This window comes from Zea mays, chromosome 2, assembly GCF_902167145.1.
Source record: "Zea mays cultivar B73 chromosome 2, Zm-B73-REFERENCE-NAM-5.0, whole genome shotgun sequence".
NCBI classification, from domain to species: Eukaryota; Viridiplantae; Streptophyta; class Magnoliopsida; order Poales; family Poaceae; genus Zea; species Zea mays.
This window is the reverse complement of record NC_050097.1, coordinates 12,472,858-12,543,107: the sequence shown is the minus strand read 5'-3', so window position 1 is coordinate 12,543,107 and position 70,250 is coordinate 12,472,858. Positions and strand designations below refer to the sequence as shown.

At 45.3% G+C, this 70,250-nt stretch overlaps 5 protein-coding genes across 11 annotated transcripts; 2 read left to right on the top strand and 3 right to left on the bottom strand.

Annotated features, from left to right (window-relative positions):
• The first annotated feature begins 3,469 nt into the window (after positions 1-3,469).
• LOC100280212 (uncharacterized) lies at positions 3,470-7,204 on the top strand. 2 transcript variants are annotated; one of them, XM_008669631.3, is made up of 12 exons: positions 3,470-4,168; positions 4,271-4,353; positions 4,450-4,576; positions 4,779-4,858; positions 4,955-5,044; positions 5,364-5,488; positions 5,662-5,722; positions 5,876-5,935; positions 6,008-6,085; positions 6,191-6,296; positions 6,410-6,546; positions 6,716-7,204. In XM_008669631.3, the coding sequence occupies exons 1-12, from the start codon at positions 4,030-4,032 to the stop codon at positions 6,821-6,823; spliced, it is 1,194 nt and encodes a 397-aa protein (XP_008667853.1). In that variant the 5' UTR covers positions 3,470-4,029; the 3' UTR covers positions 6,824-7,204.
• Positions 7,205-14,952: 7,748 nt separating this feature from the next.
• Positions 14,953-17,563, bottom strand: LOC100282025 (nucleic acid binding protein). Its single transcript, NM_001154938.1, is given in 6 exon segments — positions 14,953-15,361; positions 15,568-15,633; positions 15,744-16,028; positions 16,159-16,284; positions 16,852-16,938; positions 17,040-17,563. Coding segments are annotated over 6 exon segments (1,050 nt in total). The 5' UTR covers positions 17,460-17,563; the 3' UTR covers positions 14,953-15,295.
• A 1,304-nt stretch (positions 17,564-18,867) lies between these two features.
• Positions 18,868-21,018, top strand: LOC100276440 (APO protein 4 mitochondrial). Its single transcript, NM_001150231.2, has 3 exons — positions 18,868-19,056; positions 19,317-19,597; positions 19,987-21,018. Exons 2-3 carry the CDS (start codon positions 19,338-19,340, stop codon positions 20,711-20,713), a joined length of 987 nt encoding a protein of 328 aa, NP_001143703.1. The 5' UTR covers positions 18,868-19,056; positions 19,317-19,337; the 3' UTR covers positions 20,714-21,018.
• An 8,602-nt stretch (positions 21,019-29,620) lies between these two features.
• On the bottom strand, positions 29,621-40,677 carry LOC100304314 (uncharacterized). Of its 4 annotated transcripts, none has more exons than XM_020547820.2 (18): positions 39,917-40,677; positions 38,872-39,071; positions 38,633-38,786; positions 38,436-38,545; positions 38,288-38,357; positions 38,131-38,213; positions 37,952-38,033; positions 37,810-37,850; positions 37,373-37,495; positions 37,072-37,216; positions 36,882-36,981; positions 33,240-33,328; positions 32,925-32,999; positions 32,440-32,514; positions 31,592-32,334; positions 31,420-31,515; positions 30,078-30,319; positions 29,621-29,900 (listed from the first exon to the last, which is right to left on the bottom strand). In XM_020547820.2, exons 1-18 carry the CDS (start codon positions 40,097-40,099, stop codon positions 29,821-29,823), a joined length of 2,691 nt encoding a protein of 896 aa, XP_020403409.1. In that variant the 5' UTR covers positions 40,100-40,677; the 3' UTR covers positions 29,621-29,820. The 4 variants fall into 4 exon arrangements, with proteins under 4 accessions (XP_020403409.1, XP_008668222.1, XP_008668220.1 ...); XM_008670000.4 differs by having other exon boundaries at positions 36,882-36,984; positions 39,917-40,675; XM_008669998.4 differs by having other exon boundaries at positions 31,360-31,515; positions 36,882-36,984; positions 39,917-40,500.
• A 3,343-nt stretch (positions 40,678-44,020) lies between these two features.
• On the bottom strand, positions 44,021-47,262 carry LOC100194314 (putative RING zinc finger domain superfamily protein). 3 transcript variants are annotated; one of them, XM_035964570.1, is made up of 6 exons: positions 47,076-47,254; positions 46,209-46,908; positions 45,123-45,908; positions 44,928-44,999; positions 44,602-44,748; positions 44,141-44,517 (listed from the first exon to the last, which is right to left on the bottom strand). In XM_035964570.1, the coding sequence occupies exons 3-6, from the start codon at positions 45,885-45,887 to the stop codon at positions 44,383-44,385; spliced, it is 1,119 nt and encodes a 372-aa protein (XP_035820463.1). In that variant the 5' UTR covers positions 45,888-45,908; positions 46,209-46,908; positions 47,076-47,254; the 3' UTR covers positions 44,141-44,382. The 3 variants fall into 3 exon arrangements, with proteins under 3 accessions (NP_001132824.1, XP_035820463.1, XP_035820464.1); XM_035964571.1 differs by having other exon boundaries at positions 46,836-46,908; NM_001139352.2 differs by lacking the exon at positions 46,209-46,908 and having other exon boundaries at positions 44,021-44,517; positions 47,076-47,262.
• Between the last annotated feature and the right edge of the window lie 22,988 nt (positions 47,263-70,250).

Here is a 70,250-nt window from a genome sequence, read left to right as displayed (position 1 = left end):
TCACCCTTCTTCCCTCTATGCGATCCAGCTGTCGGTAGGGTAGGGGGCACATTAGGTGGGGAACGAGTGTTGCTCCAGCGGCATTACCGTCGTGCGGGGACCGCGGCTCGCCGTAACTCTCGCCTGGGGAAGAAGAAGCTGCGTGCGCCGTTGGATTTGATGAACGATCCCGATTAGAGATTAGATGGAGCGCTGGCTGGCCGTTGGATTGGTGACGGATGGCTGTGATCGGGCCGCAGATACCCCTTCGCATTGTTGTGTCCTGGCCATCCGTTCTGTGATGATCGACTGTGATTAGCTAGCAGATCTGGCCGTCGTTTGTGTAGCGGACGTCTCAGATCAGATCTAGGATAGCGTTGATTCTTGGTCATTGGATCAGGATCCGGTAGACAGGAAGGCGTGTTCGGGTTTGAACCGTAGGATAGAGATCTGACGACCGTAGTCGCGTATCGGTTCATTAATGCCAAGATCTAATCTGGACCTTTGGTTTTCGATCGGGTGGCTAGGTGCGAAGGATACCCCTTCGCGGCTGCAGATTTTCTAAAGAGTCACTGTTCTTTTTATGAATCAACCCGCAGTCCTGGCGCCAGTAGTTCTAAGTCTTGAGACGTTTTACACCAGGGCCCCTACACTTTCCAGATTTCTTGCGCATAGACCAGAGGTAGTGAAATTCATTTCAGAATTGATTTTTAATGTGAAAATAATTATCAAAACATGTTTAATCCCTAGAAAATTCATACTAAGCCCAAATTAGTCCATTTCAGTTCCTATAATTTTATAATATTAGTGTTTAACTAATAGTGCCTCTGATTTGACATGAAAGCCACTTTTCTAACCTAATCTTGTACAAAACACATAAAATCATTAGAAGTTCATAACTCCTTCGTTTTAACCCCGATTTGATCCGTTCAAGTTGCGTTAGTCTCGTAGAAACGCGTAGATCATTATTATTCAGTTTGTACTTATGTTGGTGTGATGTTAATTTTGTATATACCATGTTTGTTTGTATTGCTACGATTAGCAGTGAGGTCACGAGTCATCTGAAGATCATCCTGGTACCTGGAATCTCAAGTCTCAGGCAAGTTGTGCCCTTGATCACTTCTTTTTACCTACTCATGTTCTGATTAATCATAATGATCTGCATAGGTTAATTTTGATGGGACCCAATAGGTTACCCTAGTTTGATTATCTTTATACCTTGTTACCACTGAACTTTTTGGGTAGTACTTGCTAGTGCTTTATGTGGTTTTGGGTATGAAGATACATTACTCATGATTATACTTTTGTTATCCGTTGTTATTTATCGTTCATGATAAGATCATTATGTTAATTGGAACATGGAGCGACCACCCGGGAAAACAGTGCTACCACAAGGGTATAATGGGACGCCCTTGGCTGATTAATTAGGAAAGCTAGTGGAGGACTACCTTACCCGAAAGGGGCAAGGGCAGTAGGGGAGTGGTCAGTGTAGGGAGACCCTCGGGAGGATTTTGCTGCGATGGCGGTCCTGCAAGGGAATTCCTGCATTGGAGCTTCCTATAAACTGTAGCGGGTTTTCTGAAGCTAGTGGAACTTTGTAAAGGCCTCGTAGTGTTACCCTGCCTCGCCTCCTCGGTAGAGGTGTATGGGAAGTCGCGATCCCTTGGCAGATGGGTAACATGACTTGTGGGTAAAGATGCGCCACCTCTGCAGAGTGTAAAACTGGTATACTAGCCGTGCTCACGGTCATGAGCAGCTCGGACCCTCACATGATTAATTTATGGAACTTAAATTCAATTTGTCATATGCATTGCATCGCAGGTGATGTTGTTACTTTTGTTCTACCATTTAATTGGGCTGGTATTTACTTATACTTAGTAATTGCTAATAAAATTTTGACCAACTTTAAAAGCAATGCTCAGCTCCAACCATCCTCTTTGGTAAGCCTTACACTTCACGTAAGCTCCCACCTTTGGCGAGTTCATGCACATTATTCCCCACAACTTGCTGAGCGATGAACGTATGTGAGCTCACTCTTGCTGTCTCACACCCCCCCCCCCCCCCACAGGTCAAGAACAGGTACCGCAGGATGAGGCACATGGAGGATGCTGTGATGAGTTCGTGAGAGGTCTAGGCCGTCGTCTCCCAGTCAACTTTGGGTTGCTGGACCGTTGTCTCCTTATAATGTAATTATTTACTTATTTTGTATAGAACTCCTGTTATGTAGTAAAGATGTGACATTCGATCCTGTGCCATGATTCATCATATGTGTGAGACTTGGTCCCAGCACACCTGGTGATTATGTTTACGCCCGGGCTTTGGACCCCTAAAACCCGGGTGTTACACTAGCATCCGCCACTCGTCGCCCTACGTCCTTGGCTTCCGATCCAGCGCCCGGTCCCCAGCATCTCGTACTCCCCTTAGCACCTCGGTGTCTGCTCTCAGCTCTCCCCTCCAGCATTCCCCAACCACCATAAGCCTCTCTTTGATTTTTTTTATTGATTTGGTGATTGATCCCATGATATGAGTTTGGTGGCTATGTGTGGAGGAGAAGGATCGAGATTTTCCCCAATTACATCTCTACACATTAGCCCCAAGGTTTGCATTACAATATGTAAATCCTACCTTGAGTGCAATGGTTTAATGTTTAATTGATGATATAATATAGTCTATGCTATGTAGATATGTATTGCATTGTTGATTGTTGAATCACTATATAATTTTTTGTCATGTTTTGTGATTGTGAACTTGCACTAGACCACTAGGATTTAATTTGATATGTCTTGTTGGTTGCTGCTATTTTATTCCCACCGATGTATTGTTCGTGTTTGTTGTCATTAAATCTATCATATGTTTATGTAGTCTGTTGCTTGGAAGAGAAGAAGAGAGGTTGGGTATTCAAAAAGGTAACCATATTTACATAGCAAAACAAATCTATCCTTTCATTACACATTGATGACAAACTATATCTTCTTGTTTACAAATTGCAAGAGAGATGGATGCTACAAGAAATAACAACAAAAATAGGAACAGAGGAGTGAAAAGTAATGAGTATATATCAAGGATGGACATAAAAAAGGTTTCCATTCAATAACCCTACCAGTTTTCGTGTCATAGGATTTTTGTATATCCTTGCCCTAGTGATGCTCATATACTGCCGTCTTACGTCACACCTAATTTGTCTAGACGTCCAAAAGGTAGTAGGTCGTTGTGTCTTGTCTTATCGCCTTAATAACTTTGATATATAAAAAAATAATTGTGACACATCCATATAAAAAACCTAGTTTCGCCACTGATCATGTGTATTGTAGACGGGCACAAACCTCAGCCCTCGGGTAAGCAGAGCTAAGCATGTTGGTCGGTGAAGAGGACAAAGGGTTTGGATGCTACCTCGCCACGCGACACAAGCGAGCAGCTGGCTCTTCACGTGTGTGCACACCTCCCTTTCCCTCTACAGTCTACACTGTCTTCACTCGTCCCCTCCACACTCTCCAGATGCCAACCAAGCATTACTATGGTAGAATCTCATCTGACGGGTACGAGGAGATGCTAGGCTCACGGCTAGCCACAGTTGTGCATTGCTCGAGTGCATGACCACTGAATTGCTCGAGTGCATATATGATCGGATCCTCCAGTGATCTGATTGATGCTCAAAGAATCCATGCACTATGCAGGTAGGTGGATCGATAGCTGGGAGGCATTAAAGCGGACGATGACGCCTTGGCCTCGCTGCAATCTTGCAGATTGCTGCTGCAGCGCTTCTTTAAGAGCCAACCATCCACATATACCTTGCTTGACGCCAAGCCACCGGCATTGTCGGCACCGTGCCCTCCGCTCCGCTCCCCTTCCTCTTGGTTTTCGGTTCCTTCCTCCCTCAACCAGTCATCTGCTGCTATTTATGCCACAGCCACTCCCAGCAGCGGTGGGAACAAAGAGTGCCAGCGTCTCACCCCTGAGGCCGCGCAGAGCCACTGCTTGCGTCTCTGTCTCTCTGTCTGCTCGTTTTTCTCCTTCTGCGACTCGTAGGAGGGTGAGGTCTTGCCTCGCGGAATGGCGGCGTCCGGGGCATGGCTGGCCCGTGCGACGGCGACGGCGGTGCTGGGTTTCGTCCTGGCGGTGGCGTCAGCTGAGGCGGCATCGGGGGACGTGGAGATGGTGTTCCTCAAGGCCGCGGTGGCCAAAGGCGCAGGTGCGTGCTCTGCGCTGCAGCTTCGTCTCCATCTCGCTAATGGCTTATGGCTGGCATGGGCGAATCAATGGCACTCATGACTCTACCTGATTCGCGTTGCAGTGTGCTTGGACGGCAGCCCACCGGTGTACCATTTCTCTCCCGGCTCCGGTTCTGGCGCCAATAACTGGGTCGTCCACATGGAGGTTTGTATATTTGAATTCGATTAAGCTGACGGTAGTCAAAAAAAAAATCATACTGCTGGCAGTCCAACGTTTCAAATCCGTTTCTGTCTTTGGAAGGGAGGAGGGTGGTGCAGGAATCCTGATGAGTGTGCTGTCCGCAAGGGCAACTTCAGGGGCTCCTCCAAATTTATGAAGCCACTCTCGTTTTCAGGGATATTAGGCGGCAACCAAAAATCCAATCCTGGTATGCCATTTTGTTTTTCTCTCCCTTTCACCGTTCCTCAGATCAGAGAGAGAGAGAGAGAGAGAGAGAGAGAGAGAGAGAGAGAGAGAGAGAGAGAGAGAGAAGTGCGCTGCACCTTTGATCACTCCTGAAAGCTGATGCTATGATGTGTTGCAGACTTGCAGTACATTTATAATGTAGCAATATCTTCTGTTGACTGCAGATTTCTACAACTGGAATAGAGTAAAGATCAGATACTGTGATGGTTCATCATTTACTGGTGACGTTGAGGCTGTGGACACTGTATGTTCTGAACTGAACTTATGGATTCATTGTACGATCAGCTCTGCAGAAACAAAAAAAAAAAGAGGAGAGATTAATACCATGTTTTCAATTTAGGCGAAAGATCTCCGTTACAGAGGGTTCAGAGTCTGGCGTGCCGTCATCGATGATCTACTTACTGTGAGGGGAATGAGCAAGGCGCAAAATGTATGTTCCTGGCTTCCTGCTGGCAACTACCATTCTGTTGCGGCAGTTCAAAAGAAAAAGAACAAAAAAAATACGGTCATGGATGGGTGATATGTAACTCAATTTCCACAACAGTGTGGTTAGACTTTATATCCATGAAAGTAGAGAGAATTGGCATCGAACAAACTGGAAAGTCTGTTCCATTCCAACTACTAGGAACATAAACTGAACCTACACAAACTCCTGTCACATTTGACTTTCATCCTGTTAGGTATCTTTCACCTCCTGAATAATGCTTATGAACCTAGAAAAATGACCCATCGCATCGCACGTATTACAGGCTCTTCTTTCTGGATGCTCAGCCGGAGGTCTAGCAGCAATACTACACTGTGACAGATTCCATGATCTGTTTCCAGCGAAAACAAAGGTCAAGTGTTTTTCTGATGCTGGATATTTTTTCGATGGGTAAGTTCTGCACTTTCAAGTTGTTGTCAAACTTCCAGTACGCATCATACTAGGTACCATGTTTTGTTTTCTCTTGGCCATTCTTAAATATTTGTCACCCGAGTTCATTTTTGAACTAAAATGTGATAGACAAAAAAATCAGTAGAACTGAGAACCGTTTTTTGTCATTGCAGGAAGGATATCTCCGGGAACTTTTACGCTAGGTCAATCTATAAGAGCGTTGTGAATCTACATGTACGTTTCTTTCTGATGATGCAGTGGTTTTGATTAAAGAAATCGAATGTTTAAATTTGCATCTACCATTGTTCTTAATTCAGAAAAAAAAAACTTTCATCGTTGTTTCTTTAATACAAGATTCAAGCCTAATAGTTTTCCAATATCTTTCAGGGATCAGCCAAAAATTTACCAGCTTCATGTACCTCAAAGCCAAAGCAATCACCTGAGCTGGTCAGTTTCGTTCATTTACCTCCCATCTGGTATGAAGCATAGCATTCAGACTAACTTTCAAAACAAACGCAGTGTATGTTCCCACAGTATGTTGTCCCGACAATGCGCACACCATTGTTCATACTTAATGCAGCCTACGATTCGTGGCAGGTAATTTTCATATATTCCACGTTCCAAACTGTTTAAGATAAATTGTGTCAACTAACCTTAGCATGATAAAAAAAATTAACAAGTTTTCCCCTGCATTTCCTACAGGTCAAGAACGTCCTAGCACCTAGTCCAGCTGATCCGAAGAAGACTTGGGCCCAATGCAAGCTTGACATCAAGAGCTGCTCCGCCAGCCAACTCACAACCTTGCAAAGTCAGTACTTTGGCTCTTTGCATTCTCTATTTTATAGCAGAGCAGGGCATAGCTCTCCTAAACAAGCCCTCGGTAACATTGCCTATCTTACCCGTTTGGTTATTTTGGCACAGATTTCAGGACAGATTTTCTGGCAGCACTCCCTAAAACGCAGTCTGTAGGCATGTTCATCGACTCATGCAATGCTCACTGCCAATCAGGATCTCAAGACACGTGGCTAGCCGATGGTTCTCCCACGGTTAACAAGACGGTAAGTCTAATGCTGCATCAGTTATGACTTATGAGAGAATCGAGATACTGAACGGTTTATTCTGTTCTTCAGATTTCTAGTAGTCATCTACAGATTCAGACATCAGAAACAAAAAAAAAATATGAAACTTGTTCTGCTGTTCAGGCGTGATGTGTTTCTCTTTCTGCAGCAAATTGGCAAGGCGGTGGGGGACTGGTACTACGATAGGGAGGTCCCTCGGCAGATTGATTGCCCGTATCCCTGCAACCCAACTTGCAAGAACCGTGATGATGATTGAGCAATTGTATAAGTAGTTCATGTTATCGAAATGAAAACAATAAAGGATCACAACGCGCGCCCGTAGTTGTAGATGATGAATTATAAACACATATGACTGAGCTCAAAGTTGTTTAATCATCATCTGTTGCGAAATGAGGAAGACAATTGGTGTCTTGAAGCTGTGTTTTCGACTGTGTCTAAAGCGTAAATGTAACGTATATTGTGTCTTCGCCTATGCTTAAGACATTGGACTAGTTGATTGGTCAATTTAATTTATTAAATGTTTTGATTGGTGTAATGAATATAATAAGTCGTGCATGCCGCATGACTAGGCTTCCAGTCTTCCACTTACACCGGCTAAGCACTGTCTATATATATGTAGTCACTTTGGATCAATGAATCAGCTGTTTTTATCAGTTTAGGTTTTCTTTTTCACTTCTTGTTTTGCCATGGCTGAGACTGGCCGCAGCGCTTCCCGCCAGTAGTCCTCTCCTCTATCACTGTTCCTGTTTAGCGTCACTCTACTGCTGCGTCAGTCGTCTCTACACTTGCCTCTACGCGCTACAGCTCTAGAGGAATACATAGGACCACGCTAGATGTGGCGGGCTGCAAGCTGTCCCCTGCCCTCGAAACCAGTGCACGACGTGGGCCCTCTTCTAATTGTTAGTATAAGAAAAATTGATAATAGATAAAAAATAGTATATGAAATGATATTTTATGGTTGTAGTGAGGTATTGGGGGAGAAAATATAGAAAACTGCTGCGGAAGATGAAAAGGTAGGAGATGAAATATTGATGATGTGACGCAAAAAAGTGATATAAAAAGAGAAATTTAGAGGTAACCATTGCCATCCTGCCACTATGGCTGCCGCCGATGCTGCGCGCCTGGCCGAGGCAGCGCGCCATGCCGGTTAGCGTCATCTCTACTTTAATCAGGGTTGTTTCTGAGTTTGAAGGGGGCTAGAACAAAATTATAAATGGAGACTCTAATCTATAAGAACTATTTTTTAATAATGTATATATCAACTAATTAAAATAATTTAATGTATCGTGGAAAAACTTGAACGGTGAAAAAGAAGTAAGATCATTACTAAAAGTATAGAGAACACCTAAAATATGTTTCTGGAATCTCGCATATCACTCTCGAGAAATTTATCCATGGTTCTTATCCAACCGTCGGTGATCCTAGTAGCCTCGCGCCTGTTGCCTGTGCTGGCCTCGTGCCTTGCGTCGTGCCACTGGCCACCGCCCTATCCGTGAGGTGTGAGCGGTGAGCCTGGCGTGATGGCGCCTTGATGCCTGAGTAGCTGAGCCTGGTGAACGATCGAGTGATCGACGATCGAGTCACGCGTGTGTAGCAGGGTGCGACGACTAAGCCCTAGCGTTTTTCAATGTTGCGTCCTTCATGCAGCCTGGCTCATGGCCTCCAGTATGGTATGGACTTATAGTTGCCAAACGGGCCGTCCGGTCCGACCCGACACGGGCCTGTTACGTCCGATAGCTAATCGGGGCGTGCCCGACTGGCCCGCATGTCGCAGTCGTGGTCCAGGCACGGCATGCCGACCTGCTAGCTGTGTTGGACCGGCCCGTAATCTGTCCAGGCTATCTGATTAAATCAGGAAAATAGCAAAAATCCAGCGTGAGAGGGGGTTCTAACTCGTGCCCTCATGGACCAAGGCTGGGAGACGCTACATGCATGAACGAAGCTAACCCGTAGAACTCCAGTGGGACTGCCTCGCCTGCAGTCCCGACCCAGCCCGATACAATAAAATGGGACGTGCTTCGGGTCGGCCCGTCAGACACGACCCATTTGGACATCTATAAATGGATTACACTAGGCTAGCGGGTGGGACCCCTAGGAAGTGGGGGTCTAGGTCGGGCGCCCCCTTAGGCACGGGTCTGACTTTAATACATTACTATCTCCCTGCAAACAGTTTTTCCTATGAAGGATCTCGTTCCTCTTCTGCACTTCATGTGTGTCGTCGTAACCCACTCTCATGTTTGGATGGATTTGTCTCAACGACAGTCGACAATACACTTGGATATTCTAGGTCGTGCCGGGATGACAGAGTGCAAGACGTGCAACACCCATGTCAATACACATACCAAGGTACTGTGCGACCCTATGGCTAACGCCACTATCTATTGTAGATTGGTTGGGGTCTTGCAGCACCTCACTTTCACTCGCCCAGATATTACCTATGCGGTCCAACATGTTTACCTACACATGCATGCTCCTCGGGAGTCTCATGTGATGGTTGTGAAGCACATTCTGCGCTAATCGTGTGTCATAGCTAATCTTAGGCCCTTCCTTAGGTGCTCCTTGCCTTGGTCCTTACGATGTACATTGATGCTGACTAGACCTGTTATCTTGACATGCGTAAGTCTATCTCGGACTACGTTGTGTTCCTTGATGTTAGTCTCGGCCCTTGGTCCAGCAAAAGCCAACAAGCAGTCTCCTGCTCCAACATCAAGGTTGAGTTCTACGCCATGGAAGCATCCTGGTTGCGAAAACTACCCCAAGAGCTCCATTAGCCCCTACGACGTTCCACTCGTTTACTGCAACATGAGTGTCGTCAATCTTTTGGCGAACCCGGTGCAGCACTAGTGCACTAAACACGTAGAAATTTACCTTCACTTCATCTAGGAACGAGTTCCGATGGCGTTGTTCACATTATTCATGTATCCACGACCTCACGGGTTCACCGACATCTTCACGAAATGCCTATCACATGTGGTCTTCAAAGAATTTCATTTCAGCATAAATGTTTGGTCTACTGACACTCCTATTGTGAGGGTCTTATGTTGACTCCAGTAGATTGTGTAATCGACCTCGAATGTGTATTTGTGTGTGCAGCCGCGAGCTGCTGGATGGATCCACTTTTCTCGTTGCGCAAAAATTGTCGCCACACGTAGCATACACATTCGCATGCAGAAGACGATGGGCACAAACTTATAGACTCCTTGTATTCAGTACTCTTCATTCTCCAATTAGTGTTTCCTTGTATCCAGTACTCTTCATTTCTCCAATAAGTTGCACATGGCGTATAGCTATGCTCCTGATCTTCCACTCACGCTGACTGAGCACTGCTTATACATTTATAATTGCTTTGGGCCAATTAATCATTTGTTTTATCATTTCCTCTATGCTTTTAGAGGAGACAATACCACGAACGTCGAGGTTTCCACTAATCCATGGACACGAAGGTGGTGCGCCTGTTTGGGTGCACGAGGCTTGAGTCGAACAAGGGGCAGATTCAACGAGGGGGCAAGGGAGGCTCTAGCCCCCCTACCCCCTTAGATCCAATGGAGACCTCTTTGGGATCCCTATGATTTTTGTGATATTTGATGAAGTTCTGAAGAGTTGAAGCTTGTTGGACGCCAAAGGTTAAAGAAAGAGTTTAAATCACACATTTAGACTGACAAATGGTCATTTGTCCCTACCAGCACTCCCATGGTGTATTGAGTTTTTTAGGCCAAGAATTTAGTCTCCTCTATATTTTTTAATCCACTCTGAGTCGAACGTCGGCGATGGCTCGACGCTGGTATAGGTCTCTAGGACCACAAGCCCTCGGTGTGGGCAGTGGCTTAGCCCTGAGCACGTTTGATGAAGTCATCGACAAACGTTAGGAGATTTTCACCAACTGAGGCATACACAGGTCTCTGGATGATGGTCGTGTGGCTCGACGGGCTAGGGTACACCATCACCCCGAGAGTCTTGGGACACTAGGGCTAGATTCGGAAGGATGCATTGGCGAAGGCACCGTTTGGCCAGCCCGATCACATGCCCAGGCTATATTAGTATTTGCTCCGAGACTTGTCCAGCGGGCCACAACTAACAACAACTATAGTAGAATCAGAGTAGCTTGCTAGGAGCTCTCTATAATATCAGATATACTTGGAATCTTATATAACATTAATAAATTACACAGGTGAAAAAAACTTATAGCTTTATAAACAAAATACATCGAGAGAGTAGACCGACAGTTCCGCATGTTGGGCCTTTAACAATCATGCTCATGCTATGATTTTGGGCTAGCTTTGCCACGAGAGGGATGCATCACCATGATCTTGGTAGAGAATAGAGATGTTGTACCCTCTCCCCCAGTCATCCAACACGAGTAGAGCTGTTGTCAGTGAGTCTGCCGCCGCCTTGACATGCCAAATTCAATCAAGCGGCTAGAACAGTGACGCGACAACGGGCCCATGTTGATGTGTTCGCCACCTAGGCTCTCGTGTTGTCTCCAACAGATCATTCATAGATTATGTTTGTAGAGTAGAGTTTAAAATAGTGGATAAAATATAGGATAATATAGAAGAGTCGCTGGAGATAGCATCATTCGTCTCCAAACTCTTTGGTATGTTTAATTGCTCATCTCTTCTTCCTGCGCACATAGAACAATATATAAACAATGTATATAGCTGAATCTGAACTCCAGCTAATCTGTTTTGGAATAAAAAATTCGAAATATTTCCAACTCATAAAAGAAAAGAAAACGACTTGAAGTCTAGGTCCCATCTAGAGATGTATAGAAAGCTAAAGACTCGAAAGACCGATTTTTTGGCCCGTTATGAGCCCGACCCATTTTATAGGGGCCCAGACTAGCCCGACATGAATAGGTGAGCCGACCTCGGACAGAGAAGTGAGCCTATCGGACTAGCCCGGTCTGACTCGTTTAACGTCTGGCTCGCTAGGCCTAGTTTTTGTGTTTATTCGTGCTTACCGACCTACTAAGCTTGCTAATTGACCTGTTTTTTCGTGCTTATCGAGCGGGCTGACCCGTTTAGGCCCATAGTGGACCAGGTGCGTGTAGAGAATTGAGCACACAAGTGTCGAAAACCCAACCCCAGTTTCCTAACCATGCCTGGACCGGGCTTAATCAGGCCTGTGTCAGCCCAGGCCGGGCCGGCGGCCCGTTTGTACATAGTCTCATCCTGTTCGTCAGTGGCTGACAGCCTGGGCCCAGCACGAAGCGATGAGGCAATGGGCGGAAGCTGCAAGTTGCTATGCCACTGCGAGAGGAAGAGGAGTCACCGCCACGCGCCAGCGCCACCGTCTCATGTTTCCTGCTCCCCGCTGCGCCGTTTCGCTCTCTCAGGCCCATACCAATGCCTCCGGTACCAGCACCTGCGGCGGGGTCGGGGGCGGGGGCGGGATGAAGGCGCTGCGGCACCCGACGGCGTCGCAGGTGAGGCGGCTGTGCAAACAGGGTCGCCTGGACGGCGCGCGGCTGCTGCTCCTCGACGCGCTCCCGAGCCCGCCGCCGCCGCCGCTCTACAACGCGCTCCTCATCGCTTACGTGGCCCGCGCCCTCCCGGAACACGCGCTGCGGCTCTACGCTCTCCTCAACCACGCCGCGCGCCCCACGCCGCGCTCCGACCACTACACGTACTCCTGCGCGCTCACCGCATGTGCCCGCACCCGCCGCCTCCGCCTCGGAAAATCCGTCCACGCGCACCTCCTCCGCCGCGCGCGCTCGCTGCCCGACACCGCGGTGCTCCGCAACTCGCTCCTCAACGTCTACGCCTCCTGCGTGCGGTACCGTGGCGACGGCAGCGTCGACGTCGTCCGGAGGCTGTTCGACGCGATGCCCAAGCGGAACGCGGTTTCCTGGAACACACTGTTCGGTTGGTACGTCAAAACCGGACGTCCCCAGGAAGCTCTGGAGATGTTTGTGCGTATGCTGGAGGATGGCATCAAGCCTACGCCAGTCAGCTTCGTCAATGTCTTCCCCGCAGTGGCCAAGGAAGACCCCAGCTGGTCCTTCGTGCTCTACGGCCTCCTTGTGAAGCATGGGATGGAATATGTCAATGATCTCTTCGTTGTCAGCTCGGCCATCGTGATGTTCTCTGAACTCGGGGATGTGCAGTCAGCTTGGAGGGTGTTTGAGTATGCTGCCAAGAAGAACACCGAGGTTTGGAACACGATGATCACTGGGTATGTGCAGAACGGGAAATTTGCTGAAGCTATGGGTCTCGTTATCCGGTTAATGGTGTCTAAAGAGGTTCCATTGGATGTCGTGACCTTCTTGTCAGCACTCACGGCAGCATCACAGTCCCAGGATGGCAGGTTGGGTCAGCAACTGCATGGCTACTTGATCAAAGGAATGCACACCACTTTGCCAGTGATACTTGGTAATGCACTTGTTGTAATGTACTCGAGATGTGGCAATGTCCAAACTGCCTTTGAGCTCTTTGATCGGTTACATGAGAAGGACATTGTTTCTTGGAACACCATGATCACTGCTTTTGTGCAGAACGATTTTGATCTGGAAGGCCTGTTGCTCGTTTATCAGATGCAAAAATCAGGTTTTGCAGCTGATTTAGTGACATTGACTGCAGTTCTCTCTGCTGCGTCAAATACAGGAGACCTTCATATTGGTAAACAAGCCCACAGTTATCTTATAAGGCATGGCATTGAGGGTGAGGGATTGGAGAGCTATCTGATCGACATGTATGCCAAGTCCGGTCGCATAGAAATAGCTCAGAGAGTATTTGATGACTATGGTAACGCCAAAAGAGATGAAGTCACCTGGAATGCCATGATAGCAGGGTACACACAGACTGGGCATCCTGAACAAGCAATCTTGGCATTCCGGGCAATGATTGAGGCATGTCTTGAACCTACTTCAGTGACACTTGCCTCGGTGCTCCCTGCATGTGATCCTCTAGGAGGAGGTTTGTGTGCGGGGAAGCAGATCCATTGTTTTGCTTTGCGCCGCTGTTTGGACACCAATGTCTTCGTAGGTACTGCTCTTGTTGACATGTACTCCAAGTGCGGTGAGATTTCTACTGCAGAACATGTCTTTGCTGATATGACTGAGAAGAGCACTGTCTCCTATACAACCATGATTTCTGGTCTTGGTCAGCATGGTTTTGGCAAAAGTGCATTGTCCCTTTTCTACTCAATGCAAGAGAAGGGGCTAAAACCTGATGGTGTGACCTTCTTGGCAGCAATTTCAGCATGTAATTACTCTGGGCTGGTTGATGAAGGGCTTGCTCTGTACAGATCAATGGAAACTTTTGGGGTCGTAGTTACTCCTCAGCACCGTTGCTGCATTGTGGACATGTTAGCTAAAGCCGGCAGAGTGGAGGAAGCTTATGAATTTGTGCAGGAACTGGGGGAGGAGGGTGACTTCGTTTCTATTTGGGGAACACTGCTCGCGTCCTGCAAAGCACAGGACAAGCAGGAATTGGTGAATTTGGTGACAGAGAGATTGATCTGCATTGAGAAGAAGTATGGCCATGCTGGTTACAGCGTTTTGTTGTCACATATTTTTGCTGCTGAGGGCAACTGGAGTAGTGCTGATAGCCTGAGGAAGGAGATGAGGTTGAGAGGATTGAGCAAGATGGCAGGTTCTAGTTGGATTAAAGTCCAGCATGCAGCATTGCAAAGCTACCCTAAAAATGGCCATGAACACTCATTACTGCATGTAGTTGATTACGGTAGAGATGAAATCATCTGACATGAATCAGTACTGCAGCAGTGGAAAGCTTGCTGATCTGGTGTTTGTTCATGTCCCATGACGTGATCAGCTCAGGCTATGACAGATTGGCCTTTTGGTTATCTGCAGCATTGACACCTTGTCACCTTGACGAAATTGGGGCATTTCGGAACATTTACATATATATGAACAACAAACTGAACTCCCGCACTACTCGTGAGCGGTGAAATAACCCTGCAGGTTGAGACCCTGATGGCCTGGACCTGGATGCAGTCATGCAGGAAGGATATCGCATTAGTTGAATACTTGAATGCGGCGTCTTGCAAGCCGCGGTGAGCAGTGAGTGTTTACAAGACCAGCAAAGGTATTTGCTCGGTGCATGTAGCCTCATACAGCTTTTAGTCGCAGTCCAAGACCAAGACACCTGACATGCATGGTGAAGTGTACAGCAATTTGTTCATATTGAAGATGGCGTACTCAAATGAAGATGAAAAATCATCGAGTTACTTTTTTTTTTGCTTTGTGCTGGACGTTATCTCCTTATGCTTATGTGCATCTATGAAACCTGAAGGAGACATTTTATTGTAAAGCTCAACACCAATAAATTTTTGAGATCATTAAACTGAGTAACCAAATGATGAAACCAGGTTATCTAGAAAAATGTCCTGGTACGAAGGCCAATTCCACCAAGTTCGACAGTAGCAAAAACAATGGTGTCATTTTTTTCATCATATTATAAATAGAACTTTGTTGTTTCGAGATATCAGGAAAAAATAATGACAAACTACAGGCTCGTTCAAGCAATTCTCAATCTCAACGAGATGAATACAAGGTTCAAAAGTTACATCTGGCTATTCCCTACATTTCTCTATCTATTCATTTGCACACACGTCAGATGACACATCTGTAAATTGATATGAGTTTGATCGGTGGGCTCCTTGACCATTTTGATTGTGCGAGACAAAATACCGACAGATTGTTATTATGTTATGAGACTTGCCAATGGTTGTAGCAGCAGGTAGTTTTGAAAATATCAGCCTTCTCAGCTTAACATCTCTTGCTATGAGCATCACAAAATTGCTTGTATTCGCAATCACAAGGCCCCATCCTCACCTGTAGTTAATGTCCCAAATGAACGAAATGTCAGATGAGTAAAAGTGTAAAACACAAGAAGGATTGTGGCTCTTACAAGTAAAGCTACAGGATAGCGGCAAACCCAAAACCAACAATGAAAAAAATGGAAAGGATGCAGACTATTGGTGAACTGTTCAGCTAGAACAATAGATTCAATTCCTTTTGATGAATAAAATAAAACTGACCTTTCGGAAAGTGAAAGAAACTCGCCTTGAATTCCTTTTGATGACTTGACCACCCACGGCATCGATCTAAAATAAAACAGGGCACAAACATTAGCATGTTATTTACAGGTTGAATTTGTGCATTGTTAATAACATAGAACGAAGCAAAGCAATGCATAGGGTTGAAGAATACATACTTTATGATGTGGTATATAGTGATGCCAGGCATAACGACCTTCTCCTGACATCAATAGCATTGACCGAGGAGGTAGGAAAATGGCTTTCCTTATGCATTCTGGCTCTTGACTGCTATCTTCATCAACTCCATCGACCACACTTGGAGCACGCCAAGTGCCTTTAGTATATTTTCTGAACTCCATGATGCAAGTTCCAGCCAAAGAAAGGCTAAAAATCATTTCCTCAAATGCTGAGTGTGTGTCTATATGTGGAGACAAACCTACACCACAAGGATATTCATTTACCTGTAAAACACATGGGCAATTTAATGCATTATTCTGCTAAGGGACCAAGGCAAGAATAAGAATTATTGGTACCACCTTCAGCAAAGGAAACAACAGACAGAATAGTAGGTATATGCATATACACACTTACGGTCAATTGATCAACTAATCTGGTGGCGCAGTCCTTCACACCAGGAAAAGAAGCAATCTTCTCAAGGACAGTTGAAACAAAAGTAGGCAGTTCACCCAAGAACTGCTTCGAATCAACATTCCTTGTCTGCATATAGCAAAGAATCTTTTTCAACATAAAGCTAAGGTAGTCTCTAGCTAAAGATATGACGATTAAAGAAAATTGTGCACTACTCCCTCAATTCCAAACTATAAGATGTTTTGTTTTTTATAGATAAACAGATTTTGTTATGCATCTAGATATACACTTATGTCTAGATATATAATAAAATCAATACATCTACAAAAGCCAAAACATTGTATAAGTTGTAATGAAGGGAGTAGAAGTTACAAGCTTTAAGTTTGTTCATGCTACGGAAACCTTTACTATCTATGTGCAGTAGAAGTGAAATCAAACTGCATTTTATCACACGGTGAAACTTCAGGACTTGATTAGGTCCAAGAATGGTGAAAATGGGGCAGACAGTATGAAGGGTCAAAGAATGAAGCCATTGTTTCTTGGCAGCGCATATGAAGAAAGCTCGTGCTCTCTTAATGAAATAAAAACATCAGGCACTTAAGGTAAGTAGTCCCATTAAACTATTGACGTACGTAAGGAGAACGCAAGATACTGGAGCATTGCATCATCCTGAGATACTTACAAGGTCGAACTTACTTCGTACAGAAACTCATAACCGTAATGCTGAACTCGTCTTTTCGCCAGTCTTTTCCACGTCTTGCTATCCACAGCTGAAAGTAACTCCTGGCAAAAGATGTAGTACCACTCAGCACATCGAAGCAGGGCTATTTAGCAAAAAACCTCAAATTTGGGCAACAAACAGAGATGTCTCAAAATTGGCTAACCTGTTCCTCAGCGGCAGTCACGAACTCCTGAACCATGTAAATCCCGGGGATTCCGAGCTCCGATGCCGCGTGAGCCACCGGTACAGAGCCCCCAGGACGAGCCTTTGGCTTCACGGGCACCGAGTACCTTATGTGCAGCACGCGACCCGCAAGGAGGTCGCAGGGGCGCCCGTGGAGCGCAGCCATGGCGGCCTCCGCGGCGGCGGGCTCGTGGAACCGGACGATGATGCGGGCGCCGCTGTCGTCGGCAGCCTGGACTCCTGCGACCTCCCCGAAGGCGCCGAATGTCGAGCGGACGTCGGCGTCGGTCACTCCCACCGCGGGCCCGCAGTTGGCCACATAGAGGACGGCGCTGGGAGGTGGAGGAGCGGTCTCCCCGGTGAGCGGGAGCCGGCGTGTGTATCCAGACTTCGCCGCCATCTCTAGGAGCTTGCGGCGCAGAGGCGAACCGCTGAAGCGGAGAAACGCGGTGCGTAGCGTAGCGTAGCGTAGCGCGGCTAGCGCCGTCGGGGCTTCTGCGGCGTGGGCCCGACGGCCGCCGAGACCGAAAGGGGTGAAGCGAGCTGGCCCCTGCGTTCGAGAATCCTGCGGCACCGGCACGTGCTGTTTGTTTCGTGGGCTCGTCGTGGTCGAGGCGTACCTACTGTTTCCTTTCATCGAAGCCCAACCCAATAACTGAGCCTTGGTGTCAGGCGGTCGGTGGTGAAGACTGAAGAGCGACCTGCCCTTGGCGACGTGCGGATGCGCTCCCTCTCGCTGGAGTTTATTGGATCCGCAGTATCCCCAACAACGGGCTTCAGAAAAATGTTATCCCCAACATTGTAATTGGACTTTCGGTATTATAACAGTCTTTCCTTTGGTATTTCAGTATCCTGTAGAGACTTAACCGTTGTCCACGTTCATCAACGACTGTTATCCCCAACATTGTAATTGTGCTGCGTCTGCACGTTCATAACCGTTGTCCTCCGCGACCTCCGGCACACCTTGCCGCACCGCGCCCCGGCGCCGGCGGCAGCGGCGGCCTCCGGGAACACGAGCGGGCCGTCGTGGTCGCCGGCCAGCGCGGCGCTGGCGCGGATGGCGAGCGCGGCCATCTCCTCCGCCTGCAGCGGGCGGCGCCGCATCGCGGCGGGGAGCACGAAGTACAGCTGCCCGGGCTGCAGCGCCTCCTCGGGCCGCACGGGCACCACGGCGCCGCCGAGCTCCAGCCCGTCCGCGCTGCACAGGAACCACGAGGCCGCCCCGGCGGCGGCCGCCTTCACGGCCTGCGACGCCCGCGTGCCGCCCGGGAACCGCCGCAGCGCGCCGTCCGCGAGCACCACCCTCGCCTCCGCCGTCGCCGGCCCCGGCGCCGCCGCCACCGCCGTGGCCTCGCACGAGTTGCAGGCTCCCATTATTGTACTGCAGAACGAATCTGATAATGTGTCTAGACAGTCTAGTGTGCTGCGTCTGCACGTTCACGGACCCAATGAATCTTGCTAGTTGCTACAGCCGGGTAGCTCGAGCGGCGACCAGTGCAGTGCAGAGCAGGAGCGAGGCAGCCGACGAGCTGTTGGCTGGTGGACTTGACTACTGGACGACTGGTGGAGAAGTTGAGATGAGTAAGCGAGGCGGCGTGTCCGGGGCTCGCGTGTATATATAGCCGAGGTGATTAGTCGTTGATGAACGTGGACAACGGTTAAGTCTGTGCAGGATACTGAAATACCAAATGAAAGACTGTTATAATACCGAAAGTCCAATTACAATGTTGGGGATAACATTTTTCTGAAGCCCGTTGTTTGGGATACTACGGATCCAATAAACTCCTCTCGCTGCGCCCAACAACCCCAATTGGGCCGGCCGGGCTGCATCTCGTTCCACCGCCCAGCAACCCCTTCCGCTGCATTATTCCACGTGCGTTCTGCCGGTCTCTCTCGCCGCTGTCTCGCTCTCCGGCGACTGGTGGGCCGCCGCCGCCGCCGCCCCGCCAGGTGCGGAGGTTTTCGTTGGTCCTTCGCCAGCGACGAGCACCCACCAGGTACGCCCACCCCTTTTCAGGAATAATACAATCTCTTCTTGCACCAGCCCCTACCTTCATTCCCTTCATGCCGTGCGAAGCTGAGCACCGAAACCCTAACCTAAAGCTATTTAGCTATTTGATTTGACAAGCCTCTTAACTTTGAAGTTTTTGCAAAAAAAAATGATGTACATGTGTACACCCATGCCCCTTTACTGGATCCGCCCCCGATCTCACGCCAATGCTCTTTTATGCCTTTTATTCAAATTGTGAACTTGTAGGCTTGTTGTATATGTGCTGCAATGGCGTCTCTGGGGCGAAGAGCCGGGAGCTACATCTGCTCGGAGCTGTGTGGCACAACTCTGAACCAGAGACGCTACTCCACTTCGAGGGTGGATTGGAAGCAGCTGCGGCCAATGATCCTTAAGAGGATTAAGAACCGGACAAAGGAATACCCAATCAAGAGCATGATCCCAGTCGCGGAGGAGGTGGTCAGGGCTAGGGAGATTGTCAATGAGGGCGTCTCCAGACTGCTCAAGGTTGTTCCTGTTCAGTCATGCAAGTAAGGAAAATAAAGAAATTATTCGTTCCAAAAAATAAAGAAATTAGTCTTATCTTGTCTTAACTGAAAAACGATAATAAACCCAGTGTCTTAGTCTTACATACTCGATCGAAGTGTTTTTAGGAGAAAAAAAACTATAGCATCCTGAATTAGACAAGTATCAAAAGGATTGAAGAAATGGAGAAGTAGGAATATTATGTACGCATAGGTTAGTGTTTTTCTTGCCATTTTAGTTTTTTATTAATATCATAATATGACCCAATTCTTGTGATGCCAAGTTAACTGTTCTATGTGATATTTTTGCCTGATTACATTTTGTTGATTCCTGCCTGAGTATTTCTGCATTTTATGAGGTTGTTTAACACCTTCTGTATTGGTTTGGACTGAAGGTTTTGTCATGAAGTTCACATTGGAACCACGGGTCATCAGATGAAAACATGCTATGGTTTCAAGCGTATGATCAAGGACAGACCACATGAATGGGAACCGGGCAACTTGAATGACATCCTTGTTCCTGTTCAGGCTTTCCACCAGAAAAATATGTTTGAGCATGAGATAAAACATGACCAGCGGTTCGACTTCACTCGCGTCCCAGCTGTACTTGAGCTGTGCCATCACGCAGGTGCAGACATACCTGATGAGATTCTATACAGAAGTGGACAAATGTCTACTACACTCAAAACCAACAATCAGCAATCTGCTCCAATCTTGCCAGATGAACTCAGATATATCGGTCAGAAAACACTGGATGCATGGGAAAACCTGAGATTAGGTGCCACAAAACTTCTCTTGGTGTACCCATCCAAAGTTTGTAAGCATTGCTCTGAAGTGCATATCGGGCAATCAGGGCACAAGGCCAGAATGTGTGGAGTATTCAAGTTTGAGGGCTGGAAAGGGATGCACAAGTGGAACAAGGCTGGAGTGGATGACCTAGTTCCTCAGAACATTGTGTGGCATCGGCGGCCTCATGATCCACCCGTCCTTGTGGACGGTGGGAGGGATTATTATGGCCATGCGCCTGCTGTCGTTGAGCTCTGCATGCAAGTGGGTGCAATAGTACCCCCGAAATACCATTGCATGATGAAGACACACGGCTTAGCACCACCTGTTGGATGAGACCACATACCATAAGTCGACTGCCTGTATAGATCAGAGACCAAAATAATTTGCTTAAGGATCCAAAAGACTCTTCTGGAAGAAGCCATCTATTAACTGTAATGGCTAGCTAAGGAGATACGCTGTTTTGAAGATTATTAGTGTTATTAGAATCCAGAAGGTGAGATTGAAAAGAAAAGATTTTCTGAAGACTAGTAGCGGTTGAAGGCCCTCAGACAGTAGGGGAAATTTTGCATTGTAAAAGATTATAACAGCTTTACTTCATTGGCATTCATTTATTCAACGTTGTCCTTACATTTTCCCCCGCACTTGGATTTTAACCGTACGGGCAGTTTTGTTGAGCTGCCAAAAGTCGAGCATTCTTTCTTAAAGCTGTAATTTGTACACAGAAATAGGAAACTCCCAGCAAGGAAGCCGCCCCAGGGATCCTGTGGAGAGAGTTAGCATGGTGGCGGCCTCGTCGGCCCCTAGCTCAGGTCTTCCTGCTTCTCGCTCCTTCCTCCCCCGGTCTTTTCGTTTTTCAGTCATGGACTTCTCTCTTCTGGACTTTCGGCCAGGCCTGGCCTTCGCGGACTCCCTCTGGGATGTCCTGGCAGCTCCAGTTTGTCCTGCCCGCCCATATCTGCGGTCGTCCTTCTGGTTGGTGGTCTCCTTTAGTAGATGCATCTTCAAGTTGAATTCGGTCTCGGGTGGTCATCTTCTTCAGGCTGCTCTTGATGGGTTCGCCGCGGGCTTTGAGGTGCTTCAGCTGGCTGACCGGGTTTTTCGGTTTTCGGTTTCTTCGATGGCGGTGGGTTTTCATATTTACAACTCTGGTTCCATTGAGCGTAAGGAGTTCAGGGCCTTCTTCAACCTTTGGAATCGTGGTGGACCTAATTGGAAGCATGAATTCAGGCTTTTTCGGATGAGGAAGCTGCTTCCTGGTTGAAGGTCCAGGGCAGGAAGAATCCTTCATATGCGGATATTGTTAAGCTCCCTCTCACCGGTGCCAATGTTGTTCCGATTCGCAACTCTATCAGGTCTCCTGGTGGTGCTCAGCGTGTGGCTCGGGCTGGATCTTCGGTTTTCAATCGTTTGGGCCCTCCTTTCCTTAATCAGGCTCAGGCTCGTAGTAACTGGTGGCCTCGTGCTGGGCCTCGGCCTCGCCCCAGAGTTTCCGTGTTCAACCGTTTAAACTTTCCGGCTTCGGGATCGTGTCCTTCTTCCTCTATGGGGAGGATTGGATCTCCTCGGTTCTTGGACCCTAATTCTTCTGGTGTTGCTCTTGGAGGCGGAATTCCTAACCGTTCTAAATTTCAAATTTCGAACTCCAGCTGGTCTCGCCCCCGCAACCTCCAATGGCGCCCCGTGCGTGCTCGCGGGCCTGTTGGGCTGCCAGGCCCGCCGACCTTAAGCTGTCATTTCTGTAAGGGCCGGGGACACTTGGATTTTTTTTGTCCCAGCAAGTATACTTCCTTCGGTTCTTCTCTGACTTCGTTCCCTGCCTTTGGGAGTCGGGCCTTCTTGGTGGGAAACCAAAATTCTCCTGATCACAGTACCTGGTTTCGCACACCGGTTGCGTCTCTGATCAGTGGACCGCCCATATTCAGTTGCTTCGAGGAGTTCGCCCGGGAGGTATTAAAAAATTTTGAATCGACACCCCTTCAGTCCCTGACGCTTTCTTTGGGCGTCACCTCACCAAAACCCCAACCTGCTCCGTCTTCGTCTGCTAGCTGGCGATCCTCGGTTCCTGCTCCGATGGCGTTTAGGCGCGTTGATCCTGAACCCTGTCTCCCGCCGGGCTTCAGCGCTTCGGTGGTCCTTCACCGGGAGATTATGGCCAGGTCAGTTACTCGGTGCCTCCCGCCATTGCTTGAGGACTGGGCTATTATCAGCATTCAACCTTTACCTGACCATGAGATTACTTTCTCGGCGGTGAGGGATGTGGTTAGAGAATACCTTGTGGAGCACAGACGGCTTGGGGTGCGAGATATCCAGCGGTCGCACCTGGGTCAGGTTTTGGTTCAGTTTAGCAGCGTTCTTGAAAGAGACAATCTTGTTCTGCTCGGCCCGCAACAGTACCTCGATGCTTCCTTCACTGCTCAGCGACATAATGATGCTTGGAATCATAGAGCCCTTTACTTTAATCGGGAATGCTGGCTTATGTTGTTGGGATTCCCTCTGGATTATCGTTCATCAGAATACTTGCAGGCGGCTATTGGCTCTTTTGGCAGATTGATCTTGTGGGAAGAGGACAGACGCAATGTTTACAGGACTCTGCTCAGGGTGCGGGTCACGTCTCTGGAGGAGGTCCCGCAGTTCATTGTTTTTTCAGAAGCTGATGGCTTTATTGGTGACTCGTGGACGGTGCAGTGTGAGATCATCCAACAAACTTTGCTGGGGGTCAGCCTCAAGATAAGGACCCGGTGCCAGTGGTCCCGGAGGATGGTCAGCAGCTCCCTTTTGAGTTTTTTTGGTTTGGGTCAACTTGTGCCGGCGGTGGGCTGGGATCTTATTTTCCCGCCAGAAGACAATTTCCAAGCTCAGCCAGCAGACAACATTCAAGGAGATTGGGACCAATGGATTGTTAATGTTCCACCTGTTCAGCAGCCTCATCTGGACCTGCCACCTGACGAGCAACAAATCAGCAACCCCTATTCGGACCTGTCCTCAGATAGTTCTTCTGGTCACATTCATGGTGCCTTGCTTCAGAATGGGCAGATCCCTGAGGATCTGGTGGCTGTGGGGCCGGTGCCCAACTTTAATGCCCCTGCCCCCCTTGCCTTGGGTGACCTCCCTATGATTGGGCCCCAGGAGGTTGACGGCCCACCAATTCAGGGTGTTCTTCATGTGCCTGGGGATATTGTTATTCCTGATGCCCAGCCGGCGGAACCTAACGTTAATGGACACAACAACGTGAGGTTGAACTTTATGTTTTCGCAAGACTGGCAACCGGATCCTGTTTTGCTGAGTCACTTGGAAAGGAAAAGGAATGCCCAGTTCTTTAGGATCTGGGCTAACTATTTGGCCCAGGCTGATAGCTCGGTGACCTCGGTGCAGGTTCCCAAGAAATGGGCGTCCTTTTTCTTATCCAACTTGATGCAAGAAGATTCCTTTAGTTGGTCAAAAACTTTCCTGTCTTCATATATTCCTTCCGCTCTGTTGGAGCCAGAGACTGAGACACATCCTTTTGTCATCCCCAGGAAGTGTCCTGATGACAAGTTTCTTGATTCGGTCCTTTCTGAGGAATCTGCTGACGACACTTCTGTTCCCTCGGACCTGGCCTCCTCCACACCAAAATTTGTTGTAGTGGAATCTGACCTGAGGAGAAGCAAGAGGCTCCGTGACGCCCGGGCTGGATTCAGGCAGGGCTCCTGCCAAAAGAAGAACTGTTTGATGTGTCAGCACAAGTTTGAGGGTCCCCCCTCTCTTTCAGCTAAAACTATCAGGCGCTTAGGTGAGCGCTTTTGCAATCTATCAGAAGAGGAGTTGGCTGACAAAGCCCTGAAGAAAAAGAAGAACCCGCCTGGCTGTGTTGGCTCCAACAAGTCAGGGAAAAAAGATAAGGGGGATAAGAAACAAGACTCTTCAGATGATGACAACTGATATGTTGATACTGCTTCGGGTGGGATTATTTTGCAGGTCTCAATTTCGCCAGGCTTTTTGGCTGTCTCGGCCCTGGCGTCTCTGTCTGCTTTTTGTGTACAAGAACTTGGTGGTTTCTGGTAGTGCTTTGTTTCGTTTTAGCATATTCACTTTTGCCCTCCCAGTAATTGGGTTTGGGTCCCTTCCCATCAACGAACTTGATCCTTTTGATGAATAGTCACAATGCTATTAATTTTTCCGACTGGTCCGTTTTAAGTTTTAATGTCCGAGGTATTAACGCGGTGGCTAAGGGGAATGATATTCATTGTGTGATTAGGGAATCTAATTGCGACATCATCTGCTTGCAGGAGACGAAGAAGGAATTTTTTGACCGGGCTGACCTAAGAAGGTTCTGTCCCAATTCTTTTGATGAGTTTGCTTTTGTCCCTTCGATAGGAAATTCGGGGGGTTTCATTACTGTCTGGAATAGTTCGAAGTTGGTTGGCAGTGCTATCTTCCAGAACGAGTATGCTCTCTCGGTTGAATTTTCTGCTATTTCGTCGGATGAATCTTGGATTATCACCAACGTTTACGCGCCATGTTCCCCGAATGGGAAGATTGAATTCCTTCACTGGTTCTCCAATATTAATATGCCCTCGGAAAAGCGCTGGTTGATTGTTGGGGACTTTAATCTTACGCGTAGGCCTGAAAATAGAAATATCGCTGGGGGGACATTAATTTGATGCTGAAATTTAACGAGGCAATCAGCCAGCTCGACCTGTTGTAAATTCCTCTCCATGGCCTCTCCTTTACTTGGTCGAACAAACAAAGGGAGCCCCTTCTTCAGAGACTCGATTGGTTTTTCATGTCGCAAGAATGGTCGGTGTGTTACCCTGACACTCTCGCAACAACGCTGCCCAGGGATATTTCTGATCATGTGCCTTGCCTGATTTCTTTCAAGTCAAAGGTCCCCAAACCCAAGATCTTTAGATTTGAAAATTTCTGGTTGCAATTTGATGAGTTTATGACAGTTTTTCAAAATTCGTGGACTGGTCTGCCAAGCCTTTTGGACAAAGCGAATAATTTAACAGCAAAATTCAAGTTCACCAGAAAGATCCTAAAAGAGTGGCAGCGATCACTGCCAAAAATTGACAAAACTGTGAGACAAATTAAGTTGATTATTGAATTCATTGATATTATTGAAGAGCACCGTGACCTTTTGATTGAAGAATGGAATTTTCGTGAGTTATTGCAACACAAGGCTGCTGAGTTGCTTCAGTTTCAAAAAAATTATTGGAAGCAACGGGCTTCCATCAAATGGGTCACTGATGGAGATATCTGCTCCAGATTTTTTCATGCTCATGCAACGGTAAAGCATGGCCGCAATACAATTGCATTGCTCTCGGATGACAGTGGCTCAATCTTTTCAGAGCATGATCTTAAAGCTAACCTGCTTTGGAATGTTTTCAAATGTCGCTTGGGATCCTCTGATTTTTCGGAAAATGTCTTTGATCTCCCTAGCTTGCTGCTCTTCCACAGTGACTTGCATTGGTTAGATGAGCCTTTTTCAAAGCAAGAAATTGATAGTATTGTTGTGGTCCTTCCTTCTGACAAATCCCCGGGACCTGATGGGTTTAATACCAACTTTATCAAAAAATGTTGGCCGATTATTTCTCAGGACTTCTATGACTTATGTGATCAATTTTACCACGGGGATGTTTGTCTTCGAAGCATCAATGGTTCTTATATTGTCCTGATCCCGAAGAAGGATAATGCTAGTTTAGTGGGTGATTTCCGACCAATTTCGCTTCTGAATAATAGTATGAAAATCATCACTAAGCTGTTGGCCAATCGGTTACAGACAGTGATGACTTCCCTTGTTCACAAAAATCAATATGGCTTCATCAAAGAAAGAACCATTCAGGACTGCTTGGCCTGGGCATTTGAATATATTCATCTTTGTCATATTTCAAAAAAAGAGATTATTGTGCTCAAATTGGATTTTGAAAAGGCCTTTGATTCTCTTGAGCATGAGTTGATTCTTCAGGTGATGTTGCATAGAGGCTTTGGGCCCAGATGGATGAGCTGGATTAGGGATATTCTTCGGTCTGGCACGTCCTCAGTCCTCCTTAATGGTGTACCAGGGAAAACCTTTCATTGCAAGCGCGGGGTTAGGCAGGGAGATCCCCTCTCGCCTCTTCTTTTTGTTCTCGCGGCGGATCTGTTACAGAGCATCATCAATAAAGCGCGGCAGCAAGACCTGCTCAAGTTACCCCTGGTCGCGAACTGTGGTCAAGATTTTCCGATAGTTCAATATGTGGATGACACATTGTTGATATTGGAAGCTTGCCCTAGACATCTATTTTTTCTCAGAGCTGTTCTGAACTCTTTTGCAACTTCGACGGGGCTAAAGGTGAACTACAATAAATCAAGTATGTACCCCATCAATGTCTGTCCCACTAAAATGGAGATTCTAGCCGGAACCCTCAACTGTCAGATAGGTTCAATGCCCTTTACCTACCTTGGTGTTCCGCTTGGTCTGTCAAAGCCTAAAATTTGCCACTTTTTACCGCTCATTCATAGGATTGAGAAGAGATTGTCATGCACCTCTGCTCTCCTTTCCCAGGCTGGCAGGCTAGAGCTTGTTAACTCGGTGTTCTCAGCTCTCCCGACCTTTTTGATGTGCACCCTGAAAATTCCGGTTACCACGGCCAAGAAGATTGATTCTTATCGGAAACATTGTCTTTGGAGAGGAAATGACGTCAATTCGAAGAAACCTGCTCTGGCTGCTTGGAGTATGATTACACAGACTAAAAAATGGGGGCCTAAGAGTGGTAAGATTAGAGACACACAATAAAGCACCGCTTCTGAAGTTTTTGCACAAGTTCTTCAACAATCATGATATTCCCTGGGTAAACCTGGTTTTGAGCAACTATTACAGGACAGACAGGCTCCCTGGCTGCTCAAAAATTGGCTCCTTTTGGTGGAAAAGTTTGCTTAGTCTTGTCCAAGATTACAAGGGACTGGCTGCCCCAACTATTGGGGATGGAAGAACCATTCTTTTCTGGAAAGATATGTGGAATAGGGGTACCCCGGCTCATCAATATCCTGAATTATTTTCCTTCGCTTGTAACAGCAAACTTACCGTCAAAGAAGCTATCCAAAAGGAACACCTTATTGAAATTTTTCAGCTTCCTCTGTCGGTGCAAGCCTATGAACAATTTCTTGACTTAAACGCAACTTGGGGGCAAATCATGGTGACCAACACAAAAGATGCTTGGAAACTCATTTGGGGAGCTGATAATTTCTCTACAAAGAAAACTTATAGACATTTGATGGGTCAGGCTCAAGTTCATCAGATCTTCAGATCGCTTTGGAAAAATAAGTGTCAACCAAAACATAAGGTTTTTTTGGCTTTGGTTAAAGAACAGACTCAATACAAGGGATATGCTGAGAAGGAAAAACATGAATCTTGAGTCTTACACTTGTGAAAATTGCATCTGGCAAAAGGAGGAAACCCTTTATCATCTTTTCCTCAAATGTAATTTCGCGAAGGCTTGCTGGAATTCTATTGGTCTGACGCCCCCAAGAATTACTAATCCTGTGGACGCTGCATTAAATCTAATGCAGCAGCTCAATGTTTCCTTCTCTATGGAAATTGTCATTCTCATGACTTGGAGCATTTGGAAGTGTCGTAATGCCTTGCTTTTACAGGATAAGGACCCAACAGTGCAGCATTGTAAAAATGAGTTCGCAAAGGAATTACATCTGGTCACGCTTAGAGCTAAAGGAAGATTCGATTCGACAATACCTGAATGGCTTCAGCATTGGCAGTAGACCCCATCAATTTTACCCTTTTGTAATTTTGTAATCTACTTTCCTGTATGCTTCTAACTCTCGTTCTAAAATTTTAATAAAAATTCAGTAGGGGCTTGCCCCTCCTGTCCTATCAAAAAAAATTTGTACACAGATTTTTACTTGTGTTCGATTTTGTGTGTTGTATAAAGTGTTAACCTAAACATTTAAATAGACTAAACGTCATTTAAACCTTTGAACGGACTAAACGATCATCTATTGTTTAGCTATTTATTTGGGCTAAATGACTATTTAAACGGACTGAATGATGGTTAGATGGGATAAACCGTTGATCAAACGGACACATTAAAAGAGTGAACGCTCAAATAAATAGCTAGACAGCGTTCATGTACACAGGCTGTATTGTTTGCCGGCCATGCGTTGAAATCTAAATAAAAGAGAAAATGAGGTAGTTGAAGTTAGTTAGAATGAATAGAATCTTTTAATTATGTGTAGAGTGGAAGATAGAGAATTTTTAGGGAGAACTGTTGCAATTGAATATAAGAGAATGAATCTTGGTGACGTGGTTGCATATATGTGGAAAATTTAGAGGACACTGCGAAGATAGCTTAAACAAAAGTGTATGTGAACAGTGGGTGGATGTCGATGATTGAGTTACAACGGCGGACACTTTTTGTCCAAAGTTGAATGGTTCTCATCTATTTTCAAGATGTGTTTCTGCTCTGGACCAATCCTGGTCGAGCCCAGCATCAACAACTGCAAAGTAAAGGGAGGTCTCGAAGTGAAACTTTTTTGTTATTTTCTTTGTTGAATCGTATCACCGGATTATACCACTCTAACGTGTTGTTTGGTTGGTCCATTTTACTATATAAACCATTAACAGGGGTATCAATAACGGTAGATTATATTTGTTTTAGGTTTACTATAGTCGAATCACGATGGGATTTGTTACCGGCATATGTAAATTTGATACCGCTACCCAGCTCTCTCCACTAACTCCACCGGTGGAACCTGACAACCAAACAAAGCCCTTGCTCCATGGGTTATACCGCCATGATTCGATTCTATTTTCATTCCCGTTCCCAGTGGTCCAACTAAACACTGCCTAAATTTGTGCTGAGATTGAAAGTAAACGGTTTTATAGCTGAGAGCTGAAACGTTATGATTTTCGTAATTGAGGACTGTAAAATGAACTTTCTCTCATTTTTCTATGAACACTTCTTGTCTGCAACATTATATTGTAATCACATTATGATATTAGTATATTACTTTGTTTGATCTTTTGATAGTGAGATGGGCAGAAGTATTTCCATGTTTGTAATTGAATAGGTGAAAAAATAAACAACTTTACTGAGCGAGGTTGCTTTTATTAGAACTGGTCGATTCCAGATTTTATTTGGTGACCAATCTAGTTGAGAAAGCTGAACCAAACACACCTGAACCTAAGCACATCACGCCTTCATATTACATAGCTGACAAGGCAACTACAACATAGTCAGCAATCAGGCGAACACCCAAACTTCTGACTGATAAAAAAAGGGCTGCAAAGGAATGCTATTGTCATCGATCATATATTGTATATCAACTGTCTTGTTCACAAAGGACCAATTGGAGGGATGGGGTAACAACATCGAAACAATAAACCAGAATCATCGCACTCCAATTTTGCTAATACAAATAATTTACGACTGCAATGAATCAACGCCATTCCTCCTGTCCACAACACACTAAAAGATGCTCCCATAATCCTTTCTTGCAAGAGATGAAGATAGCCCACTTGTCGTAAATGAGTGCCCTCCTGTTCCTCCTGCAGATTTGGGTGTAAATGTTAATATCCTGGAAGGAAAAGATTATTTACTCCCTTGTTCAGTTGTGCAGGGATTGGGAGGGGGTTGGCATGGAATTGACTTCAGTTTTCTGCCAATTCCCCTCATTCCCTCTTCAAACTGAACATTTCTTTAAGATAAAGGAGTGGGTAGGTTACCCCAGGGCACTCCATCGCCCATGCCAAAACTAGGCCACGCAGGCTGCCCACTGTGATGGCTTCCCATTGGCCGCATCGGACTGGAAGTTGCCTGGTTATATCGCTGATGAAGAATTGGTTGTCCACGACGAGGACGGAGATTTTGCGGAGGATAATTTGGAGGGTTGTAACCACCGTAGTTGACGGGAACACTGGAATGGGCACTCAATCCTTGAGAAGACACATGAAATAATTGATCTGCTCTGTAACCAAAAACAGTAGCACAAATCAGCAGTCTTACAAAGAAACACAAATAATTGGGCAAGTTCAAAATATTCTGACTGGTTAAGGAAAATGGGTAGTAGAAATTAGTTAGGCTTTGTTCGGTTACAAGGGATGAAATCACACCATAGATTTAATCCGGATCTAGATTGGGTGAATCCATACCTCACACTATTGTTTTCAAGTCGTCCGCGATTACCGACTAATCGCGATTAGTCGGGCAGGTCGCCTGGTAGTGGTCGATCAGCCGGACGACTCGACTAGAGTATCAAGTCGTCCAGGTCGTCCGACTAGTCGTCGATTACGGGCGATTAGTCATCTGACTAGATGGTAAATCGACAAGGATTTGTCCAGGCGGCTAGGGTTTTCTAGTGGGCTACTGAGGTTCTATTTTTTCGGCCCATCTACAGTAGTATAAAGGCAATGTGCCGCCACCCCTTGTCACCCTTGAAACTTTTCCTCCCCTTTGCCGAGTCCAGAACACAGGCTGCGGCTCTAGAACACCAGCAGTAGCTCCAGAACACCGGCGGCGGCTCCAGAACACTAGCGACGAGATGAGCTCCTCATCTCAAGGTTCCCCCCTTCTCCCCCTTTCCTATCTTTCCTATTGTCTGAATTCTGATGAATCTGAATATGTTGGAGAAGCTGCTGCTGCTTTTTGCTTGGATGATGATATGCTCTAGGTAGTAGGTACTGCATTACTGATTGTAGCCTTGTATTCAATATTTCAGTTTCAGTTCTGCTATAGTGCTATATGCCTATATTGCCTTTCAGTTTCAGTTCTAATATAAACTTGTGCAATATCTTCATGGATTTGTTCCATACCTAATGAGTTATGGATAGAATCCATACCTTCCATAGTTTAAAAAAATCATAAACCCTTGGGTTATAATTCATGATGGGTTTAGCCAAATAAAAAAAATTGAGTAGGCTTGGTTTATTTGGGACATGGATTTAATTCCAATCCATTCTAATCCAGAGCTGGATTGGTGTAAACAAACAAGGTCTTAGGTGGCAATACCTTTGGTTTGTTGGTACAGGGTTAGATGTAGCGAAGACGTGGCCTTGGAAATTTGCTGACCTGATAGATCCACTCCCTTGGCCAGTTGCATCTCCAAAGTGGAGGTTGCTACTTAGTTCAGCTGACAGTGAATTGTCCTGCAGTAGTGACTCATCACTACAAAATGGAACATGGTATAGATTAATATTGCCTTTAATACAAGTTTACAAGAATCGATTTGAGTATTCCATACCTATAATTAGGGTCCCAATTAGCAGGATCAAGTGCTGATGAAGGTGAAAAGTCAAACGATTGTGATGGAGCCTGTGAAAGCACATGACTAGACGAGGCCTCCAAGGAAATACCACTCCTTGAACCTATTTGTGGTCTCCAACCAGAATGATAAGAACTAGGTCCCGCTGCACTATGAGAGTGACCTGTATGTCCTCGAGCACAGGCATCAAAATGACTGAAACTGACACCATCTCCACAACGCCCGTGTCCATGCTGAGATACATAATCATGTGGCGGCATTGGCAAGTTCCTCCTCATGTTGTATGGGCCCACTCCTGCAGATTTTCCTAACGGAGAACCATGAATGCCTCCACTTGCAGGAGAACCAGAACCATGCTTCCCAACCGAATTAGCTGGGATTTGCATCTGGTAGTTTGGTGGGGTAAACTGTGATGGACTGGCTCCAAGAGACATAGGCCCAAGACTACCAGGGCTCAATCGAATTCCTCTATCATGTGGGAGAAGCATCCTTAGTCTAACATCTGGACTAGAGCCAATTTGCGTTAATCCAGAAGAACTTAAGGGTGAATAATACATATTGATAGCATTAACATCACCAATGCTTCCGTAGCTGTTACCAAAACCAGCATTGGCGGTATAGCTACCATGGCTACCAAAGCTTCCATAACTACTCCCATAAGAAAAAGGAACCTTTGGAGGGTAGGCATTATTCGAAGGTAGGTATCTGTTGACACTTCCAACCTATACAAGTTTCAAGTATACGGCATAATGGTTTAAGAAAGATTCGGTATAGTTACTGTTTCTAAAACTCAACTGAGAAACATAAAATGAGAGGACATCTATCACCTGCGGGGAAAGACCTGAATGTAGCCAGTGGCCCCCTCCAGGATTGTGATCAATTGCTGCAGCACGAACAACAGGCTAAAATACAAATGAAAGACATGACAAGTTAGGGAGAGAAGCATGGGATCAAATGTCTGAATGAACATAAGCAAAAAAAAAGTTCTCCAGAAATATTTTTAAAGGTACATCAGAGAGTGTAGGTGTGCCATCAAGTAGGCAAATATTCATGTGCACTGATTATATTAACAAAATACAACATATTCAATATATTCTTGAATAGTGTAGGAACATGATTAATAAGAACACCAAATCATGTGGGATTAGGCACCCTTAATTAAGAAATACTACACCGCAATTCGTCATCACAAAATAGTTTCAAGAAGGAATGCCTGTAATTCTTACTATTATCAACTTAGATATACATTAACCCTCAAACAGAAACATATTTTTTTGTACAAAATAAAATATGAAAATAAGACCATACTCACAATTCTTGTGGTCTCAGGTACAGGTTCATATGGACCGGTGAACGATTTGCCTGTTATGAATGGATGGTATAGAGCCTGAAATAGGTTTCAGAAAACAATCAAGTTAATTCCAGATGACATAAAAATGTTATTCCGAATATGGACTTGTTATGGAGAACTTGTCATTGTGCAGGATGTGTAGTGCATGCAGAATCGATAAAAAATTATGATACTGATATGTCAATAGGATATAACATCTAGACATGCCCTAAGCCCCAACATGAGAGTGTATATAACAGTTAGGAAATGAAATCGTGCCAATCGCAGTAGCCATACCTGCAATGGTGACCATCTCTTATTTGGATCAAATTCAAGGAGACCCTTCAAGAAATCAACTAATCCCAAACGATCCATTTTTTCTGTCTCTGAATCAAAATGTAAGACCTGAGAACATAATATCAAACTTGCAAAGCTTTATTGTAAGAAGTCTCATCTGCGTATTCAGGAAACCAGCTAAAAGATGTCAAATTTCTAAATTATAAATTAAATAATGTAGTTCTAAGTTCCAAATAATGTAGAAGTTTTTTACAAGGAGATAAGGACATATATAAGATGGCTTGGGTCCATGAGAGGAAGACAAAGAATTCCGACCAAGTTAAGTGCATTGAGGATGAAATGGTGCACTGAAGAAGGATGAAATCGGACAGAAGGCGGATATATTTTGACAAATTGTTCAATGGAAAAAACGGGGACACAACCTTTCAGTTGAATGACTTTTTTATGACACCAATAGCCACATTGTGCGTAGGATCCAAGAATTTGAGGTTAGAGAGGCATTGAAAAGGATGAAAGGGGCAAGGCAATGGGCCCTAATGGTCCCAGTTGAACCATGGAGATGCCTCGGGGATATAGCTATAGTATGGCTAATCAAGTTGTTCAACCATATCTTTCGGACGAACAAGATGTCGGGCGAGTGAAAGAGAAGTATATTGGTACTGATCTACCAGAATAAAGGAGATATTCAAAGTTGTAATAATTATTGGAGAATTGAGCTGATGATCCATACTATAGAGCTATGGAAGAGTATCGAGCATCATATGAGAGGTATAACGAGGATCTCTATGAACCAATTTAGGTGGAGTTTGGTTCATTCAAGGGAGCGCCAATGGGAATGCAATCAGCTCCCGCTGGTATTTGTTGTGTTGCATCATTGCATGCATTAGTGTCGTATGTTTGGTGGCTGTGTGTACTCACCATGGGATCGCATAATAGCACCAAAACAGGGGTAGTGGACTTGCGCTTTGATCCCACAGGGTCGTAACTGCTTGCGCCGTGATTTGTTACAGAGTCATCCAACCAAATGTCGAACAAGGGGTCTGGATACCGACGTGAATCGCTGTGGGGTGGAAAAACATGAACCAAACAGCTCCTTAGTTTCATTCCCAGAAGCAGAAGATCAACCAAGGAAGTTATTTTCTTAATAAGACAAGTGATGGAGCAGTATAGGGAGCAAAAGAAAAACCTACACATGGCTTTTAATTGACTTAGAGAAGGCTTATGACAAAATACCAAGGAATGTTATGTGGTGGGCTTTGGACAAACATAAAGTTCCAACAAAGTATGTTGGACTCATTAAGGACATGCACAACAATGTTGTCACAAGTGTTCGAACAAGTGACGAAGACATGATGACTTCCCGATTAGAATAGAACTATATCAAAAGATAGCTTTGAGCCCTTACCATTTGCCTTGGTGATGGATAAGGTCACAGGGGACATACAAGGGGATATCGCTTGGTGTATGCCTTTTGCGGACGATGTGGCGCTAATTAATGAATGTCAGGTAGAAGTAAATAGAAAACTAGAGTTATGGCATAAGACTCTAGAGCCCAAAGGTTTTAGACTCAGTAGAACTAAAACCCAATATATAAGATGTGATTTCGGTACTACTACACATGAGGAAGGAGATGTTAGTTTGGAAAGTCAAGCAGTGACCAGGAAGGATATCTTTCGATATTTAGGATCAATGCTACTAAGAGACGAGGATATTGATGAAGATGTTAGCCATAGAATCAAAGCAGGGTAGATGAAATGGCATCAAGTATCTAGCGTTTTATGTCTCGTTCTATGTGACAAAGAGCGCACCACATAAGCTAAAAGGCAAGTTTTATAGGACGACAATTAGACCTGTTATGTTGTATGATGCAAAATATTCGCCTAAAACATGTGTAGCAAATAAGTGTTGCAGAAATGTGTATGATGTGTTGGATTTAGAGATGTCAATGGGGAATTCCCCACCGGGTTATAGCATCCCATACTCATCCCCATCATATTTGACTCATCCCCATACCCATCCCCATACCCATCACGGGTGCAAAACCCATCTCATACCCATCTCCATTCGGGTTTCGGGTTCCCATCCTCAATTAAGAGATAACTAGGTACTAACAGCTAGTATAAACCATCCAGATTTCATACATCACCACATCGGCAATCACTCATCCATGAACCATGATCCATTCATCCATCCATCAAAAAAGAAATCAGTACTTCGGGACCAATAGAAGAAATGGAGAAATGAATTCTCCTTACCTTCCTTCGTCATCATCCGAGTTCGTTGGCGCCTGAGAATCCATGGTCGTCACCGTCGTCCTAGGCTCCTAGCAGTCGGCGTAGTGTATGGTTGGTTATTTTAGGGTTTTGTTTTTTGCTAGTCTGCTAGTTGCCTTGTTGGGCAAGGACCTGGGGTTTGGTGCGTTGTCGTGCTGGGCTTGGCGGCCGGCTCAGCATCAACTCATTCATACAAACATGACAGGTGTACACGTATGAAATACCCATGGGTAATCGAGTTCGGGTTATTGCTTCCCAAACCCATACCCGTTTACCCAATGGGTGGAGATTTTGTCCCATATCCATACCCATGGGGATATTTTTTGTCCCATACCCGTACCCTAATAGGGGAATTCCCCACGGGTTAGCGGGTATCGGGTCCCCATTGACATCTCTAGTTGGATTGATGACCATACAAGAAGGCAAGAAGGGATCAAGTTCGGAACGATAATATACGTGCTAGGCTAGGGGTAGCACCAACTGGTGAAAAGCTTATCCAACCGGTTGAGATGATTTGGACACATTCAAAGCAGACCTCCAGAGGCACCAGTGCGTAGTGGGATCGTAAGGTGCGACATCAATGGGAAGAGGCATTGAAAGGACAAAGTTTACATGGAAAGTGCTTGTAAAAGGAGACTTTAAAGGATAGAATATACACAAAGATTTAGCCTTGAATAAGAGTGTATGAAAAACAATTATCCATGTGCATGAACCATGAATTGTGGTTTCTGTTGGGTTTCAACTCTAGCCTACTCTGACTTTCTTCGGACTAAAAGACTTTGTTGTTGTTATTCTAAGTTCCAAAGGTAGTCTATATTGTACACATGAACATGGCGTCAAAACAAAAGATGATGCTTTAACACGAGGAACTACAGAACATAAGAAAACACCAGCATCATGTTTAATAAATAATAAATCAAACATGAATGGCAAAGCAACAAAATTAGATTGACCTAACTAACAAAGAGTAGCATACTATACCAAAAGCCCAACATAGAATCTAAGGACCAAAAATCTAATTTAGAAACTAAAAAGAGGCAGTAAAAAAACTCGTCTGGGGAGGGGAAGACCGTCCTCTCGGTATTATATTAAGAAGAGACCGAAACATGGTCCCGGCCGAGAAAACCCCTGAACCCTGACCCCCCATCACTAACGGGGTGATCAACTGCCCACTCTGCAACGGCCCGGCCGGAGGGTGGCACGCAGGATTCCATTCCCCGAGAGCGGGAGGAGCACAGCGAGGGGTTTTTTTAAACCAAGTCCGAAAATTCGCCCGCAAGGGGGATCAAACCCGGGATCTGGAGGTGCTACTCGAAAGCCTTAACCATTACGCTAGAGGCCCTTTCGCAAAAGAGGCATTAAAACAAACCTGTCAGTTCGGAATTGTTCCAAGGATAGGTACATATGAGTTTGTCAAGCTTTAGGTGTGGGAAGTACCACTTTCCCATCTGTGGCTTCTTGGAGTCTCTCTGCTATTAGCAACAGAGTAAGGCAGTGCACAGTGACAGTATAAAACCAAAGGATCCTGAGTCATTTTGGGTGAAATCACGAGAACTTACCACTTCAACATCTTCTTCACTTAAACTTTTGTACGCACTACAAAGACCAGTAGGTGCCTCATTGCCAGGATAGATACTTCCAACATGTTTAAAAAACCTTGCAGTGTTTTTAGCTTCCCTTAGCAGTTCATCTGGTGGTTGGCCCCTACATACATATGCTCAGGTGTGTTAAATTCTTAGCTGAGTAAAAGAGATAATAAAAATACAAGATTGACTGCATGAGACTCAATAGGAGTTAGCATGCACCCAATAATGGGCATGATTGCATGCAAAATGCATAGTTTAGAGGTAAAAAACTTGCCCAAGAATTTTCATCATTCGCTGAAGCACATCATATTCTGACGCTCCAGGAAACAATGGCAAACCTAGAAACAGTTCAGCAACTATGCAGCCAAACGACCACATGTCGATCGCGGTAGTATATCTATTAAATGTTAAGGTTCAAGAAGGCTACTTCAATTGCATCTAAGAAAATGCCAGAACAGCAGAATGGCAGCACTTTATTGAAAAATACACGTAAGTAAACAGTGTTCCGCAAAAAAATGACCAAGAAGCTTTTACTGCCTCCAGTCACAAATACTCTCTCTGTCCCATTTTGTGATCCCTTTCCAATACAAATATATACATAAGATATGTCTCCAAACTAAAAGATTTAGAAGTTGTTGTTGATGATTGTAACTCTTAGGGTTTGACTGGAGTAGTGAATGAAATGAAAAACACTTCCAATATACAGGATACGGATAGCCAAGGAGAACCTCTGGAGACCTGTAATAGCGGCTCTAGCAAAACATAAGGGAATAATCAATACCTTATTTCAGTTAACCAACATTACTTAAATAAGAAACAAAAAATGATCTACAAAGTTAGAAAAAAAGAAAACCTGGATGTACGAGTAAACCGTTTTACCCTCCAGGCAGGCTGATCCAAAATCAATAACTTTCACTTCTGCAGCTGTTGTGACACTGTAAAATTCATCTTACACCATCAAGCTACAATGTTTTTTAAAGTAGTAGCCTAAAACTATAATGGAAAGTTCCAACGATCAAAAGGGTAACTCACCTGGGAGCTAACAGGATATTTTCTGGCTTCAAATCACAATGGATGATTCCAGCTTCTCTCATCACAACCATGGCATCCAATATCTAAAAGCATAAACAAACACAATTTGGTAATATAAAAGTAGATAATGGGCATTCATATGATACAGATATTTCACCTGTTTTGAGAAGGCTTGAACATATTTCAATTTCAGACCTCTTAAGTGATTCCTTTTGAGCAGTTCATATCTGAAATGGGAGCATGCAGTGTGAAAAAAAAACTAAGATGAAGCTGCTAGGCAAAAAAGTTTTAAGAATTCAGCTTACAGGTTTTGGCCAAGCATCTCAAAAGCTATACACAAATGGTTTTGAAATGACAGATAATCAAGCATACGGACAATGTTATGCTGATCATCAGGATCAAATTTCTGATTTAACTGCAAGTACATCCGCAATCTTAATAGTTAGTGACTTAGTGTACCTATTGAGCAAAACGAAGTTAAGTTTCTAATGAACTATCATACCGTTCTTAATAGTGAAACCTCCATGATAGCTTGATGGTAAAATGCAGGCTGGTTTTTTATCACCTTCACAGCAACATAGTCGTTAGTTTCTGTGTCCCAGCATTTAACTACTTGACCAAAAGTTCCCTGCCCAAGCATTTCCTTGACAATAAACCTAAGTACAATAATAACAAGGTACAGTTCAATATCATGAAACAAGCAAATATGGCACAGCTAAAACCAAGTAAAAAAAGAATAACCTTCTGTTCGACATCTTATTAACCAACTCCAAGTTGACATACAATATGAGATCCCAATTTGCATTGTCAAGCCCATCGTTGTGGGCTGGGGTAGAGGGATTCGTGAGGAAACGTTTTGGATTTAGAACCTCTGAGTACTTAAACTCGGGATCACATTGTAGATATGTCTGAATGATGCCTGCTGTTAATCTCGCAACAGACTGCATTATAAAAAGAGTCAGTGAACACTAGAGCATTAAAAGTAACAGAAGATAATATCACATGAAAGGAGAGTTTCTACAATAGAACAGAACATTACACATACACACAAGGAAGAAACCCATAACAATATGTCACAGGCAATTGCTGATTGATAGAAAGAAGGGTTTCTACAGAACAGAACATCAACATAAACATACACAAAAAGGAAGAAACACATAACAATATATCACAAGCAAGTGTTGTGAGATACTGGTTTGGTTGTATGATACTGGTTTGGTCTTGCTCAGATCCTCATCAAGTCTGAAAAGAGCTACCCAAAACACTCATTAACTGCACAATAGCGAAGGAATATGCTAAAGCAACTAGAGGTCAATACTACATCCTAGAACATTCTTACCAGATACACTAGTCAATGTTATTTAGCGTTAAAAATCTTTCGTTCTCAATTTGAAATCTCACTGCAATTGTATGCACTATGCAGTTTAATAATTTTACATGAAACCATAACACATGAGTCCATCGACGAATCAGATATTGTTCCACTCTTATGATCAGCCTATCGGTTTCAGTTAGACCAGGAAAAGGTTGAATAGAACCTATCCACAAGCAAGCACAAGCAACCAATCAAACAAGAACTTGACGTGACAGTCAAATGATCAGCCTATCGGTTTCAGTTGATCATCAATCAATGCTAGAGAAAAGGGAATTCAGCTACACTAACATGCTACTTCCTCATAATTCCCATGAATTTGATGGTGTCGAAGCAACACAGCTACTTCCTCATAATTCCCATGAATTTGATGATGCGGAAGCAACAGAGCAAGGGGTTGAGAACAAGCCATACCGGTTTCCGCCTGACCCCATGAAGGCTGCTGACGCGGGCAGCAGCCCCATTGGCGGAGGCCGACGGGGACGCCTCCGGCGGAGAAGCGGCCGCCGCAAAACGGCCGAACGCCGTGGAGTCGCTCGGCCTCCACGGCGGCGCCGCGTCCTCCCGCTTTCCGCAGCTGCCGCCACTCTCCTCCATACCCAATCAGCTAGATCACAGCTCTTGAAGCTCTTACTGAAGAGAACCTTCGCCTCCACCTCCAATCGCGACGATCACAGCATTCACGGGAGCAACCGAGCAGCGGCCGGAGGAATCCAGCTCCATCCTATGCGGCGGCGGCCATTCCAATGCTCCCTGATCCAACTCCTCTCCGGTCAATCGGAATTGGGGCAAGGACGGACGGCCAAGCCGGCGGGGATATCTACTACAGGTTGGACTGGACTGGACGCCGGATTTGGGATCCCTCTGTAGGATTAGGGATTTGGGATTGGGTCTGGACTCTGGAGGAGGACCGCCGCGTGCAAGAGAGAATCAACAACAGTCGCAGTCCAATCCAATCCCCTCGTCGATTTCTTCCTTCCTCGCCTCTCTCCGCCTGTATTTTCTTCTATTCTTTCCTTGCGGGCAAGATATACTTCCAGATTTAATTAGCTGTGAATCCCATTATTAAATAATTAACGAGACGATAATACGAGCCTGCGCCTATATACCTAGAAACTGTCATATTTTATATTTTTATTTATTCATTATTCCTACTGCTGACTGCGCCGTTCTGTCTCACTCTCAGCTGCGCCATGTGCCGTGCCGATGTGTCTCTCTGCGAGTCCCCCCACAAACCACCACCAAATGAATCCCACTGTATAATCCAATTTCAATTTTACAAAAATCATCCAACCAAATCATTCTCGTACCACAATCTCTACTAAATTTATAAAAACAAATTACATTGAAACTTAATACACCACTAAAATCAACGGTTCAAATCACTAGATAATCATTATATCTTATCTACTCAAATCCAACCTCTCCCTCACCCCTGTCCTTGCCGCCCCCTGTTGTTCACTGCCGCCACCAATGGCAACCTCTCATATTACATTGTTGCCGTCATCCCCTCCTCTCTATGGAACCGTACCGTTGCTAGGTTGCTAACAAATTATCTTATGTTATTCTCCCTTCATCTCAAAGTATATTACTTTTTAGCCCTTTATTTTTCATCCATATTGAAAGAAATCATAATGAATATATGCATACATACAACTATATTCATATGTTAATTAGTGAATATATGTTTAGTCTAAAATAAACTATATTATAAGAATGAGGGAGTATCTCGTTCTTTTCCAACGGTGTGTTCTATATCTCCTAATCTACATATTAAAGATATTTTTCTATATTAGATGTATATATTTTATCATATTATCGAATATCTATATACATTAGTGTCTTTAATCCGTGGTTTAAGCTCTGAAAATAGATGGATACTCTGTATAGAAGATGGAGCGGTGACGTTTCAGAGAACAGGGTTTACTTCTAACGGTCGGCAATATGCTGCGAGGTGGGAAACGGCGAGATGGGCGGCCCCGCGTGTCATAGACATGTAGCTCACGTGACGGAGGGTGGTGTGGTGTAGCGCCCAAGGGCCACGCAGAGTTGCGTGGAGCACACATGCCATTGACGTGTACCGTATGCCATTGGCTGCTCGAGCCAGGGACACATTCAGCGGGCGGAACTCGAGCCCGTACCGCTTCGATTTCGTACATTGTTTTGTTGACTGTATTTACTGGTAATTGCGGATGCAATGAGTTAGTGTTTGGTTGTTGTCAACTAGGTTCTACGCGTATGAGGTGTGTGTTTGGTTACCTGCGTGCAGATGTGGAGTCAGGCTCGCACGATACTTAAAGCACCCTAGGCCAGGCTCTCCAAGCGCGAGCAAATTGGTCGCATATCTGGAGCCAGGCTCCCGCCGGCCTGTCTCATGCAGCCAGACTACCGGGAGAAGCCAACCAAAGAAGCGGTAGAGTCACGGGCTCACTTAGGCCGTGTTTGGTATGGCTCTAGAGCAAAACTCCAAGGAGGAGCTGGCCAGAGCATGTCAAACACTCTAACTCCAGAGTTGTAAACTCTATGGAGTTTTTGAAGTTGCAGTACAATTTTTTGGAGCACCTCTTTTTGCTGCTCTGAAAACTCCAAAAAAAACAACCTAACCATGGAGCAGAGCTGCTCCACCCAATCATGGAGTTTAGACCACCGGTTATGAGAAACAATTTAAACTCAGGAACAGAGTTGCTCTACCCAGAGTTTTGGAGTAGAACTGCTTTGAGGTGGAGCAGAGCCATACCAAACACGCCCTTAATCTGAGGGGGTGTTTGGAACCGCTTCGCTTTACGAAATCTAAATTGGCCCCACAAAAACATAGTCAAACACCTCCAGCTTTACCACCTCAGCTTCAAAAAAAAAAGATAAAATTAGGGCTAACTTCATGTTTTTCACAAAGCACCAGAAACGGTGATTCACAAACGATAAATTTCAATAGACTCATGAAGTTAAGGGGTAATTACCCACTATTGCCATTAAAATGATTCATGAAGCCTTTTGTCATCTGTTATCTCCTTCTTGTTTGTGAGTTCCCTTCTATTCATCATCTACACGATGCAGCCGTCACCAGCAAGCGGGTATCGCGGTCTAGCGCAACGGCATGGCGACGGGCCTCGTCGGCGCGGCGTCGAGCCCCATCGACGCGCTGGTTGTACAAGCAAGCACGACATCCACCCACGCAGGAACGATGGCAGGCGTCTAAAGCGCGATGGCAGGCGTCACAGGCTCCACGGCAGCCATAACAGCCGCGATGGTGGGCGTCCAATCTTCTCAGACGATTACCGCATAGGAGGAATTCACCTCTCCATCGGCGGAAGCGGCGACTGAACTGACGTCCGCAATGGTGGGCGTGACGGTGGCCACCCAGGTGTAATGGCCAGACTCATCTCCGCGTCGGCACACAGCAGCGCGGCAGCTGCTATGAATGGCGAGGATGTGGGACTCAGATTCCTGCAGCGACGTACGGCGTCGGAACTCAGCTCGGACCCGACCCTCGTCTCGACGTCGGTGGCTCGTGGAGACATGCATCGTGCCCTAGTTTCTACATCTGTTGGTTCCTTGAATAAATATAGGAATGTTTTTGAAAAATATTGATGTAACATCACCATCAAAACTGATACTTTAATATAGTAGATAAAGAAGAGATAGTCTTTAAATTAATGGTCGAGCAAGTTAGAAAAGGCAATCGACCAAATAAGCACGTGAAAGCTTTAGGATATAAGTTTTTTTTTTCCAAATGACCGGAATTGAGTTATCAAAAATACAACTAAAGGATATGTGGGATAGACTAAAGATAGATTGGACAATTTGGCAACGTTGGATGCGAAATGAACGAGTTGCTTTCATGCCAATATTCTTTCAAAAAATTATTTATGCTTGGTCTATTAGCTGTTTCCTTAACTAGAAATATAATGTTTGTCCTTAGAAAATATGTAGATGCTGCAGCTATTTCTATTGTATTAAGCTTGTTCGTGAGAATGGTCTACATTTACATGTGTCTCCCATCATTTTAAGACGTACTCCCTCCGTTTCTTTTTATTTGTCGCTGGATAGTGCAAAATTACACTATCCAGCGACAAATAAAAAGAAACGGAGGGAGTATCAAATAATTGTATGAATGTGCTTTTCTTAAGAAATTATCTATATATACTCATCAACCAAATGGAGCCGCTCTTTTCCCTGGGATCCAAATAAAAAACAGAGTGACTCCATTCTAACTACCAAATAATTCATCATAATCTAGAATAGAGCCGCTCCACTTAAATAGGCTCCAGAACCAAACACTATATAAAAGTAGCCTCTTAAACTTTGCCCTTTATCATGTTATCTGAATCTTGAACAGAGTCGTTCCATCTAAGGACTGATTTGGAAACCTTCTAAGGGATTTTAATTTTTCTAAAAAAATGAACTATTTTTTCTTCGAAAAATGAAAACCCCTTGAAAAATGAGGTTCCCAAACTAGCTCTAAACAAACTCTGAAACCAAACATTACTTAAAGAAGCCTCAAATAGTCATTTAGTCATAAAGGGGTGACTAAGGTTCGTTTTGGAAACTCTAAACGGTAATAGTTAGTTGTAGAAGTTCCAAACACCCCTAGCTAATCAGATGACGTCGATAGTTGAGGTGTCAAATGAACTTTTCCCATCCTAAATTGGGGCTGTTCTTACTGGGCCATGGGCCAACACGAGTAAGGCTCGCAGCAAGCCCTAACCCAACACAAGATTTTCTTTTCTGATTTAAATTGATAATAAAAAATGAGTGCTTTGAGTAAAAGAAAAAGAAAGAAAGAAAAAAAATTCCAAAAGGGAAAAGGAGTGGGGTGGGGAAGGAATACAGGAGATGAAGAATCTATACACTTCATTTATGAAGAAACATGAAACACGTTGCTAGTTGATTTTCAGGGCGACAGATTTGCAGATAGGACACCAGTTCTTCTGCCGAAGCCAGTGATCTATGCAGGAAAGGTGGTAGTAGTGTTTACATGCCATCTCGCCCACCTCCTCGCCTGCTAAATACTCCTCCTGAAACATTTCACGCAACAGAAAACATTTAGAGGTTGCATCTTATCATCCTACTACAGAGCAATCCGATACAAATGAACTTGCCTGGCATACGCTGCATTTTCTTTCACAATCTTCATGAGAACCTGAAGCTGTGGGCATGTAGAGCCTCCTGTTCAGGCACGCGGATAACGCGTCGTCTGAAAGACCTGTGTTTACGGTACCAATTCGCTCCCCCAAAGCAAGCAACTCCTTTAAAGCAGAGTGTCACAAATTATATAACTACACTTACAAAAGCATGACAAACAAGAACTGCTTGCTGACTGGAGAGAGAGAGAGAGAGAGAGAGAGAGAGAGAGAGAGGAGGATGAAGTAACGAAGGAAATCAGAAAATGGCGTCGTCAGAGTAAGGGGTAGAGATCCAGACATACTTCGTAGGACATGCCGTCGATATCCATCCTCATTCCTCTATGCCGATCATTGAATATGAAATAGTTCTCGAGCTGCAACACACAATATAGTGACAGAAATACTCTACATGACTCTGCTGGACTTGGAAAATCAAAAGAAAAACTCTGCTGGACTTAGCATTACTGTTGTGTAGTGACAGAAATAGACCGCCTTACCTCTTCAATCCCGCCCACATCAAAGCGCAAGTATCCATTTGGATCCTCCATGCTGTCGTCCAGGGACGAAAGCTCTCCCTGAAGATCGCTTCTGTATCTAGCCATGAATCCAGAGAGAAACCCTTCAGAAGGCGCTTGGTTTCTTGTTACCTGCTCGACCAGCAGCAAGTCATCGTCACTCCTCTCTGAACCCCTCCTAGCAGCATTTCTGCGCACTACACTGTCAGCTCCTGCATTCGCGCCTTCGTCAGCTTCTCTTATCCTCGAAGCTGTCCGGTGCGACGGCCTTGAGACTGACCGACTGTTGCTCGGGGAACTGGCACAGACACTGAGTCCACTCGGCGACTGCGGGCTGTTCTCCCTGTTCAACGATCGTTTCCTTGATGTGTTGACCCTCTCCTTAAGCCGAGCAAGCAGATCACGCCCAGGAGCATCTCTTGACCCGCTGCCGGTTTCGCTACAAGGGCCTCCTACATCCCTGACGATGCTGCCTGAGGCACTGCCTTCATGTGGAGGCCTTCTGTTGGGCTTCCTAAAAGCTTGTGATCTCCGAGGGGTAGCCGGTGTCGATTCACTGCCCACCGCTGCTGCCCTGTGCACCTCCTTGCCCTTGGCTCTGTCAGCAGGATGCTGACCGCTACAGCCATGGCGCGTGCAGCAGTTCTTGGCCTTGGGGCGCGAGCCGTCTTCTCTGAAGAGAAGGATGGATCCTCCCTTGGTGAAGAGGAGGCCGCCGACTGTTCGTCTTCCCATGTGCTCATCCATGTCAGATACAGTGATAATTACCTGAAATTAGAAATGGTTGGACGAGGTCAGGCACTTCTCGAACAGGTTAAATCACTCAGACCTGGTAAACAGGTAATAATGTGCTGGATTCATGACACGCACGGTCATTACCGATTCAGGTCCTACCATGCCTGATACCAAATTTTAATTGATACGCAACAATATAAACTGAAATACCGTTTTGACTTCAAACTACACCGCGGGCCATGTGGTCGCAGTATGACTAAAACGGAATCAGCAGACCCAAAAAAACATGACCGTAATCCTTAATTTTACTACAATCTGTCTATATAAGTTTACCTATCAGGTTCTAACTGTTCTAGTTATTGTATATGTGCCTGCTCATAGTGCAACCAAAGCCTCTTTCTGTGACGACCAAGCGAACTTGCTAGTAGCGAGTAGCGACCTTTTCCCCTTCCTGTCCGGAATCATTTTCCATCCTGAAAGGTCAATTTGGCCATGCCTGCAGTACCACGGCACAGCACAGTACTGTATCAAAACCGAAAGGTGTACTAATTTTGCTTTTTTACGGGTATCAGATAGACATAGACTACTAGGAAGCACCCGACGGTTGACACATACGTATTGCATGGGATAGTAGTACTATCTAATCGCATAGAAAATATTATCTAATCACATAAGAAAATATTTTCCAAGTCTTGTAACTGAGAAAAAGGAAGGATGGGAATTGAAAGAAAGTTGCTGGTTTCAGACAGTCGAAGCAAACCGGAACATGCAGCGGAAAATGATTCCGTCTCTGAGAGGAAAACATTGACCTGAGTTGGGGAAGAAAGCAGAAGAAGTTTTTTCTTTCTTTCTTTCTTTTGCGAAACAAAACAAAACAGAGGAAGTTTGATATATAGTAATAAATAAAAGGGGATTGGATTGCAGAGTACAAGGATTCTGAACTTTCGTGCAAGCCACCACCTTTCTTTGCCACCCTGAATTCCTTTTACGAGAACACAACACAACTCTGCCACCTTGAATTTCACGAGGTGAACTGCAAACTCGTAGACCAGTTCGTACCGTGAGACATGAGCAACCAAAGAACACCAAACCATACCCGAAAAAGGTTGTAAGAGAAACACCGGGTTACATGACAACATCTGAACATACATAACAGGATGAATAAGAAGAGAAGAGGAGGAGGAACGGCCATGGCCAAACCTTTCTTCCCAAGCCTTTCCTTCAAACCAGGCGATTCTCCTCCAATCGAACAGGCCCGGACAGCGACCGGATCAGCCCGGAGAATCGAGGGGAGAAATGGGAAAGGGGGCGATAAGAACCGATCGCAAGTGATGGGAGTTGTTATATACGCGTGGCAAAGAAACCAAACCACAGAGAGAGGGGAGGGCTGTGCCTGTGCGGAGGGCGGAGGCTTCAACAGGGATTCAGGGAAGGAGCGGCGAGGGAGACGAGGCTGGCGGCGGGGCCCGCAGGGAAGGTGGTGCGCCAGCCGTCGGATGTGGCGCCAATCGTAGGATCCGACGGAGAGATGGCCGGCGCGGGGCCCGCTCAAACGCAGGCCCAGAACCGCCCCCACCACCGAATTTCCTGCCCGATAATGTGCCGGCCCGTACATGCGTGTGGTCGAGTAAAGTGGACCCACAGAGGGGCTGACAGGTGGGGCGTCGGGCCATCCTATTGCCTGTGCATTTTTTTGGAGACGTTTTTTTTTGTCTGCCTTTCGTGAAGCCGTGTCAGTGTTTTCTGGTCTTTTTTTTGGTGCACAAATAAACACTATGTCTTTTTCGTTATTTGTTTTATCAACTCTCGGCCTCAACTAGATAACAAAGGAAGTTGAATGCGCATCAAAATCAACATGTTTTGAGGGATTTTGCAGGAGGGAGGGAATGGCACACATCAGTCTACAGCTATTGAGAAATAATAATAAAAGAGCACCACTAATAATTAGTGGCATGAAAAAAGTGTTCTAGGTACATTTTAAAGGAGGGAGGGGGGGGGGGGGGGGGGGGGGGTACTGACTTGAATGGAATACGATGAACCAATTAACATAAAAAATGTGCAGCACACACATAATAGATAAATGTTTCAAATTTGGTTGGTGTGCCGTGGTGTAAAGTGAAAAATCGTTGAGTTTAGGTTTAGTACAAAGCCCCCTTTTTTCCCCTGGTGCGACCAGGGTGATTGGTTATTTTTTTTTTAAGGACGACCAGCAGTCTGTCCAGCTGTTGGAGTACGTACCAAGTTGGATGAGGCTGTAAAGTGTATGATGCACACAAAAAATCATCGGTACTTTAGATTGCTAAAAATGTAGTACACCGGTGGTACTTTGCTTTTGCGCTCATTTCTCTATCGTGTGTCTCCCCCTTAATCTGTGCTCCTGCTTAGACCATGTGATTTGCGTTAAAAAAAACAAACAAACAAATAGGAGAGCTAGCATACTAGGTCCACACAGCAGCTTGTACTGTAGCATCTGCACAAATGAACTCATATCATTGTAGACGTGTTTATATAATATACAGAAATATGATCGTAACGGAGACTTTTCATTTGGTTGCGCGTACGTAAAGTGTTAGAGATACGCTCACTCCAAGCTCGCAAGGATTTATTTATTACGTAGTTGGTAAATAAATTCTAGGTACACAATGATATAGGGGGTAGAATCTTCGTGGAAAATGGCGCGGATGCGGATAATATTTTTGTGACGCCACGTCACGTTCCGGCAGACGGCGATCGCTGGAATTTGTTCAGAAGGAGGACGACGAAGAAGAAGAAAAAAATGGTCTTTCTTTCGTGTCCTGTAGTTTGTGGCTCACGACTTGCTCTGACTCATACGGCACGTATTCTTCTAGAGATCATTTTCACGGCGTGACGAGACAGAGGCATGTGTAGACGACTTCCACCAGTTATCGCACACACAAACAGCACCAACCAGCTTTCCATCTCATACAGCGTCACGGATTGTTTTCTTTTTATACAAGGTGGAAAACATACTTTAGTAGTAAACTGTTCTGTTTGTATGTAAATGCCAGTATCTCATCATGTCACAAAAGAGTGTCGATACTAATGTTATACACACTAGAACATGGGGCGCCCTTTCGGGCGCCTTATCGGGCAGTAAGTAACACCTAATTATACGGCAATAGTTACACACATAAGACATATTGAATAGTATATAGAATAGTATATAGAATATAATGACACATACAGTAAACCATTGTATACAATCAGGTTACATAAATGGTAGGCGGACCATAATCCAACCATCAAGACTTTTGTCTAAGCACATGCTACACTAAGCGTTTGGGGTTCATGGCTGATAGAGCACCATTGCTACCATTTTTTGAGACAACAGATTCTGGAAAGTGCTAGAATACTTGCTTGGTGGTCCATATTCAATGGTTATGTGGACCATTTAAGTTATACTCCATTTGAATCTTGGGGATTAAAGGGTCACACCGGATTTTCTCTAGAGATAAAATATATTCAGTTGCTCTTCAAGAGTTCTTGCCCTCTCAAGCCAGCTGCTCTTCCATTTTCCAATTCCCTAAGATGTGGTCAAATAACAAGCATAGACAATTATTAAGAGCAACATGTAAGATTGTGTTCTTACCATAGGAAGCTAAAGTAAGGTAATTCCAAGCTGGATGTTATGTGTTAATCATCTAGTTGTAATAATAGTTCGAGTGGATAAATAGAGCACTGGCTGTTGGCACAAACTAATGATTAAAAAAATATTTAGACCAGTATATCACGATTCCTCATGATGCGTATCACAAACAATAGTTATCTATTTTACAAATAAGGCTTCAGATAAAGTTAATAGGCACAAAAAATGTAAGTAAGCCAACCTAGGTTGACTGCTATAGAAACCCATTAAACGCTAAGTGCAGTTATCGATATTACTCTTAGTGAATTGTTTATTTTTTCTAATAGTACGCTCATGCTGCTGGGAGCTATTTCCTAACAACAACAACAAGAAGAAGAAGAGAAGTTTGCTGCCAATAAGATTAGTTTACTGTGGATGTGGTAGCCTGATTATGTATTGTCAAACATCAGACTAAAGAGAACAGAAAGAAAAGTGTACCTTTTCCTATCCGTGCTTTCAAAAAATTGTAGTGTTCTTGCCTATTGGTTTGCCCTGGAGTATTTTAAATTTCCCATAAAATTTTGGGTCCGAGCTGCTGGGCACGCGAACGCGGAGCGCGTGATATTGAATAAAAACGTCGGGTCCGGAGCAGCCGCACGTGTCGCGGTACTGGCTGTCCGTAGCCTGGAAACGCGGGCAGGGTCCCAAACGCCTTCAGGTTTTAAGGAACCAGATTCAGTATCCATCCCATATTCTGTTCATGTGAACGCTTCCTAGTCCTAAATAATCATCGCCATTTCTGAACTGAATTTCCTTTCTAATTAATTCTACTCGATCATAACCTTTGTACCAAACCTAAGGAAAAAGATTATACTTGCCTGAGAGAGGATAATTGGGCCACCTTGGGATGCAAAGAGGTTTTCGCTCTTCATCATTCCCACAATTTTCTCCCTGCATGGCCGTCTGCATAAACAGGGAGCAGCATTACAGCGATGACAGAAAAAGGTGTCTCCATCTAGATCCAGAATTGTTGGTCAGGTGGTTTCACTGGCCGACCTTGAAAGGTTAGTTGTCTGTCCTGAAGCTGATGCCCGGTACATACTTAAACCAAACTGGAGACACGGTAATGCTCCATTTTTAACGGAGGTGATTTCAGGAAATGGAGAAATACCCATACCCGAAGTTCCACTCGCCACAAATGTAGGACCGATGCAGATATGTACAAACAGGCCAGCCTTCTGGACCGTCTTTATGAACCTGACTAAATCGTACCTCTCCTCGAAATAGTACTGCTCGAAGCGGGAAAAAATACCATCCGAATCCTGTATGAGTTAATGATGATGCAGTGGAATGGAATAGCAGAGGTGTCAAGTTTCTTACATTTCCAGGCGTAGGCTCATGTCCATTCCAAAAGACTTAGGTCTGAATGACATCCAAGCCTCCGTCTTTAGCTTTTTGAATCAGCCCTTCCCACATTTGATTGAAAAGAAAAGAAAGAAGAAGCACTCACTTCAGATCCATAGATTCTAAAAAATACCACAAAACCACCCAAAATAGTTTTTTTCGTCGGAAGTTTCTTAGTTTGGGTTATCCAAATGTTGTGCAAGGAAGAACCAAGAAACACGATTGTTGTAGAGAAAAACAAGGGAGGGAGGCCGGAGGGGACAATGACCGAGAAAATCTCAAACCCCATCCAAGAAACTAACTGTGGAAGAAAGAGGGACCGCTAAAACAATTTGCTTTTGAGGGCTTTGCATCAAGAAACAGCTGACCGCAGCCATAAACCTCTCCAGGGAATAGTGGGGGGAGAAGAGATTTTGTAAAATGCAGTTGCATCAGGGGTGCTCCTGGGGTAGTGTATGGAACCGGAGAAGAGAATCTGCATCTGCCCATCAATCAGCACTGCCTTCTTGTTGTAAGCCACATCACATTCCACGGCGGCCACCAGAACGGACAGCGCCACTACGCAGCCCAGCAGGGCAGCCGAGCACCACCTCCTCATGGCCAACCTCCTCGCTCCAAGAAGGTGGGCGAAGAGGAAAACCGCAGCGTGCACTGGGTTTGCGAGTGCGCGAGACTGTGTGGTCTTCACACACTTGTGAGATCTTCCCCTCCAGCACCACCTCCTCCTCCTGCACACCTCATCTGTTTTGGTTGCTGCCTTTCTTTGATTTCTAGAGGGCGGCGCTAATGAAGGTGGGCTAGAGGGCGGCACCCCAGAAGGTGGCAAAGGAGAGGACGTGAGCCAGCTTGGCTAGGTGATGGAGCCTACTGAAAGGGAATTAGGCTTACACCTAGTTCTTATATAATTTTGGTGGTTGAATTGCCCAACACAAATAATTGGACTAACTAGTTTGCTCTAGTGTATAAGTTATACAGGTGCTAAAGGTTCACACTTAGCCAATAAAAAGACCAATAGTTGGGTTCAACAAAAGAGCAAAGGGTCAACCGAAGGCACCTCTGGTCTGGCGCACCGGACTGTCCGGTGTGCCACCGGACAGTGTCCGGTGCACCACCGGACATGTCCGGTGCACCAGAGGACTCCAACTCGAACTCGCCACCTTCGGGAATTTCCAGAGGCACTCGCGCTATAATTCACCGGACTGTCCGGTGCGCCAAGGAGGAGCAGCCTCAGGACAGTGTCCGGTGCGCCAAGGAGGAGCAGCCTCAGGAACTCGCCTGCTTCGGGAATCTCCAACGGCTAGTCCGCTATAATTCACCGGACATGTCCGGTGTACACCGGACTGTCCGGTGCAACTCCGGAGCAACGGCTATTCGGCGCCAACGGCTACCTGCGACGCAATTAATGCGCGCTCTGCGCGCGTAGAAGGCAGGCGCGCCCATACTGGCGCACCGGACAATGAACAGGAGATGTCTGGTGCGCCACCGGACATCAAGGCGGGCCCACAGTCAGAACTCCAACGGTCAGAATCCAACGACAGTGATGACGTGGCGGGGGCACCGGACATGTCCGGTGTGCACCGGACTGTCCGGTGCGCCATCGCGCAGACAGCCTCCACCAACGGTCAAGTTGGTGGTTGGGGCTATAAATACCCCAACCACCCCACCATTCATTGCATCCAAGTTTTCCACTTCCCAACTACTACAAGAGCTCTAGCATTCAATTCTAGACACACCAAAGAGATCAAATCCTCTCCAATTCCACAAAAGGCTTTAGTGATTAGCGAGAGAGATTTGCCGTGTTCTTTTGAGCTCTTGCGCTTGGATTGCTTCTTTTCTTTCTCACTTGTTCTTGTGATCAAAACTCCATTGTAATCAAAGCAAGAGGCACCAATTGTGTGGTGGCCCTTGCGGGGAAGTTTTGTTCCCGGCTTTGATTTGAGAAGAGAAGCTCACTCGGTCCGAGGGACCGTTTGAGAGAGGGAAGGGTTGAAAGAGACCCGGCCTTTGTGGCCTCCTCAACGGGGAGTAGGTTTGCGAGAACCGAACCTCGGTAAAACAAATCCGCGTGTCACACTCTTCATTCGCTTGCGATTTGTTTTGCGCCCTCTCTCGCGGACTCGTTTATATTTCTAACGCTAACCCGGCTTGTAGTTGTGTTTATATTTGTAAATTTCAGTTTCGCCCTATTCACCCCCCCCCCCTCTAGGCGACTATCAATTGGTATCAGAGGCCGGTGCTTCATTAGAGCCTAACCGCTCGAAGTGATGTCGGGAGATCACGCCAAGAAGGAGATGGAGACCGGCGAAAAGCCCACTACAAGCCACGGGAGCACTTCATCGGAAGAGTCCCGCACCAAGAGGAGGGAGAAGAAGAAGAGCTCCTCCAACAAAGGGAAGGAGAAGAAATCTTCTTCTCACCACAAAGAGAAGAAGGAAAAATCTTCTCCCCACAAGCCTCATCGGAGTGGGGACAAGCAAAAGAGGATGAGGAAAGTGGTCTACTACGAGACCGACACTTCATCAACATCAACCTCCAGCTCCGATGCGCCCTCCGTAACTTCTAAACGCCAAGAGCGTAAGAAGTTTAGTAAGATCCCCCTACACTATCCTCGCATTTCTAAACATGCACCTTTACTTTCCGTCCCATTAGGCAAACCACCAACTTTTGATGGTGAAGATTATGCTAGGTGGAGTGATTTAATGCGATTTCATCTAACCTCACTCCACAAAAGTATATGGGATGTCGTTGAGTTTGGTGCACAGGTACCATCCGTAGGGGATACGGATTATGATGAGGATGAGGTGGCCCAAATCGAGCACTTCAACTCTCAAGCAACAACAATACTCCTCGCCTCTTTAAGTAGAGAGGAGTATAACAAAGTTCAAGGGTTGAAGAGCGCCAAGGAGGTTTGGGATGTGCTCAAAACCGCGCACGAGGGAGATGAGCTCACAAAGATCACCAAGCGGGAAACGATCGAGGGGGAGCTCGGTCGGTTCCGGCTTCGCAAAGGGGAAGAGCCACAACACATGTACAACCGGCTCAAGACCTTGGTGAACCAAGTGCGCAACCTCGGGAGCAAGAAGTGGGACGACCACGAAATGGTTAAGGTTATTCTAAGATCTCTTATTTTCCTTAACCCCACTCAAGTTCAATTAATTCGTGGTAATCCTAGATATACTAAAATGACCCCCGAGAAAGTTATCGGGAATTTTGTAAGTTTTGAGTGCATGATCGAAGGCTCGAGGAAGATCAATGAGCTTGATGATCCCTCCACATCCGAGGCTCAACCCGTCGCATTCAAGGCGACGGAGGAAAAGAAGGAGGAGTCCACACCAAGTCGACAACCAATAGACGCCTCCAAGCTCGACAATGAGGAAATGGCGCTCGTCATCAAAAGCTTCCGCCAAATCCTTAAGCAAAGGAGAGGGAAAGACCACAAGTCCCGCTGAAAGCATCTAGGCCCCTGGTTGGTTTTAGTGATTAATGACAACGTAATATTATATGTGACTAACGTGTGTTTTGCAGAGACAAATGGTAAGTTAGGTCGCATGACAGGTAAAAGTACTACAACGGTGAAAACAATCCCGGAGATAAGAACTCGAAGCGACGGCTAAAACGACGGAACAAAAGGTGAAGGTCTAAGGAGTCCGAGTGTCAAGGAGTTGTGGACACTCGCGATTTAGTTAGGTCTTTTATTCTCTTTTAGCCGTACTATAAAGAGGGGTTGTCGATGAGTAGTTTGACCAAGAGAGTTCTAGTGTAGTGTTGGTGCACAATCACACTCATATACAGTGCTAGGTGTCACTCTAGAACTCACACACAAGTTAGAACGAAAACCGATTTGAAAATCAGCTAAAAAAACAAGACTTAGGGTTTCTGGCTTAGGGGCACCGGACTGTCCGGTGTGCACCGGACTGTCCGGTGCACCCTCTGCCAGGTGGGGCCAGGCTGGTCCACGGCAGTGTCTTCCCAGTCGCAGAAACCCGAGAGCGCAGTCTTCGGAGATGAATTTTAGTGGCACACCGGACACCGCACCGGACTGTCCGGTGTGCACCGGACAGTAGACTGTTCACTGTCCGGTGCGCCATGAGTCCAACGGCTAGCTGTCAGAACTAGCCGTTGGAAGTGACCGTTGGCGCACCGGTGGCGCACCGTTGGCGCACCGGTGGCGCACCGGACTGTCCGGTGCGCCATCGCGCAGCACATTGCCTGTAACGGCTAGTTGGTGGGTGTGGGCTATTTATACCCCCTCCACCCACCATATTCAATGTCTTGCACTCCACATTTATTCCAGCACCTTGGTAGAGTATTGCAAGCACCAAAAGCCTAGTGAGGAGATTAGAGAATCATAATCCGCGCTTGTTCCTCATTAGCGCTAGTGAGAGCCACCTAGAGCACACACCACTTGCATTAGGCTTCTCTTGGTCAAGCGAAAGTCTATGGCTTGTTACTCTTGGTGATCGGCATCACCTAGACGGCTTGGTGGCGTTGGGAGCTCGATGATCACCGTGAAGATCTTGTTGGTGACCCGACTCAAGTTTGTAAGCGGTCTAGAGGGATCCACCGCGCCGGAGTGGCAAAGGATCATCTCGTAGTGAGCACTTGGTTCTTGCGAGGACCAAGGGGGAGCGATACCCTTGCGCGGGTGCTCCAACGAGGACTAGTGGAGAGTGCCGACTCTTCGATACCTCGGGAAAAATTGGAGGAGTCTTCTAAACTTTGCTTTACATTCCGCACTTAATTCAAGCACTTTACATTGTGTATTTGTTTAGCTAGTATTTGAAGTATTATCTTAGCTTTATTACATTTCTAGTATTATATTCTTAGTGCTAGTTGTTGGGGTGAAGTTGGGCTCTTGTTTAGCTCTTGCTTAGGTTTTAATTAGTGTTGATTTTTAGAAAAGCCCAATTCACCCCCCTCTTGGGCATCGTGATCCTTTCAATTGGTATCAGAGCCTTGTTGCTCATAGATTAGCTTAACCGCTAGAGTTACGATGTCCGGTGGGGATGGACCTCCTCCCGTTTTTGATGGTGACGATTTTCCTTATTGGAAAATTCGTATGGAAGCATACTTAGAGGCTATAGACATCGGTGTCTATAAAGCCGCCACACAAGGGTTCCCCGAACCTAGAGATGCCACAAATCTTGTAGGTGATGAGTTCAATTATGAGAAATGGAATGCGAAGGCCAAAAACACCCTTTTTAGAGGCCTTTGCAAAGATGTGTTCAATAGAGTAAGGAATCATAAAAATGCTCATGATTTGTGGATGGACATTTGTGCTCTACACGAAGGAACTAGAAGTGAACGTGAGGAAAGATATCACATAGCCATGCGAAAGTTAAATTCCTTTGAAATGCTTACTAATGAAAATGCAAATGCTATGTACTCACGACTTAATATTCTTGTAGAGGAAGTCAATGGATTGGGGCTTACTCAAATCTCACAACCGGATGTTGTGAGGAAGATTCTCAGTGTCCTCCCAATAGACAAATATGGACACATTGTCACTGTGCTACATCAAATGGATCTTTCGGTTACCACACCTACACAAATTTTGGGAAAGATCAATGCCCATGAAATGTACATGCACATCAACGACAAAGAAGAATCATCTTCCAAAAGAAAGGATTTGGCTCTCAAAGCAAATCATGAAAGAAAAGGAAAAGCAAAAATACAAGTTGAGGAAGAATCCTCAAGTGATGATGACCTTGATGCAAACATTACCTTGATGGTAAGGAAGACCACCAAGATGTTGAAGAAGCTAAATAGAGAAGGCATCAAATTTGATTCAAGGAAGAAGAAGTTCTTTTCCAACAAAAGAAAGCCCATTTCTGAGATGGACTGCTACAACTGTGGTGAGCTTGGTCATCTTGCTCATCAATGCAATAAGCCCAAGAAGAACAAGTTCAAGGGCAAGAAAGAAGATGACAGCGATGATGAAAAGAAGGAAAAGAAATTCTTCAAGAGAAAGGATGGGAAGCAAAAGAGGTTCCACAAGAAGAAGAATGGAAAGGCATATATTGTTGGCGACTGGCTCACCGACATCGAATCATCAAGTGGGTCTTCTTCAAGTGAAGAAGAAAATGATGAAAAGGTTGCTGCCATCGCCGGGGACTTCTCTTCACCACCACCATCGCCATCATCCACTTCTCACCTATGCCTCATGGCTAGGGGTGAACGGAAGGTACAAAATGATATTAATATTGATGATGATAGTGATAGTGATAGTGATGAAGAATTTGCTTCACCTTCATATGATGAGTTAGCTGACTTACTTAAAGAATATACTCAAATCATTAGAAAGTCAAAAGCTAAATGTGGTAGGTTGAAAAATGAAAATGAATCTTTAAATGCCAAGTATGACATAGTTATAAAGGCTAGTGATGAAATAAAAGAAGAAAATAAAACTATGTCATCAACCATAAATGAGCTCACAAACTCCCTAAAAGATGCTAAGGAGAAATATGACAAATTAAATGAAGCTAATAGGGAGTTGCAAAATAGACTAGTTAAGATCAAGGAAGACTATACTCAAATTAAATTTGATCATGACAATCTTCTTGTTGAAAATGAACTTTTATCTTGCAAAACACATGAGGCTATTAACCCTATTGTTAAGCTTGATGTAGCAACCTCATGTGATGATTTGATTCAAGAAGAGCAAACTAGTCTACATGCTGAATTGACTGAAAAAGTTGAAGTCCTGACTTTAGACAACCAAAAATTGAAGAATTACTTGACTGATGCAACTACTAGAGGAAAAGTTGCTATTGAGAACAATGATTTCAACAATGAGTTGGCAGTGGATAATCAAAGGCTTAAGAATGAGGTCAAGAAACTAAAAAGTGAAAATGAACATCTTGCAACAAGCGTGCAAAAGTTCGACAAGGGTCAATACCTCCAAAATGAGCTGCTTATGAACACTGTTATGAAAAATAACAAGAGTGGTATTGGATACAATGCTTTTGTGCAAAAGAAAGCTATCACTCAATACAAGCCAAAGCAGACTCACAAGCCTAACAAATGCTTTGAGTGTGGAAATGAAGGTCATTTTGCCCACAACTGCAAAGCTAAACCACCAACTCCCTTGCCTAAGCACTCAAGACCATTTGCTTTCAATGCTCACTATGTTCTAAGAAAGGTTGCAAATGGAAAGATTAAGGTTACATTCCTAGGTCCACCAAATAAGAGTAGACCTAGACAAATCTGGGTGGCAAAGTCCTTAATTGAGAGAGTCACTGGTCCTATGCAATATAGGGCTCTCAAAACTCAAGCTTGAATTGTCTGTGAATGTAGGTGAACTACAAGACCGGTGGGAGCCATTGGGTTATTGACAGTGGATGCACACAACATATGACAGGCAACCCACGGATGTTCACCTCACTAGATGAGAATGTTGATGGTCAAGATAAAATCACATTTGGAGACAACTCAAAAGGAAAAGTGCAAGGACTTGGCAAGGTGGCAATCTCAAATGATTTATCAATATCAAATGTTCTCTTAGTTGCACCTTTGAGCTTCAATTTATTATCAGTGGGACAACTCTGTGATCTTGGACTTCAATGCTTATTCACTCCATCGGAGGTTATTGTAACAAAAATGGATCATGAATCAATGGTATTCAAGGGATTTAGATACAACAACCTCTACTTAGTGGATTTCACTTCAGAAGATGCAGACTTAAGAACTTGCCTCTTCACCAAAGCTTCTCTTGGATGGCTTTGGCATAGGAGGCTTGCACATGTTGGGATGAGCACACTCAAGAAGGTATTAAAGAAAGATATGGTTAGAGGATTAAAGGATGTGGTATTTGAAAAAGACAAGCCATGCAGTGCATGTCAAGCTGGAAAACAAGTTGCTAATACACATCCCACTAAAGCTTTCATGACAACATCAAGGCCACTGGAACTACTTCACATGGATTTATTTGGACCTACAAATTATGTCAGTGCCGGTGGCAACCTCTACTGTTTAGTGATTGTTGATGACTTCTCAAGATACACTTGGGTGTTCTTTCTCCATGACAAATCTGAAGTTGCATCTATATTCAAGAAGTTTGCCAAGAAAGCACAAAATGAATTTGACTGCAAGATTAAGAAGATTAGAAGTGACAATGGCAAAGAATTTGACAACACCAACATTCATGAGTACTGTGATGAAATTGGGATCAAACATGAAGTATCTGCCACATATACACCTCAACAAAATGGAGTTGTTGAAAGGAAAAATAGGACCTTGATCACTCTTGCAAGAACAATGATTGATGAGTATAACACACCGGAGAGGTTTTGGGCCGAAGCTGTCAACACTGCTTGCTATGCATCAAACAGGCTATTTCCTCACCGGCTACTTGCAAAGACTCCTTATGAACTGCTAAATGGGAAAAAGCCAGACGTCTCCTTCTTCCGGGTGTTTGGGTGCAAATGCTACATCTACAAAAAAACGCCATCATCTAGGGAAGTTTCAAAGACGTTGTGATATTGGTTTTCTTTTGGGTTATTCATTAAAGTCCAAAGCATATCGAGTATTCAACCATGCCACTGGCGTGGTAGAAGAAACATATGATGTGAAATTTGATGAGACTAATGGCTCCCAAGGAGCACTTGAAAATCTTGATGATGTAGGTGATGAGCCACTTAGGGAAGCAATGAAGAACATGCCTATTGGAGCTATCAAACCAAAAGAAGATGAAGAAGAGGTGCAAATCGTTGACAGGCCTTCTTCATCAAATGTACCACAAGATGATGAAAAAGATGAGAGGCATGCAAATGAAGATACATTTGTCTCTCATGAACAAGCAAGGGTACAAGCCGAAGATGTTGATGTTCCATGATCTTCTTCCCAAGTGGTTGACAGGAGAAACTCATCACTACTTCAAGCTCATCCTCAAAACCAAATCATCGGGAGTCCTTCACAAGGGGTTATTACTCGATCACATAAACATGCTAATTTTATTGAACATCACTCTTTTGTTTCTTGTGTTGAGCCTACTTGTATAGATGAGGCGCTACAGGATCCGGACTGGGTGAATGCCATGCATGAAGAACTTAACAACTTCACCCGTAACGAAGTTTGGACCCTGGAGAAGCCCCCACAAGATGCAAGAATCATTGGAACAAAGTGGGTGTTCAGAAACAAACAAAATGATCAAGGTGTGATTGTAAGAAACAAGGCAAGACTTGTCGCAAAGGGATTCTCTCAAGTTGAAGGCTTAGATTTTGGAGAGACCTTTGCACCGGTTGCTCGACTGGAAGCCATCCGTTGTCTAAGGCGCTTTATGGGCTAAAGCAAGCTCCAAGGGCTTGGTATGAGCGTCTTCGCGACTTCCTCATCGAAAAGGGCTTCAAAATCGGGACCGTCGACACAACTCTCTTCACAAAGAAACAAAACGGTGATATTTTCATTTGCCAAGTATATGTTGATGATATAATCTTTGGCTCGACAAATGACTATCATTGCAAGGAATTTGGTGAGTTGATGTCGAAGGAGTTCGAGATGTCAATGATTGGTGAGCTAACATACTTCCTCGGCTTCCAAGTCAAGCAAATGAAAGATGGTAACTTTCTCTCACAAGAGAAGTATACCAAAGACTTGTTGAAAAGATTCAACATGGAGAAGTGCAAACCAATGAAGACCCCCATGCCTACAAATGGACATCTCGACTTAGATGAGGGAGGTAACCCGGTTAATCAAACTCTCTACCGTTCTATGATTGGTAGTTTATTATACCTTACCGCATCTAGGCCCGATATTATGTTTAGTGTCTGCATGTGTGCTAGATTTCAATCTAATCCTAAGAAAGCTCATCTTCGCGCTGTTAAGAGAATTCTTAGGTATCTCAAGCACACCACAAGCGTTGGTCTGTGGTATCCCAAAGGAGCTACTTTTGATTTAATTGGCTATTCCGATTCGGATTATGCCGGTTGCAAGATTGATAGGAAAAGTACTTCTGGGGGATGCCATCTGCTTGGTAGATCACTAGTTTCATGGACATCCAAAAAGCAAAATAGTGTTGCCTTGTCAACTGCCGAAGCGGAATACATTGCCGCAGGTGCTTGTTGCACACAGATTTTATATATGAAGCAAACTCTTCTAGACTATGGCGTAGTTCTAGAAAAAGTACCTTTGTTGTGTGATAATGAGAGTGCTGTTAAAATTGCTAATAATCCTGTACAACACTCTCGCACCAAGCACATTGATATCCGTCATCACTTCCTTAGAGATCATGTTGCTAAAGGAGATATCATTTTAGAAGGAGTGAGGTCGGAAGATCAATTAGCGGATATTTTCACTAAGCCACTTGATAAGACCCGCTTTTGCATGTTGAGGAATGAACTAAATATTCTTGATCTCAGAAATTTTATGTGAAATGTCAAATGGTGTTGTCAAGCTTGCATTGCATATTTAAATTCCTTGTATTGCATCTAGGGCTTGTCTAACCTAGTTGAGATAACCGCCAATAAAGCGAGTGAAAAAGCTTAACTCGGGTCAAACTTGACAAGTCTTAGTTTTTGAGCTTTTAGCACTTAAATTCTTACTTTCATGCAATTATTGGTTCTTGAAATGTGCATGAGGTACTGCACTTAGGGGGAGTATTCAAAACTCAAATCACTCATGAAAATCCCTAGTGCAAACCAAAATGCAAATTTCACCATTTGCCTATTTTCTCTAAAAATTATCTAGCCTATGGCAAAATATTTTGAAAAGTATATGAGGGTGCCAATACCTGTCCCAACAAGTGTTCTTTTGTGTGTTTATAAGTTGGGATTTGGTTTGGTTAGAAGTTAGATAAAAAAATTCAAAATTTTCCAAACTCCCCTCTGTCTGGGCTCACCGGACAGTCCGGTGTGCACCGGACACTGCACTGTGCAATGTCCGGTGCACCGACAGCCGCGCGCTAAAAGTCATTTTCCTGTGCGCTGTCCGGTGGTTCACCGGACAGCTACTGTGCGCTGTCCGGTGTGCACCGGACAGCCACTGTAGTCTGTCCGGTGTGCCCATCTCGCGTTTTTAAAAAACGGCCTCCAGCCCGAGCCAGGCCAGAGGCCTCTTTCTTTTCCCAGCCAGCCGCCAGCCTCTCTGTTCCTGGCGATTTCCTTCCCCACCGTCGACCTCTTCTCTCCGGCGGCCTCCATCTCCGGCGACCTGCGCACCCCTCCTGCTTCCCCTCGGTGAGCAGCCCTCTGTCTTCCCTCTCTGACTCTTTTCTCAGTCAGTTAGGCAAGAACACCCCTTTTGCAAATCTCTTCCAAATCTGTGAATTCCTGTGAATCCAATTGATGGAATGAGTTCATGTACCTCCCTTGTGAATCCCTGCAAACTTTTAGCTCCTTCGGGAGGGCATTCCCACCTCAAATGGCCATTTCCCTAAAACCCTAGCTCCCCGCACGCCACGTGCTCGGTGAAATGCCCAAACCAGCCAAACTTGCTCCAATTAAACCCAAATTTTTCAGGCACCTTCACCACACTTCCAGTAACCTACTTGCCAAATTTCACGCCAATCCGAGATCCCAGGCTTAAATTTCACCAAAATTCCCGTTTTGCGCGATCGCTTCCGAGCCGTGTGCCCCAAACCCTAATTCTTCGCCTAACTTTAAACCAAGCACACACTTCACTCATATTGACCTATATAAACCTATTTGTGAAGTATCGGCTCAATCCCATATCGTTTCGTGCCTTAATTCGAATTCCAATCATCCTATGTCACTATTTGTCTGTCAAACTCCGTTTTCACGTCGTTTGACTTCTTGATCGTCCTGTCTCGTGCCATATCTCTCTGTGTATGTATTTATTCACATTTCATATGCTTATGACTATGTGACTAATACGTGCTCACCTCTTCTGTCATTTCAGTGACCTTGTGTGACCGTGTGCCGTCTCCCGTCCTGCCTGGATCGTCACCTCTCGTGTGACCTCTCCAGGTAGACATCTCACTCTTTGCTAAATCTATCGGTCATTTTTGCTCTGTGCTTAGTCTCTCTATCTCATTTGCAGACTTTAGTTCAGGATGCCGCGCACGAAGAATGCGTCGGCATCAGGGGGTGGCGACGATGAGGACCCTCGTCGCCCCTTCAGGCAGGTGAAGGGCAAGACTGTGTATCTGGAGCAGCAGGAAGGCCGCAAGAAGCGGCGTTCGGACAGAGAGGCTCGTGCAGCAGCAGCAGCTGCAGCAGCCGCTGCGCAGGCAGCACTTGGAAATCAGCCGGATGTTCCATCAGATCAGATTGCTTTCCGTGCTCGTCGTCTCGCCTCCCGGTCTCGCTCCTCCACTCACACCTTCGCTTCCACTCTGCCACCCACTCTGCCTGCTCCAGTCACTCCCATTGCTCCATCCACCTCCACCGCCATACCCACTACCAGCACCACGCCAGCTTCCACTACTTCCCCTGCCCCCGCTCCCGCTTCAGCTCCTCCTGTCCCTCCACCTCGCTTCCGGGAGCGTGATGAGACTGAGGTCCGTCCACTGGTTTCGGATCCTCGTCTGTTTGATCTTCAGCGTGCTACTGCAGCCCGGGTACGTCGATTCCGGTACGTACCCGTGGAGTCTTGGCTGCCAGCTCAGAGAGACCCAGCAGCAGGAGTTCTTTTCAGCACACGGATTCAGGAGTCATTCTTCAGGGCTCAGATGTCTGCTCAAATTGCGCTGCGAGTGCACCGCCTATTGGATCTTCCAGCTTTTTTGCTAGCAGCCAGTGCTGAGTCTGAGGCGCATCTCACCTATTTGCCAGGCCTTCTGTCCTTTCTGACTATCAGCGGCAGATATGTTGAGGAGTGGGTCCGCGTCTTCTATGCCTCTGTTTGGATTGACCCGGATCATCATTGGATGAGGTTCCGCTTTGAGCGCGAGGATGTCACGATCACTGCCAGTCAGATCCGACAGCTATTTGGATTCCCTGAGTCGACGACTCGCCTTCACAGTCTCTGCTACGGCACTTCAGATCCTCCACGTCGCCCTCACGGCGGTGTGGCTCCAGGGACAGCTCACGTCGCGGCTCTGTTCCGCCCGCCTTTCACAGATGGGTCGCGACGTTCTCCAGCAGACTTCACTACAGCAGCGAAGTACTTATATGAGCTCGTCAAACGGACACTCCTGCCTAGGATGGGATACAGGGAGGCTACCACTCATATTCAGCTTTGGCTCCTTGGTGCCCTAGTATCCCACTCTGAGTTTGATGTTGTGGACTTTCTGATCTGTGAGATTGAGGACACCGTTCTGGATGGGATTCGTGCTCGTCGGCAGCTACCCTATGCTCACTACTTGTGCCACATCTTTGCGCAGCTGATTCAGCCACCTCGATTTCAGAGCACTCTTGAGGCCTCACGCCTTGTGTTTGGATCTTACCGTCCTGCTCCTGAGATTCCAGTGCCAGCTTATGCTCCTGTGTTTGACACTCAGGCCGAGGATGCTGCTCTTCGTCAGTTTGACACTCAGGGTACAGCAGCTGATGATGATGATGATGATGATGATGATGATGATTTTGGGGTTCATCCTCCGCCTCCGCCTCCTATGCCTCCACGCTCACATGATCATGAGGCTGGGAGTTCTAGTGCTGCCCCTCCTCATCCTCAGGCTATGGACCCTGCCCTTGCTTCGATTCTTCAGACTCTCACCCAGCAGCAGACTCTCACCTAGCAGCAGGCTCTCCTGGCAGCCGAGCAGGCTCGTTTATCCGATAGGATGCTCTCGATGTTTCAGAGCATGCAGGACAGGCAGGATGCACTTCAGCATCAGCTTATTCAGGATAGGGCAGAGAATAGGGCATTCATGGCTCTCATGCTTCAGCATTCTGGTATCTCAGCACCTCCGGTTCAGTCTGCTCCGCCTTCTTCGCTTCACGCTCCAGTGGTGCCTTCGATCTTGTCTGCACCCCCTGCTGTTACCTCTCCGCTCCGGCTGGTCACCTTGGCGTTCACTTCTCCGGTTCTCAGCTCTGTCTGCCCACAGCCGCCAGTGCCACCAGCATCTGCTGTTACCACTACCGCTGTGGCAGTATCTGTGACCGCTTCTGTTCCGGTAGCTCCTGCTGCGCGGCCGCAGTCCGAGTCAGTACCAGCTCCAGCTTCTACCGCAGATCCTGGATCCGAGACTGACTCTGACCCTCCGTCGGCGTTTGCTCTGCTACCTCGACCTCGACCGGATGCGCCCCCGCCTCCTCCTCCTGCTTCAGATGTTTAGGTTCAGGTCCCTTTTGGTGTTTGACGCCAAAGGGGGAGAGATATGAGTTGTGAGAGCTAGGGGGAGTTAGAGAGTTAGTAGAGAGTCAGTGTCCTTTTGATGTAATATTCGTGCCTGCTACTCTCTGTACTAGCTTGATGTTTTTGGCTCACAAACTCGTCATATACTCTCGTTGCTTATGGTTGACTGTGTGTATTACGTTTTCACCTTATATCATATCACCAGTCTTCTAGCTCTTGTTTCATTAATTTACTTTCTCTTTTATATGAACAAGAATCTTATGATGTGTATGCGCTCACTCTTATTATTATGGTACACATTCTTTCTGTCAAAAAATATTGAGTATAACTAACCATTCTTTCTATTGACAGAATCTTCAAAACAAACTACTCTCACAAAACTTGTAGGGTTGTCATCAATCACCAAAAAGGGGGAGATTGAAAGCATCTAGGCCCCTGGTTGGTTTTAGTGATTAATGACAACGTAATATTATATGTGACTAACGTGTGTTTTGCAGAGACAAATGGTAAGTTAGGTCGCATGACAGGTAAAAGTACTACAACGGTGAAAACAATCCCGGAGATAAGAACTCGAAGCGACGGCTAAAACGACGGAACAAAAGGTGAAGGTCTAAGGAGTCCGAGTGTCAAGGAGTTGTGGACACTCGCGATTTAGTTAGGTCTTTTATTCTCTTTTAGCCGTACTATAAAGAGGGGTTGTCGATGAGTAGTTTGACCAAGAGAGTTCTAGTGTAGTGTTGGTGCACAATCACACTCATATACAGTGCTAGGTGTCACTCTAGAACTCACACACAAGTTAGAACGAAAACCGATTTGAAAATCAGCTAAAAAAAACAAGACTTAGGGTTTCTGGCTTAGGGGCACCGGACTGTCCGGTGTGCACCGGACTGTCCGGTGCACCCTCTGCCAGGTGGGGCCAGGCTGGTCCACGGCAGTGTCTTCCCAGTCGCAGAAACCCGAGAGCGCAGTCTTCGGAGATGAATTTTAGTGGCACACCGGACACCGCACCGGACTGTCCGGTGTGCACCGGACAGTAGACTGTTCACTGTCCGGTGCGCCATGAGTCCAACGGCTAGCTGTCAGAACTAGCCGTTGGAAGTGACCGTTGGCACACCGGTGGCGCACCGGACTGTCCGGTGCGCCATCGCGCAGCACATTGCCTGTAACGGCTAGTTGGTGGGTGTGGGCTATTTATACCCCCTCCACCCACCATATTCAATGTCTTGCACTCCACATTTATTCCAGCACCTTGGTAGAGTATTGCAAGCACCAAAAGCCTAGTGAGGAGATTAGAGAATCATAATCCGCGCTTGTTCCTCATTAGCGCTAGTGAGAGCCACCTAGAGCACACACCACTTGCATTAGGCTTCTCTTGGTCAAGCGAAAGTCTATGGCTTGTTACTCTTGGTGATCGGCATCACCTAGACGGCTTGGTGGCGTTGGGAGCTCGGTGATCACCGTGAAGATCTTGTTGGTGACCCGACTCAAGTTTGTAAGCGGTCTCGAGGGATCCACCGCGCCGGAGTGGCAAAGGATCATCTCGTAGTGAGCACTTGGTTCTTGCGAGGACCAAGGGGGAGCGATACCCTTGCGCGGGTGCTCCAACGAGGACTAGTGGAGAGTGCCGACTCTTCGATACCTCGGGAAAAATTGGAGGAGTCTTCTAAACTTTGCTTTACATTCCGCACTTAATTCAAGCACTTTACATTGTGTATTTGTTTAGCTAGTATTTGAAGTATTATCTTAGCTTTGTTACATTTCTAGTATTATATTCTTAGTGCTAGTTGTTGGGGTGAAGTTGGGCTCTTGTTTAGCTCTTGCTTAGGTTTTAATTAGTGTTGATTTTTAGAAAAGCCCAATTCACCCCCCTCTTGGGCATCGTGATCCTTTCACCCGCTCCAAGAAGGTTTGCTACAAGTGTGGTAAGCCCGGTCACTTTATTGCTAAATGTCCATTATCAAGTGATAGTGACAGGGATAACGACAAGAAGGGCAAGAGGAGAGAAAAGAAGAGGTACTACAAGAAGAGGGGCGGCGATGCTCATGTTTGTCGGGAGTGGGACTCCGACGAAAGCTCTAGCGACTCCTCCGACGACGAGGACGCCGCCAACATCGCCGTCACCAAAGGACTTCTCTTCCCCAACATCGGCCACAAGTGCCTCATGGCAAAAGACGACAAACGGAAGAAGGTTAAATCTAACTCCTCCACTAAATATGAGTCTTCTAGTGATGATAATGCTAGTGATGAGGAGGATAATTTGCGTATTCTCTTTGCCAATCTTAACATGGAGCAAAAGGAGAAACTTAATGAATTGATTAGTGCCATCCATGAAAAGGATGATCTCTTGGACACCCAAGAGGACTTCCTTATTAAAGAAAATAAGAAGCATGTTAAGGTTAAGAATGCTTATGCTCTAGAAATTGAGAAATGTCAAAAATTATCTAGTGAGCTAAGCACTTGCCATGAAACAATAGACAACCTTAGAAATGAAAATGCTAATTTGTTAGCTAAGGTTGATTCTCATGTTTGCAATGTTTCAATTCCCAACCCTAGAGATAATAATGATGATTTGCTTGCTAGGATTGAAGAATTGAACATTTCTCTTACTAGCCTTAGAATTGAGAATAAAAAATTGCTTGCAAAGGCTAAAGATTTTGATGTTTGCAATGCTACAATTTCCGACCTTAGAACTAAGAATGATATGTTACATGCTAAGGTTGTTGAATTAAAATCTTGCAAACCCTCTACATCCATTGTTGAGCATGTATCTATTTGTATTAGATGTAGAGATGTTAACATTGATGCTATACATGATCACATGACGTTAATTAAACAACAAAATGATCATATAGCAAAATTAGATGCTAAAATTGTCGAGCATAACTTAGAAAATGAAAAATTTAAATTTGCTAGAAGTATGCTCTATAATGGGAGACGCCCTGACATCAAGGATGGCATTGGCTACCAAAAGGGAGACAATGTCAAACTTAGTGCCCCTCCTAAAAGATTATCAAATTTTGTTAAGGGCAAGGCTCCCATGCCTCAGGATAACGAGGGTTACATTTTATACCCTGCCGGTTATCCCGAGAACAAAATTAGGAGAATTCACTCTAGGAAGTCTCACTCTGGCCCTAATCATGCTTTTATGTATAAGGGTGAGACATCTAGCTCTAGGCAACCAACTCGTGCTAAGTTGCCTAAGAAGAAAATTCCTATTGCATCAAATGATCATGACATTTCATTTAAAACTTTTGATGCATCTTATGTGTTGACTAACAAATCTGGCAAAGTAGTTGCCAAATATGTTGGGGGCAAGCACAAGGGGTCAAAGACTTGTGTTTGGGTACCCAAAGTTCTTGTGTCTAATGCCAAAGGACCCAAAACCATTTGGGTACCTAAAGTCAAGGACTAAACTTGTTCTGTAGGTTTATGCATCCGGGGGCTCAAGTTGGATCATCGACAGCGGGTGCACAAACCACATGACAGGGGAGAAAAGGATGTTCTCCTCCTACGAGAAAAACCAAGATCCCCAACGAGCTATCACATTCGGGGATGGAAATCAAGGTTTGGTCAAAGGTCTTGGTAAAATAGCTATATCTCCTGACCATTCTATTTCCAATGTTTTTCTAGTAGATTCATTAGATTACAATTTGCTTTCAGTATCTCAATTATGCAAAATGGGCTACAACTGTCTTTTCACCGATATAGGTGTCACTGTCTTTAGAAGAAGTGATGATTCAATAGCATTTAAGGGAGTGTTAGAGGGTCAGCTATACTTGGTAGATTTTGATAGAGCTGAACTCGACACTTGCTTAATTGCTAAGACTAACATGGGCTGGCTCTGGCATCGCCGACTAGCACATGTTGGGATGAAGAATCTTCATAAGCTTCTAAAGGGAGAACACATTTTAGGACTAACAAATGTTCATTTTGAGAAAGACAGGATTTGTAGCGCATGCCAAGCAGGAAAGCAAGTTGGAGCTCACCATCCACACAAGAACATCATGACGACCGATAGGCCGCTTGAGCTACTCCACATGGATCTATTCGGCCCGATTGCTTACATAAGCATCGGCGGGAGTAAGTATTGTCTTGTAATAGTGGATGATTATTCTCGCTTCACTTGGGTATTCTTTTTGCAGGAAAAATCTCAAACCCAAGAGACCTTAAAAGGATTCTTGAGACGGGCTCAAAATGAGTTCGGCTTAAGGATCAAGAAAATAAGAAGCGACAACGGGACGGAGTTCAAGAACTCTCAAATCGAAGGCTTTCTTGAGGAAGAGGGCATCAAGCATGAGTTCTCTTCTCCCTACACGCCACAACAAAATGGTGTAGTGGAGAGGAAGAATCGAACTCTATTGGACATGGCAAGAACCATGCTTGATGAGTACAAGACTTCGGATCGGTTTTGGGCCGAGGCGGTCAACACCGCTTGCTACGCCATCAACCGGTTATATCTTCACCGAATCCTCAAGAAGACATCATATGAACTCCTAACCGGTAAAAAGCCAAACATTTCATATTTTAGAGTCTTTGGTAGCAAATGTTTTATTCTTGTTAAAAGAGGTAGAAAATCAAAATTTGCTCCTAAGACTGTAGAAGGCTTTTTACTAGGATATGATTCAAACACAAGGGCATATAGAGTCTTTAACAAGTCCACTGGACAAGTTGAAGTTTCTTGTGACGTTGTGTTTGATGAGACTAACGGCTCTCAAGTAGAGCAAGTTGATCTTGATGAGATAGGTATTGAAGAGGCTCCGTGCATAGCGCTAAGGAACATGTCCATTGGGGATGTGTATCCTAAGGAATCCGAAGAGCCTCCAAAAGCACAAGATCAACCGTCCTCCTCCACGCAAGCATCTCCACCGACTCAAAAAGAGGATGAGGCTCAAATTGATGAAGAAGAAGATCAATCAAATGAGCCATCTCAAGATGACGACATAGATCAAGGGGGAGATGCAAATGATCAAGACAAGGAGGATGAAGAGCAACGACTGCCACACCCAAGGGTCCACCAAGCAATCCAACGAGATCACCCCATCGACACCATCCTCGGCGACATTCATAAGGGGGTAACCACTAGATCTCGTATTGCTCATTTTTGTGAACATTACTCTTTTGTTTCCTCTATTGAGCCACACAGGGTAGAGGAAGCACTCCAAGATTCGGATTGGGTGGTGGCGATGCAA

Bases quoted from the DNA above. Each gene is read 5' to 3' on its own strand.
- LOC100304314 (XM_008669998.4), bottom strand. From the start codon at position 40,099: ATGGAGGAGAGTGGCGGCAGCTGCGGAAAGCGGGAGGACGCGGCGCCG. The intron at 38,787-38,871 runs GTTATTCTTTTT...TATTGTACTTAG, and splicing joins AATAAGATGTCGAACAGAAG to GTTTATTGTCAAGGAAATGC. The intron at 37,851-37,951 runs GTTTTCTTTTTT...ATGTTTTGCTAG, and splicing joins CGGTTTACTCGTACATCCAG to AGCCGCTATTACAGGTCTCC.
- LOC100280212 (XM_008669631.3), top strand. From the start codon at position 4,030: ATGGCGGCGTCCGGGGCATGGCTGGCCCGTGCGACGGCGACGGCGGTG. The intron at 5,045-5,363 runs GTATGTTCCTGG...CACGTATTACAG, and splicing joins GAATGAGCAAGGCGCAAAAT to GCTCTTCTTTCTGGATGCTC. The intron at 5,489-5,661 runs GTAAGTTCTGCA...TTGTCATTGCAG, and splicing joins GCTGGATATTTTTTCGATGG to GAAGGATATCTCCGGGAACT.
- LOC100276440 (NM_001150231.2), top strand. From the start codon at position 19,338: ATGGCGTCTCTGGGGCGAAGAGCCGGGAGCTACATCTGCTCGGAGCTG. The intron at 19,598-19,986 runs GTAAGGAAAATA...TTTGGACTGAAG, and splicing joins GTTCCTGTTCAGTCATGCAA to GTTTTGTCATGAAGTTCACA.
- LOC100194314 (NM_001139352.2), bottom strand. From the start codon at position 45,887: ATGGATGAGCACATGGGAAGACGAACAGTCGGCGGCCTCCTCTTCACC. The intron at 44,749-44,927 runs GTATGTCTGGAT...TCTGCTTTAAAG, and splicing joins TCGACGGCATGTCCTACGAA to GAGTTGCTTGCTTTGGGGGA. The intron at 44,518-44,601 runs GCAAGTTCATTT...GAAATGTTTCAG, and splicing joins GAAAATGCAGCGTATGCCAG to GAGGAGTATTTAGCAGGCGA.